This window comes from Gopherus evgoodei, unplaced genomic scaffold (assembly GCF_007399415.2).
Source record: "Gopherus evgoodei ecotype Sinaloan lineage unplaced genomic scaffold, rGopEvg1_v1.p scaffold_59_arrow_ctg1, whole genome shotgun sequence".
Classification (NCBI taxonomy): domain Eukaryota; kingdom Metazoa; phylum Chordata; order Testudines; family Testudinidae; genus Gopherus; species Gopherus evgoodei.
This window is the reverse complement of record NW_022060080.1, coordinates 993793-1063400: the sequence shown is the minus strand read 5'-3', so window position 1 is coordinate 1063400 and position 69608 is coordinate 993793. Positions and strand designations below refer to the sequence as shown.

The window sequence follows — 69608 nt, the reverse complement described above, 5'->3', positions numbered from 1 at the left end:
CTCTAGGTGTAGCCTTCTGACCCTGACTTGTGCGACCAGCTACAGTTTTCTAAACCTGACCTTTATAATCAAGTTTAAGTTATATTTAATACCATCACTCCTTTGTTTGTTTGGCTTTCATATGGTTATTACTTGGCAGTAAATAACTTCCATGATTACGCTGGTTGCTTCTCTCTCTCTCTCTCCCTGTCGTTGGTGTTTTTTGGTTTCCTCATTCGCTCTGCAGCAACGCTCCTCGTACACCTAAGCTAAAGATCCCTGCAATGCCCAAAATCCTGTGGGGTTTGCTCATCCAGCGAGTTGCTACCAGAACAATTGTAAAGTAAAAGTGGAGATAGAAACGTGCTGAACCTGGGACGTACGAGGGTGGCAGCTTGGACGTGCTTCTCGATCCAGCTTGCTCAGGGTTACTCTGTTCTGGTGCGGTGCCCATGGCATAGGAGAGTGACAGCTTGGAGGTGCTGCTCCGCCCAGCCTGCTGAGTCCAGGGACATATAAGGGGCCAGCCTGGGAGTGCTGATTAACCCAGTCCGCTCAGAAAGGCTCAGTTCATGGGTGTGTGTGTGTGTTCATCTGTCCTGGGGCTGGAAGAACCCAGCCCAGGGGAACCAAGGTCCTGCAGGGTAGCCCCATGTTACCAGATTTGCCTGTTACTTTCTACGTTCGTTTATTAGGGTTACTTTTCAGTGTGTGTGTGTCCTGTAATTCTATCAACGTGCTGCTTGTGTCACTTGTGTTCTCACATGGAGCTCTGCTTCTCCCTGCTGCAAGTCCCCTCCCAATGGAGCTATCCTGCAGGACGGATGAATGGACGACTGGACACACACACACACCCCCAAGTCTGAGTGGACCAGGTCAGTCAGCACTCTCAAACTGACCCCTTATATGCCCCTGGACTCAGCAGTCTCGGTCGAGCAGCACGTCCAAGCTGCCACCCTCGTATGTCCCAGGTTCAGCTCGTCCCTATCCCCACTTTCAAGTTACAATTGTTCTGGTAGCAACCTGCTGGATGAGCAAACCCCACTGGATTTTTGGGTGCTACAGGGATCTTGAGCTTCGGTAAGAGAAGCATTGCTGCAGAGTAAATGGGGGAAGCTAAAAACACAAAAGAGTAAAGTTCAGAGTGAGCGAGAGGGAAGCAACCAGCTGAACCATGAAAGTTATTTATTGAATAATAGCGATAACTACGCAAGAAGCCTAAACCAATATAACAGTTACATTATTAAAGGTTACAAAAATTATATTTAGAAAACTGTACCTGATCAACCAAGTCAGGGTTAGAAAGTTATACCCGAGGTAGAAAAGAAAACAGAGAGAGAGATGGAGTCTCACCGCACCTTGAAGCTTAAACTGGTTGGGGTTCCCAGATGATGGTGGTAGCTCAGGGTCCTAAGTGCTGGAGACAGGCAGAACCCCCAGCACGGTCAGTCAGGAGAAGATGAAGTCCCAGTGGAACCACCCCAAGCCCTCCAGACCTTTTCATCGGGCCCCTGCCCCGTGGACCTGACCGGCCCCCCTGCCCCTTCTCCGCAAGCCGGCTGCACGACCTGCAGCCGGTCCGCTTCCAAACCGCGCCAAGGAACATCTCTACACGCTCGTGCTCCACACCCTTCACTTCCTCACCCTCGTGTCCCGCCCTGACACAAAGTGGCAGGACCTCCTGCCACCTCTGGAGGGTGAGGAGCCCCGGTGGGCCAGCCTCTACTCTACCCTGGTCCCAAGGCCTGCCGGGGATATCAGTTGGCGGCTCCTTCATGGGGCCATGAGCACGGGCGTGTACTTGGCGCGGTTTACCCCAGTCCCAGACACCTGCCCCTTCTGCGGCGCACCTGCCCCTACACCGGCTCCTCACCAATCTACTGTTACGTTTGTGGCTGCACTTTTCCCCTCACCTCCTTGTCTATGCACTCCCTATCTGTGGCCCCACAAAGTCGCGGGACCTCCTGGTCAACCTTCTCCTCGCCCTGGCTAAAATGGCCATCTACGCAGCCAGGGAGGGGAGGTTGGCCGATGGAGATTCCGGTGATGTGGGGCTTGTTTCTGATCCTTAGTCCGTTCACGTATCCGGGCGGAGTTCCTCTGGGTGGTGTCCACTGGCTCCCTTGATGCCTTCGAGGAGCAGTGGGTGCTGTCCGGGGTTCTCTGCTCGGTGTCCCCGTCAGGCTCCCTTCTTATGACCCTTTGACCTCACTCCTGTCCCTGTTCTTTTATTAGTTGTCCCCCGGAATCAGTTGGGTTCTGAGGTCCTGTAGATCCTCCCATTAGGCTGGGGAGGGGATCCGTTAGCAATGGGCAGGCTTCCGTCCACCCAGTTCCCAGAAACCCAATAGGGAACTGGTGCAGAGTTTGGATCCAGGCATCAGAACGCATTTGAGCGTGGGTAGGGGTTACTTGTAGGAAAACAACCATGGTTCAAGGGAGAACACTAGATTTGTTTATGGGTAAACTGGTGACTCAAGGGTTTTCTTTAGGCTAGACAATAGGGGCTGATCATTCCTGGCTATGGGTGGTGTTCCTTCAAGGGATCTCACAATGCAGCTAGGCTGCTTCAGTAGTTTGGATATCAATCAAGGATTAATGACTAGAATTGGTCTGATCAGTACTGAGCTGGGTGTGGGCAGATGTAGATTCATTAACATCTGGAGCAGAGATCTCCCATCATGCAGTGCATCCCTGCTTTTCTGGTCCCAGAGTTCCCTGCAGTTCTTGCCTTGGAATCTCTGTTCTCCATTCTGTGTGCTAATGGAGATGTCTCCTCGTCCCATCTTTGATGCAGATGAGGCCAGGGGAGTTGCCTTAACCCTGTCACCCTTGCCGGGGGTGGGGGTGGGGATATTCGGTGTGTCTCCTGTGGCCTTTTCATTGCTTTCTGTAAGTCTTTTTTCTAATCGGTTTTGGTTTAAGCAGCGGCTGGGGGGTGGGGGTGTCCTTCATGAGTCAGGCAGGCTCGATACTGCACCCTGGTTCCCCAAGAACACGCAGCTGACTGGTGTCATCCATTGCAGCAGGGAGAAGTAGAGCTCCATCTGAGAACCCAAGTGACACAAGCAGCACATCGGTAGAAGTACAGAACACCCCCGCCGCCCCAGAAAAGTGACCCTAATAAATGAGTGTGCCCCAAAGTAACGGGCAGAGCTGGTAACAGAAGGCGGGAGGAGGCTTTTGGGAAGGACAGGGACAGGACAGAGACCCCAGTCCCTAATTCCCCAGCCTGCTGGGAAGCCCAGATCTGGATCAGCATCTGAGCTTGTGGTTGAGCCCCATGTGCTGCGAAGGACCCCCTGCCCCACCCCTCAGCCTTTTCTCGGTAGCACATAAGTGGTGGCGCAATTTAACAAGAAGCAGGCACGTGACGCTCCCTCCCATCTCCCCCACCCAGGAGTAGACCCAGATCAGAGGATGGAGCAGTGAGGGAGGGGGTTGTTATAATCTCTGGCTGGTTGCGCTTCTCTCCTGCAGCCTGTTCCAGTTTATACTGGGAGCAGGGATGCCTGGTTTATCTGGGAATCCAGCTGGGCTGGGCTGGGTCTGGGTCTGGAGGAGGGAACTCCCCGTTGTCGCCACTAGATGGCACCAAGCAGCCGGAGGCTGAGTATAAAGGTGGGGGTGGTGGGGGCGTTGAGCTGCAGTAGGGAGGCACCAGGTTCTCTTATGAGCTGAGAACAAGAGACAGGAGGATTGCTAGGGGCTCCTTGGTGCCCATTATTGTCCTGATCCCAGCCCCCCTGAGCTCTAACCACTAGATCCCACTCCCCTCCCAGAGCTGGGAGGAGAACCCAGGAGCCCTGACCCCCCCCACTCCCCTCCCTGAATGCCAGGCACTGCACAGACCCCAGCTGAGCTCCAGACCCCAATCACATTGGGTGCTGCACAATCACAGAGTGAGAGCCAGCCCCTGCCCCAAAGAGCTCAACACTGAACTGGACAAGACAGAAAAGGAAAAATTATCCTCCTCATTTTGCAGGTGGGGAAACTGAGGCACAGACAGGGTGGGGGTTGGGGGGTGACTTGCCCGCAGTCACAGCTGGAGATAGAAACCAGGAGTCCTGCTACCCAGGCTCCCCTGCTCTAATCACTAGAACCCACCGTCCCTTGCCAACGCATCTCTCCCGTCTCTCGAGTCTCTTCTTTTGTGCTCCAGGCAGGTTGCTGGTCCCTTTTGAGGAGCAACGGGGCTTTGGGATCCCCCCTACACACACACACCCACACACACACACACACACACACTCCATTTCATTCCCACCGTAGCCTGTTCCAGCCCATTGCAAACTGTTATAGGGGCCAGGGCTGGAGCAGCCCCTGAGAGCCTGGGGGAGTGTTTGCAAGGATATGGTGACAGGAGCAGACTGATCTGGAAACATCTCCACAGAGCTTGGAGCAAGGACAGGACAGAAATGCTGAAAAATTGGAGTGGGAAGGGCTGGGAGTCAGGACTCCTGGGTTCTATCCCCAGCTCTGGGATACAGGAGTGGCGTCTAATGGTTAAAGTGGGTGGGGGCATAGGCGCCGACTTCCCCTCTGCCCGGTGGGTGCTCAACCCCCCCTCTCACCGCCTCTTCCTGCCCCTGCACTGCTCTCACCCCACCCCCATTCCACGCCGTCCCTGCCCCACCCTGCCTTTTCCCACCCCAGCCCTGCCGCCTTCCTGCCCCCATTCCACCCCCTTCCCCCAAGCCCCCATCCCTGTCCTTCCTCTTCTCTGCCTTCTCCCTTGAGTGCGCTGTGTCACCACTCCTCTCCTTCCGTCCCGGAAAGTCCTAGCTGTTAGGTGGCAGCGGGGGTGGGTGGGAAGCACTGGGAAGGAGGGGGAGGAGCAGGCATGGGGGGGCAGAAAGAGGCAAGAAGGGAGAAGCTTGGCTGCCAATTTTTCCCTGTGGGTGCTCCAGCCCCAGAGCACCCACAGAGTGGGCGCCTGTGGGTGGGGGTGGGGACTGATAGATTCCAAGGCCAGAAGGGTCCATTTGATCATCTAGTCTGACCCCCTGGATAACCCAGGCCGGAGAACTGTCCCTAGAGCAGAGCTTTTCATAACGGAGCCAAGCCTGGTTTAAAAATTGTCAGTGATGAAGTATCCACCACGACCCTGGCTTAATTATTCTCCCCCGTTAAGTATTTACACCTTATTTCAGTCTGAATTTGCCTAGCTTCCGCTTCCAGCCACTGGCACATCTTGTTCTTGGCTAGCCCGAGGAGCCCCCCGTTAAATATTTGTCCCCCACGTCGGTGCGTTTAGCCTGTGTTCAAGTCACTCCTTCACCTCTCGTGGTTACGCTGACTCAGTTGAGCTCCTGGAGTCTATCACCGTGTTTTCCTCAATCCTTTGTTCATTCTTGTGGCTCTTCTGAACCCTCTACGATCTGTCAACATCCTGCTTGAATTGTGGGTGCCTGAACCGGCCACAGGATCCCAGCAGTGATCCCCCTAGTCCCTGATACAGAGGGCAAATCACCTCTCTGCCCCTACTCCAGATTCCCCTATTGATGCACCCCGGGATCCCATTAGCCCTTTTGGCCCCAGTGTCGTGCATCGTGTTCAGCTGATTCTGCACCACGGCCCCCAAATCTTGGTCAGGGTCACCGCGTCCCCAGAGAGAGTCCCCCCCACTCTGACAGTGCGGCCGATGCTCTTTGTTCCGAGTCAGGACACCTGGGTTCTAGCCCAGCTCTGAAGGAGAAGGGGGGTCTAGGGCATGGGTGGCGGGCTCGGGGATCTGGCCACTCCAGGGCTTCTCCGCCCGTGGGGGCTTCATGTGGAAGGGGCGGGGCTGTAGGGCTAGCCTCCCCAAAGTGGGGCCTATGCACCACCCATGGTCTAGGGGATACAGGAAAAAGGGTCAGAAATGATCCAAGGGCTGGAGAAAAATGCCTGACAGTGAACGGCTTAAAGGGGCCGATCTGTTCAGCTTCTCACAAGAGCCGATGGCGAGATGTTAAAGCCAGGCACCGATTTTTAACAGGGAGGGGGATTAACCCCTGGATCGAACTCCCCGGGGAAGTGGAGGGTTCATTGTCTCTTGAACTCTCCAGATCCAGGCGGGAGCAGAGGTGCCGGAACAGGGGCCGCCAGGGGACCATGGCCCCCATCACTTTTAAAAGTGGAAGGGTGAGCGACTGTGGCGAGGGGGTGGAGAGGAGTGAGGGAGGGCCTGGGAGGGGGAAGAAGTGGGAAGAGGGCGTGGCTTTGTGGTGAAGGGGCGTGGCCTCATTGGAAGGGGTGGTACGAGCAGGTGGGGCCACGGTTCAGGGACTGGTGGCCCCCCAACTTTTAAGGAGCTTCTGCCACTCCTGGACAGGAGGCCTTTCTGGAAGATGCTTTTGCCAGGCATAGGACTCGGTACGGAGAGGGACCGGTGTGACATTTGCTGGCCTGCGTTAGAGGAGAGGTCAGACGAGATGACTCAACGGTCCCTTCTGACCTTCAGCTCACTGTCACACACCTCCAAGGCACAAGGGAGGGAGGGACAGAGCCAGCGCAAAGCTGGGGTCCTTCCCCCTGCTCGGAGCAGTGAGGGTCCCATCACCTCCTCTGCGCCTAAAGTAAAAGGCGGGTGCAGGATAACTCAGCACATCGAATCGAAAAAACATCGGGTGGGAGGGGACCCACCTTGATAGGTCAACAAGTCCAGCCCCCCGCGCTGAGGCAGGACCAAGTACTGGGGTTTGTCCCATCTGTCCTTAAAAGCCTCCCGGGATGGGGAGTCCCCGAGCTCCCGCCTTGGAAGCCTGATCCAGAGCTGAAGCTCCCCCTTGTCCTAATTCTAGCCTATGTCTCCCTCGCTGCAGATTAAGCCCATTGCTTCTTGTCCTACCTTCTGGGGGACATGGAGGACAACTGGCCCCACTCCCAGCTCCAGCTCCAGCCCCAGCTGCAGCTCCACTCCTGGCCATGGCCACCGCCACAGCTCTTGCCCCAGCCCTCACCGTGGCCCGTGGCCTGTGTCCTCTAGCTTCTGCTCCTGGCCTCGGCCTCCAGTTCCTGGCCCCAACCACGGCCTTGGCTCCAGCCCCACCTGAGGACCTGCTCCCGGCCCCCGATTGCAGCCCAGCTCCCGGCCTCAGCTTCTGGGGGCGGGGGGGAACGACCAGGAAAGGGGAGCCATGACTGAAAACGATTGGGCCCCACTGCCTTAACGGATGTGCAGACTGTTCTCAGGTCCCTCCTCAGCCTTCTTTTCTCAAGACTCAACACACCCAGTTTTTTTAACTCTCTCCTCAAAGAAGAAGCCACCTGCAGCCAACGCTGCCCCATCCCGAGCCAGCAAGTGGGTCCTTAACCCAGGGCTGCCCAGAGGATTCAGGGGGTCTGGAATCTTTGGCGACAGGAGGTCCCTGCCACCGAATTGCTGCCAAAGACCCGGCACTTCAGCGGTGGGTCCTGGGGTGGAAGGACCGCCCTGCTGCCGAATTGCCGCTGAAGACCTGGAGCAGAAGCAGCTCTGGAGGGCTGGGCCGCACAAGAATTGTCTGGGGCCCTCAGAGCGAGTAAAGGACCCTGCTCCAGGGCCCCTGAAAAACTTTTGTGGGGGCACCTGCGGGGCCTGGGGCAAATTGCCCCCCTTGCCCCCTCCCCCCTTGGTGGCCCTGCCTTAACCCCTGAACTTGAGGCTGGGTGGGGTGGAGAGGGAGTTTCTTGGATGGAGCTGGGGAAGGGATGGGGGCACGAGGGGGGGGTGAGCAGCAGCGAAAAGAAGAAGCAAAGCAGATGAGGGGCCCAAATTAGTTCTTTGCTGAAGAAGAGAAAGGAGGAAAGTGAAAATGCAACAGAAAGAGAGAGAGATCCCTGCACCCCCACATCGGCCTCTCTAGGGAACTGGCCCCGGAAGAAAAGAAGGAGATAAATGGGGGAAAGGAAGGAGAAATAAAAGGGGAGAGACAGAATTAAGCGGAGTTTGAGAGGGATGGACTAGCTGGATGATCAAGGAGGGGAAAAGTGGTTGCGTGAGCGCCTGGGTGTGTGATTGTGTCTCTAGGAACCTCCTTCTAGGAGTGTGTGACACTGTGTGAGCGAGTCCATGTGTCTGTGTGTTATCATAGGAGTGACTTGCTCAATGTGTCCTGGTGTAGCTGTGTGATTGTATGGCACGTGGGATTGTGGGGATATCTGTGTGTGTGGGAGTGAGTGTGCGAGTCTACGTGTGTACCCGTGCATGCGTCTGTGTTTGTGCCTATTTTGTGTGTATGTGCCCACACTTGTGTAACTCTGTGTGTGTGGGGGGGGTTAGGTCTATATTACTGTGTGTGTATGATTGTGTCTCCGTTGTTTGTCAGAGTGTGTGTGTATGTGGTTGTGTGTCTGCCTATTACTGTGTGTCTGTCTGTGTGTGATTGTGTCTATGTGGTATAAGTGTGTGTTGTGTGCCTGCCTATTATTGTGTGACTCTGTCCACGTGTGATTGTGTCTTTGTGGTGTATGTGTGTAGTTGTGTGTCTGCCTGTTATTGTGTGAGTCTATCTCTGTGTGCTTGTGTCTGTGTTGTGTAAGTGTGTGACTCTGTCTGCCTGTTATTGTGTGACTCTGTCCTTGTGTGATTGTATCTGTGTGGTGTATGTGTGCAGTTGTGTGTCTGCCTGTTATTGTGTGACTCTGTGTGTGATTGTGTCTGTGTGGTGTATGCGTGTGGTTGTGTGTCTGCCTGTCACTGTGTGAGTCTGTGTGCGTGGAAACATCCTGACAACAGAAAGTGAAAGGAAGGGAGGGGGGCTGGGGGGCGACCCTCGCTAGCCTGACCCTAGAGAAGAAAGACCATTGAGCAGCTGCCCAGCGAGCGGAGCCGGCTCTCCCCAGCCACAGCCCTCAGCCTCCCCAGCGCTGTGGACCTGGACCTCTCGCTGCGCTGTGGGCAAATCCAGCCCCGGGCCCCAGTCCTCTCTCTTCCGGTGAGTGACCCACTGGGGTATTTCTGAGGGGTGGGGAGGGGATCAGGAGGGTCGGGTGGGGGTTGTACTGTTCCAGGGCTGTGGGGTGACTCTAACCACGCAGGAATGTAGTGGGGGGCGGACGTTACCCTGGAGAGGCAATAACTCCTCCTGGCCCTGGTGTAAATCAGGAATAAACTCCACTGCAGTGTGCCCAGTTCTCCGCTCGCCCTGGTGTAAATCAGGGATAAACTCCACTGCCTAAGTAGAAAAGCGGCAGCAGGCCCTTATTTCACATGGCTTTCAGTGACAAAAATCCATCACGGGGCCAAACTTTGCTCTTTACACTGGTGTAAATCAGGATGCTGGTGACATCAGTGCACCGGCTTCTCTTCTCATTTACCTTTAACTCCATTTACTTCCATGAGGATCACTCCTGATTTACACCTGCAGGGAGCATGGACTTGGGTCTATTGTTCCGGATTTACCCCCATAGCAACTCAGGGCCAGATTTGACCTGGGGTTCATGGAACGAGGAGCGATATTTTGGACCCCTCTGGCCTGATTCTGACCTCGCTTTTGCCAGCGTGATTCCAGTGGTGTTGATCTCAGGGCCACCCAGAGGATTCAGGGGGCCTGGGGCAAAGCAAATTTCAGGGGCCCCTTCCATGAAAAAAGTTGCAATACTATAGAATTCTCGTGGGGGCCCCTGCGGGGCCCGGGGCCTGAGGCAAATTGCCCCACTTGCTCCCCTGCCCCCGGGTGGCCCTGAATGATATTGATTCACCTCGCTGTGACTGTGAGCAGGATCGGGCCGGGGAGATGATTTTGGTCTACCCTGGGGAGCCCCAGAGGAGAATCAGACCCTTTCTTCACAGCCTGGATGTTGAGTGAGAATTTTCAGAAATAACATTTTAAAAAGGCTCTTTGATTTCACTAACTGGATTAAACAAGACAAACCCCAAAGCAGCAGTTGGGCGAGCTTGGCCAGCTCCCCGGCGGGCATAAGTAAGCATTGGCGCCTCGCGGATTTACACTGAGAGTGGGTGAAAGTGGTTTTCTCTGGGGTTTTGGTTGCTGAGGGGGGGCGATGGGGGGCCGGCTCTGTTATTCTGGTGATGGTGGTGGCTGATGGTTTGTTTGGTTTTTTTTTTCCTTCCCTTAAAAGCTTTTGTGGGGAAACATTTTGTTATGAACTGAAATCAGGAGGGACTTGGTGGCAGGGGCTGATCTGGAGCCAGCGGGCAGCTTTCCCTTGGTTTCCCAGGGCGCTGGATCAGGCCCGCTGGCCGAGGAGGACTGGGCCAGTGGAGCCTGATATTGATCTCAGTTGCATGTATGTAAATCTGGAACAAGCTCTTGATCCCCAGGGATTTACATTGGCATAAATTGGAGTCCCAGTTTGAGAACATGCTTTATGTTCAATTGGTCTTTAGCATCTGCTTCAAGTTAAGCACAAATACACATGCCTCTGCCTGGTAAAACACACACACACACACACACACACACACACACACACACACACACACACACACACACACACACACTGGCCTTGCACAAATACACACACCTCTGCCTACACACACACACAAATACACAGATATACTGGCCCCACACAAATACACATGCTTCTGCCTGCACACACACACATATGCTGACCTCACACAAATACGCATACCTCTGCCTGCACACACACACACACACACACACACACACACACACACACACACACACACACACACACACGCTGGCCTCACACAAACACACATACTTCTGCCTGCACACATACACACACACACACATATATGCTGACCTCACACAAATATGCATATTTCTGCCTGCACACACACACACACACACACACACACACACACACACACACACACACGCTGGCCTCACACAAATACACATTCTTCTGCCTGCACACACACACACACACACACACACACACACACACACTGGCCTCAATAGCAGTGAGGCTGCTCCCAATCAAACACAAATCCTGGAAGCTGCTAATAACTTACTGGGCCAAATTCTGCTCTTGCATAAACTGGTGTAGAGGGGTGCCACTCCATTGGCCTCAAAGGGCCAGATCCCCACCTGGTGTAAATCTGCATCGATCCATTGGGGCAAATGGGAGCAGACCCCCAGCTGGTAAGGTATAAATGGGCTGTAGATGTCACTCCCTGAGCCCCAACCGGGGTCAAGTGGTGTTGCCCCATTTACACCAGCTGGGGATTTGGCCCAGTGAAATTACCCTGGTGTTAGCCTGAGGAGAATCAGGCCCTGTTGGCCCCCTGCAGCCCAGGAAGAGAGAAGGGCCCGGATTCTCTCTCCTCTGCGAGTGTGTGTGTGTGTGTGTGTGTGTGTGTGTGTGTGTGTGTGTGTGTGTGTGTGTGTGTGTGTGTGTGTGTGTGTGTGGTGCAGCATGTGCAAACGCCTGGAGAAAGGGACAGTAATTTGCCTTTAATGGCTGAATAATGGGATTAAGTGCCCCCCTGCAGGGCGGTGTGGGGGGGAGCAATCCACAAACAGGCACATCCCTCCTTCCCCCCACCAGCAGCATCCTGTATCCTGCCCCTTGGGTCAGTGACTCACACCCCTGCCTGGGCCCTTCCCTGCTGACCCAGCCCCCTCCCAATTGCCAGCCCATTCTCTGGAGCCCGCCTCAGCCACAATCCCGGCCCATTGGCTCAGGCACTCGCCCCCCACCGCCCCCAGCAGCTGTTTATCTAACTGCTTTCTTCACTTTCCCCTTTGTCCCATCAGGGGGTCTTCCTTGATTCCTTGTAATTCACCCGCCCAGACCACCCACAGTCCGGCCTGCCCAGCTGCGAGGGAACCACAGGGCTGGGAGGGGGGTGTTAGGTGCTCCCCGCCTGCCTTTCCACCTGCGGGGGTTGCCGGATAACATTGAGCCCCAGGACCAGAGAGGATCCACATGGGAACACGCAGAGCGAGTGGGTAGAGCAGGGGCTGGGAGGCAGGACTCCTGGAGTCCGTGCCAGCTCTGGGAGGGGAGCAGGATCTAGTGGTTAAAGCACACTGGGGGACTGGGAATCAGGACGTCTGGGTTCTATCCCTAGTTCTGGGAGGGGAGTGGGGTTTAGTGATGTGAGAAGTGGGCACTGGGAGTCGGGACTCCAGGCTGCTATCCCCAGCTATGCTGCTGAATCATGTCGCTGCTCTGTGCCTCAGTTTCCCCCTTGGTAAAACAGAGATAATAATGTATTTGTGCCTGTCTAGCTGTAGATCACGTTACATACTTGCCTATCTAGAGGAGCTTCGTATATAGCGGAGTAAAACAAAAGTCTCGAATGAATGTTTTCCAAGCTCCAGACGCTGTATATTTCAATCCTGCTTATAGCAGAATATCTGCCAGAGACAGAAGTGACTTCACGGGTCATAACAGGGCCGTCCAGAGGATTCAGGGGGCCTGGGGTTTTTGGCAGCAGGGGGCCCCTGCTTTGGTGGTAATTCAGCAGCAGGGGGTCTTTCCACTCCAGGACCTGCCGCCGAAGTGCCCCGAAGACCCAGAGCGGAAGAAAGCTTCGGACGCCCGGGCCCCGTGAGAGTTTTCCAGGGCCTCTGGTGCGAGTGAAGGACCACGCTCCAAGGGCCCCAAAAAACTCTTGTGGGGGCCTCTGTGGGGCCTGGGGCAAATTGCCCCATTTGCCCCTCCCCCGGACGGCCCTGGGTCATAAACCCTCCTACGCATCTGCAGGCCGTAGTCTCAGCTGACAAGGGGTAGCCGTGTTAGTCTGTATCAGCAAAAACAACGAGGAGTCCGGTGGTATCTTCGAGACCAACATGGAGTGGGATTTTCCACTCCATGCATCTGATGAAGTGGGTTCTAGCCCACGAAAGCTTGTGCCCAAATACATTTGTGAGTCTCAGCTGACTGAACTTAGGGTGGTTCGCACCAGCTGAGGATTTGGCCTTTGTACAATGACTGAGAGGCCCACCAAGGCAGGGAGAGAATTTGGCCTTGCTTGAGCGCCGTCTAGATGAAGATGGCGGGTCGGGTTTGAGAACTGGCCCCACGTGTTTGGACACAACTTGGGACCTAGCAGAGACTGTTCAGCAGCTTTCCGAAGGGTGGCTGATTGTGAGCAACGCTAGGCTCCATTAGCACAGCGCCCCCTAGAGCCACACTTGAGCACTGGCGCCAGCACTGACGGCCGCCCCTCACTGAGCTTCCCACCTGCTCCCTGCAGCACAACGCCCCCTAGTGCTTCATTGCGGGTAGTGGGGCCAGCCATTCCTGCCAGGAGAGAGCGCCCCCCGCTGAACCTCCCACCTTGCTCCCTGCAGCACAGCGCCCCCTAGTGCTTCATTGGGGGTAGTGGGGCCAGCCATTCCTGCCAGGAGAGAGCGCCCCCCGCTGAACCTCCCACCTTGCTCCCTGCAGCACAGCGCCCCCTAGTGCTTCATTGCGGGTAGTGGGGCCAGCCATTCCTGCCAGGAGAGAGCGCCCCCCGCTGAACCTCCCACCTTGCTCCCTGCAGCACAGCGCCCCCTAGTGCTTCATTGCGGGTAGTGGGGCCAGCCATTCCTGCCAGGAGAGAGCGCCCCCCGCTGAACCTCCCACCTTGCTCCCTGCAGCACAGCGCCCCCTAGTGCTTCATTGGGGGTAGTGGGGCCAGCCATTCCTGCCAGGAGAGAGCGCCCCCCGCTGAACCTCCCACCTTGCTCCCTGCAGCACAGCGCCCCCTAGTGCTTCATTGGGGGTAGTGGGGCCAGCCATTCCTGCCAGGAGAGAGCGCCCCCCGCTGAACCTCCCACCTTGCTCCCTGCAGCACAGCGCCCCCTAGTGCTTCATTGCGGGTAGTGGGGCCAGCCATTCCTGCCAGGAGAGAGCGCCCCCCGCTGAACCTCCCACCTTGCTCCCTGCAGCACAGCGCCCCCTAGTGCTTCATTGCGGGTAGTGGGGCCAGTCATTCCTGCCAGGAGAGAGCGCCCCCCGCTGAACCTCCCACCTTGCTCCCTGCAGCACAGCGCCCCCTAGCGCCACAGTGGGGTCAGCACTGATTCAGACTGGCAAGCACCCCTCCCAAGCCCTGCCCCACACTCCATGCAGCACATTGCCCCCTATTGCTGCATTGGGGCTCTGCGGATGGCACTGATTGCCAGGGGAGAGCACCCCCTGCTGAGCCCCCCCCTCCCTGCAGCACGGTGCCCCCTGTTGAGCCCTCACCGCGGTCCCTGCAGCATGGTGCCCCCCTAATGCCATGCTGGGGCATTGGGGTTAGCACTGACTGTCGGGGGGAGCACCCCCACTGAGCCTCCACCCCGCTCCCTGCAGAATGGTGCCCCCTGCTGAACCCGGCCCCGCTCCCTGCAGCACAGTGCCCCCTGCTGAATCCTGCCCCGCTCCCTGCAGCACAGCGCCCCCTGCTGAATCCTGCCCCGCTCCCTGCAGCACGGTGCCCCCTGCTGAGCCCCAGCCCCGCTCCCTGCAGCACGGCGCCCCCTGCTGAGCCCCAGCCCCGCTCCCTGCAGCACGGCGCCCCCTAGCCCTTTGGTTAATTGTCTCTCTCTCCCCTTAGGTCCCTGTGCTGTGGCATGATGGAGAACTCTCCCGGCCTCCTGAACCCCCTGGCGTCCCCAGCCCTCCTGGTCCTGGCCTCCACTTCAGAGGGCACTCGGAGCACCAGCACTCCGTGCCAGCAGCCCCGCCACTTTGGGGTGCCAGTCGCCATGGAGAAACCATCCCAGCTGCCATTCCTTGGCGCGGCTTATTCCCTGGTGTATCCCCACCCCGACTGCCTGGCGCCCGCCAGCCGCAACTATCCCCCGCAGCTGCTGCCCCTCCCGCCGCCTTTTGGCCCCCCTAGCCTGGAGCAGGGTGGGGTGGGCATGCTGGGCTACAGTGCCCTGCACCCCTTCGCCCCCTTCCACCTCGCCGACGACGTCGAGTGCTTCCCGGGCGGCTTCCTGGTGGGCAAGAGGGCCAAGGGCCGGAGCGGGTCGGAGCCGCCTCAAGTCTGCCGCCTGGCGCTGGAGAAGGAGATGGAGGCCCAGCGCACCCAGATGGGGCTGGAGCCCATTGGCGGTGTGTCCGGGCTGCACCCTTATAAGGGCTCCCCGAATCCACGGCATGGCAAGCCAGGTAGGGGGCGAGGGCAGCACCCCCAGCATCCCTCGGCAAACTGGGGGAGGGAATAGAATGGGGGAAAACAGAGGGAGAGAGAACCAAGTGGGGGATGGATCTTGGGGAGTTTGTCTGCCCCCTGCCCAGGCCAGGGGCTCTAAGCCTGGGTCCCCCTGGGGAACCCCCTTCCCCCGCCTTTCTATCCACAACCCTTTTCCTTGCCCTCCTCAGCAGCCCACCCTCACCCTGTCTGGATCTCCCCCCACCGCCAACACCCACTTTCCCTCACTGTATTCACCAGCTCCCCCTTCCCCTTGGCCTTCTGGGCTGCTCCCCCATCCTGGTAACCCCCAGCTCCCCTCAGTGTCTCCAACTCCCCCCCCTTGCCATCCCGGGACCCCTCCCCCCAGTGTCCCCTGATGCCACCCCTCCCCTGACTGGCCCCAGGACCTCCCCCTTGCCATTGAAGGGGCTTGCGGCTGCGTCCGGCCCTGAATGGCCATCGCGGAGGGGTGGGGAAGTGGCGGGCTGTGGGGCGCGCACGGGGAGCGACGCTGTGGGTGGGTTATGGTGCACTTACACACCGTATTCATGGCCTGGGAGCTATTTAAGAAGATCTGGGGCCCGTGACCCCTGAATACAGGGTCAGGGTAGATGTGGGAGGAGGGCGATTGGACCAGACCTCCCACCCAAAGTGAAGCAGCCAAACCTCCCAGGTGGGACAGCATGGAGTGGGTAGAGCGTAGGGAGCGGAGGTCTGGGGATCCAGACTCCTGGTTTCTATGTCCAGCTCTGGGAGAGGAGTGGGGTTCAGTGGTTAGAATATGGGGGAGCTGGGAGCCAGGACTCCTGGGTTTTATCCCCAGCTCTGGGAGGGGAATAGAACCCAGCCCCTGTGTGCCACAAATCCAGACATCTGGAGCTGGGATTTTCCTCTCTCCATTGACCCCCACCAAAATCTGCTGAGCCCCCTGAAACTGATGTGCTTGTGGGGTGGACTCTCTGTTGTTTGCGGGGAAGGAATTTCAATCCCTCTGGTTTCCCACGGGCAGCCTGTCCCAGCAAGCGCTCACTCTGCAAACCATCCCTGTTTGTTTTAACTCCCTGTGGCGAACCCCAATTGCATGTCAGGGCCTGCCAGGGCCATGGCTAGTTGGGAGATTACAGCCCTGGCTAAAATGGTTGTGACAAATTCACCGCAGACAGCAGCTCTGTGGCAAACTCTAGGGATCCCACATAATCTCCCTGAGTTACCACATGGGCTGGGCAGACAGTAGGGGGAGGCAACGAGCCAGCAGCCACATCACTGACTCCCTTTGGGGCCTTGGGCCATTTCCCCGCCTCAGTTTCCCCATCGCTACAGAGCTGCAGGCGTGTGACACCGATGGCAAGTCAGTGGGTCTGATTCTCTTCTTCCTCACATCGGGATAAATCAGGAGTAAGTGGTGTAAATCAGCAGGTTAGATCAGAATCAGGCCCAATGGGAGATCTATTCTGACGCAGGCTCAGGCCTGCTTAAATTGAGCTCCTGCTCAGCATAAGCTGAATTAGCCGTGGCTGGGGGCTCATTAAGGCCGGCTTTGTCCAGGAAACTGCCTTCACTCCTGATCCTACCGAGGGCGCTGTTTTACCTGCAGGCCCATGTAGACAGGATGCTGGTGTTCTCACAGCCCATTGCCGCATGGCTCACCCAAGCATCCTCGAATTTACAATCGAGCCTAAAAATCCAGCATCAGGGTGCCGGGGCTGGGGGGCTGTCCCACCCCTCCCGGTCTCTGGAGCTGGGGTCCCATTGTTAGTTTAAGGCAGGGGTTCTCTACCTTTTTCTTTTGGAGTCCCCCCCACCTATGTCTCAACAACTGGTTTTCTGCATATAAAAGCCAGGGCTGGTGTTATGGGGTAGGAAGCAGGGCACTTGCCCGGTGCCCCATACCAAAGGGGGCTCTGTGAAGCTAAGTTGCTCAGGCTTCAGCTTTCTGCCCTGGGCCCCGGTAGGTCTAATGCCAGCCCTGCTTGGCAGACCCCCTGAAACCTGCTCGCGGCCCCCACAGTGGGCCCTGGACCCCTGGTTGAGAACCACTGTTTTATAGGCTAATTGGGGTCTAAGGCCTGATGACCCTTAACCCCGCACCTCCAAATTCCCAGGATCATGTCATGTTTACACTAAGCGAGGAAACCCCTTTGGGGAGAGCGGCTGCTTCTCTTGCTTGGCTCGGATGTGTGTGTGTCTTCAGAGCGACACCGCTCCCTACAGCTGTAGCGGTGCCGGTGCCCTCTGGGAGCCCCCTGCCCCATAGCTGCCAGGGCTAGAACCCTCCTGCCTCGCTGGGCATCTCTTGCAGTAGAGACGAGCCAACATGTCACAGAAAAGGGGCCTTCTGCATTGAGGCTGCTGGACCCCGGACAAACCCTGTGGCTGTCTCGGGCTTGCTCACCACCAGGGGTCTCCCCGTTGTCTCGTGGAAGAGGTTGGCATGGTCCGGGGCAGGCTGGCTTTGATCCTGCTAGGATGGGGTCCCTGCTCTGCGACTGGGCCCCGGAGGGGGGGGGGGGTTTCCAGTAACTTGGCAATGGCAGGTCCGATGCACACAACAGAGCAACCTCTGTTTATCTCCCAGCAGGAGTCAACCACATGGTACAAACACAACCTTTTCACAAGCCGCTGAGCAGCCTGGTCTCCCCCTCCTCCACTTTGCACGGCTGTCCCACCCCGGCGAGGGGAGCTCGGGTGGGCCTGGCTGGCCCCCTCTTTCTCCTGGATCTTGTCTTTTTGTCATGCTAATCCCCTCGCTGGGTGTATTCATTCCCTTCATTATCTCCAGGCTGCCAGGAGAACAGTGGCAGATGGATGAGATTCAGGGTAAAAAGTCTTCTTCATAATCCAGTTCATGTCCCCCTCCCCACCCCCACAGGCACTCATTACTAATGGGGCTAAGAACCTTGTTAACCACTAGGGCAGCATGGAAACAGCATGGGCCCACCTGTGCCTACGGGGTTAAACAGATCGATGCTTCATACAGAGGATCAGCTTCAAGAACTCTCAAGTCTTCAAAAAAAAAAAAATCACAAGTCCTCCCATCCCCCATGAAATTGACTTAAAAATCATGAGGGATTTTTAATAACAATACTTAGATATTTTAAATTGTACCGCTTCCCTGGGAGGGGATGGCCTGACCATTGCTTAGAGTCTTTAAAATGAGATGTAAGGATCTTTTGATGGATGTGTTTTAATCCAGCTTCTGGGAGAAATTTGGGCTGTGTGTGGTGGGTCAGGGGTCAGGTGGGCTGGTCATGTAGGTCCCTTTTTGCCTGGGAAGCTTCCTGATGCTCCCAGCTCTGCATTAAGATAATGACTAGAATCCACTCTCATGCTTCAGGGCTGCAGCTGGTTGCATGTGGGGGTCAGGAAGGAATGTCCCAGTCCCCCCCGCCCCCCGCCATCAAACGCATAGTTGGCCAGATGGATCCTGTTTTTTTCCCTTGGGACACAGGGCAGGGTGGGCCAGTGCTCTGAGCAGATCGAGAGAATCCCTTTTCTAGCTATCTGGCTGGTGGGGCTTGCTCCGGATCAGACTGATCGCCCAATTAGGAGTGAGGAGGAATATTTCCCAAGTCAGATGGGCAGAGATCTTGGGGGCAATTTAGCTTCCTCTGCAGCATGAGGCTGGGATCATAGGGGCATGTTTCACCTAATCAGTTCTTGGGTGTTGGTGACACCTTGGTCCCTCTTGGTCTCTGCCGTTGGTGCAAGACACTTTAACTGTTCGTGGACTCAAAATGCTTTGATTTAACTAAAGCAATTGGGCTCAGCATGGGACTGGGGGGTCCGGCAGGAATTTCGTAGCATGTGCTCTGTAGGAGGTCTGACTCGATGGTCTAGCTTCCCCTTCTGGCCTTAAATGCTTGGAAACAAAGTATTTTCCTTTTGGTTCCAGAACCTTTAGGGCCCCATTTCCCAGCATCTCTCTGCCACCACAGGGGCTAGAAATTTGCTTAAAAAAATGGAAAGCTGAGATTCTCCCCTAATCTCCTGACTCCAGGGGGTGGGGCTTTAACTAAAAACTCCCTGGGTGGAATCCTGGCTCGGCTGACATCAAAGGGAGCTTTCCTGTAGATTTCAAGAGGGCCTTCACCCGATGGATTCGCGAGGGTTTATCTAGCTCTTTAATCACTAGTATTGTTATTTACTAGCGAGTCGCTTGTTTTACACCCAGTGAGCAGCCTGAGGCCCCCATGCCTATGATGTGTGTAGACAGCAGCAGGGAGATTTCATTGCCTGTGGCACCAAAAGGACACTGCCCGGACCGGAGCTGAGAGGAAATCAGGATTTCCTGGTGCTCCGATTTTCACCAACATCAGCGGTGCCGAAAACATTCCCTGAAAGCTTGGAAGGGATCGGATGTTGTGTTCAGAAGTTATCGCAGAGATGGAGACACGCCACTGAGTTGATTGTAGCATCTCACTTCACTCGGTCCATTGTTTTTATTGTGTCATGGCCCGGGACCCCTTTGTGCCGGGCGCTGTAGGTTATTTCTTAGGTGTATTATGGTAATGTCTAGATGTCCCAGTCATGGCCGAGGACCCCTTTGTGCTGAGTGCTATAGGTTATTTATTAGGTGTATTACGTTAACGCCTAGGAGTCCCAGGACCCTATTGCGCTAGGTGCTGTACATTATTAGGTGTATTATCCTAATCCCTAGGAGCCCCACTCACGGCCCAGGACCCCCGTGTGCGAGGCACTGCAGAGACAGCCCAAAGAAAGACAGGCCTTGCCCAGAGCATTTCCAATCTATGGTGGACTTCCCAGCCCCTCTGCTCAGGCCGCTCTCTCATGACACTGATTTATGCTGCCACTCTTGGGTGTTTCGATGACCCTTCAGTACTACAGCCTCTTTGGCTTGAGAATCTCCCCACAACGCCCTTCCAGCACCATCATCCCCAGGACCTGGATCTCCCTGCCTCCTGCTGGCCGAAAAACGCAGGGAATCTCAGACCCGAACCTCTTCAGCATCAGCCTGTCTCTGGGTCCCACCGGCTGGGCAGAAAGGTCATGCATGGCCAGTCCCCAGTACGGGGTACCTCTATCCCTGCCCCACGCTCCCAGCTAAGACACAATGGGGACCCTGTGCAGGTTACTGCGGGGCTGGGGAGCTGATCCTGAGGCCAAATCCCCCCACCCTAGTGCCCCCTGGATCAGAAAGAGAATGCCTGACACCCCCCCCCCCCGCACGGCAGTGACAAATGAGGGGGAAGGGGCCGTGCTGGCGGGCTGGGACTCCATTACATCTCACATGTATTCACAGCTCCCTGTGTGTGACCGGCCGCCCAGCTAGGGGCATAAAGCCTATTTTCCGCTCAGCTGGGTGGGCTCAGGACCCCCCACGGCACGGCTGGGAGGGGGAGGCCCTTTTGGGCCTCTCCATCAGGCCCCTGGCAGTGACAGGGCATGAAGAGGACAAATTGGCATAGCTGATTCTCCTCAGGGGGCCCCCGGTCCCTAGGGGAGGGGGGAGCCCAGATCCAGCCCCTGTGAAGCAACCCAGAATGACGCCTGCTGACACACCCTCCCGATTTGTCTTTGGCAGATGGGGTGGGGTGGAGAGGAGGGCAGAGTAGACAATGGCCCTTCATGATCTTAACTCAAGCAGAACTTTTGCCTCCATTTCCTCACTCCCCCCCACACTGTGCAGCCATCCACTGCCTCCTCCTTCCCGTGCCAGGGAGGGGCTGAGCAATAGAGGTCCAGTGCGGGGGAGCTGGACACCCCCCGCCCCGCCCCTGCAGACACACCCTCACTGGGCCTAGTCTGGAGTCAGCAGCACAAAGGGAAATGGGGGAGCATTATCCTCAGTCTACAGACTAGGGAAACTGAGGTGCTGGGGAGTGACTCTCCCAAGATTATGCAGAGAGCTAGTGGCTAGATTGGGAATGGAACCCAGGAGTTCTGCTCCAGCCACTAGACTCCCCTCCCAGAGCTGGGAACAGAACCCAGGGGTCCTGGCACCCGGCACCCAGCACCCCTCTGCTCTAACCATGACACCATACCCCCCTTCCAGACCCAGGAATGGAACCCAGGCGTCCTGGGGTCGGGGTCTCTGACAGTAGTGCTGAGGCCCAGCGCTCTCCATCACAGAAATGCACTCCCACCCACCCCTGCGCTGTTGTGTTGTTGTTACAGATCATGACACGTTTGCAGTGAAATTGGAATCCCCACCACTGGGAATTGCCTGGTTTCCTTCAAAGCTCTGCCCCTGGCTGGTGGGAAGGCTTCCCCCCCCTCCGCCTTCGTCACTGACTGGTGGTTCCTCCCCTCCCCGCCCCCTTGGTGGTGGAAGCTGGAGATTTGGAGCCGAGTTTCACTTTGAGGGGTTCTTCGGGGTTTTGTCTGACGTGGAGACTCAGAGCGAAACTCGGGAGTTGGAGCCCGCACGGGTCAGCTGGGGAGAAAGTGCTGTCAGGGAACTCCAGTCAGATGTCATATTGTAAATATTGCCTGCCCTGGCACTAACTGGGGGGACCATTGTGCCAGATACTGCACAGCCCCCGACTGAAATCAGGGCCTCATTGTGCCAGGCACTGCCCAGACCCTGACCGAGATCAAGGCCCCATTGTGCCGTGCGCTGCACAGACCCCGACTGAAATCAGGGCCCCCCATTGTGCCAGGTGCTGCCGAGACCCTGACCGAGATCAGGGCCCCATTGTGCCAGGCTGCCCAGACCCTGACCAAGATCAGGGCCCCATTGTGCCGGGCGCTGCCCAGACACATGGTAGGAGACAGTCCCTCCCTACCCCACAGAGCTCACAATCTGATAGTCAAGCCAGACAAAGGCCGAAAGCCAGTGTGCTAAGCCACTGCCATGGTGGAAGGATGTTTGTGTAGTGACGGCATTAGACGAAGACTCAGCTGCAATTCCTGGCTCTGCCATGACTCCCTGTGTACCCTGGTGGAAGTCAGAGCCCTGCTCTGTGCCTTAGTTTCCCCATCTGCAAAATGAGTTACCTAGACCCTTTCTGCCTCTCTACGTTGAAGAGCTCTCCAGGAAGGGTCTGCCTCTCCCCTGGAGTTTGTACAGCACCAAGCGCAACAGGGCTCTGATTTTGGATTGAAACAACAATAATTATCCTCATTTTACAGATTGGGGAAACTGAGGCACGGAGTCAGACTGTGGTGAAAATGTAGGTGTTTCAATAGGAAGTAAAATCCTGAACAGTACGGGGAGCCCATGGAAGAGCTGAGAAGTGAGGCTAAATCTCCAAAGGCCCAGATCAACTTGTGTGAGAAGCTCAGCCATCAATATTGATATGTACATTGTCTCTGCGGACGGGGGGGTGCCCTGCCCCACCTCGCCTCACCCTACAGCTGTCTGAGGCCTGCAGGCGTCAGTTTCGCAGGAAGTTCTACCTTGCAGCTGGAAAGTTTGGTTTTTTTTCAAGGGCAAATAAACAGAACCGAAGCACCTTGCTGACTTTTGGCCTCCTGGGACATGGAATTGAAACTAGGAAACACGGTCCCTTTTCAGCTCTAGTACATTGGAGATGGGGGCGGAGGGGAAGGCTAAAAACAACCCACTGCTTGGGAAACAACATTTCATGAGGTCAGTGAGACCCAATAAGATCTCAGCTCTGCCACTGCCTTGGGGGAGGAGCGTGCCTGCTCTGTGCCTCAGTTTCTCCTCCCCACTCCCCTTGTCTATTTAGCTTGTCAGCGGGAGTTTTGCTGCTATGAAGTCAAAGGCTGGGCTGGAACCCAGGTGTACTGACCTCAGTCCAGTGCCCTGGATTACATCGCAGTGCCTCTGCGCGCACCTTGCCTCTTGGGGTGCGTACAGCGCCTGGCACAATGTGGGGGGAGGGGAGGCTGGTCTTGGTTGTTGCCTCTGGCTGCTATAACCAGGGCTGATCTTGCATCTGCTGGAAAGGAAGAAGAGTCACACCTTTGATCTCTCTGCAGAACCTTCTGTCCTCTCCCAGCCTTAATCTCTCCCTTCCATTCAGACCCTTCCTCCCACCCCTGTCCGGCAGCAGGTGCCCTGCTGTCCCTGGTTGGACACGATAACCCCAACAGACAGCAGGGACAAAGGCTCAGTGGGATTGATTAATAGCTCGTTAACCAGGCCCTGACCCCCAGCCAGGGCTGAAGGAAGAAGCTCCCGGGGTCACATCGCAGAGGGCCGCAGCCCATTGACCAGACTGATTGATTGGGGATCTCCGCTCCCCGGGCTCCTCGGCCCCAGCTGCCCTCTGCGGCCCCCCCCCCCCCCCGAGAGGCCTTGGCTCGGTAACCAGCCCCTCCCGCCCCTTAGGCAAGACAGGGACTTACAGATTCAGGCTCTCCCAGCAGGGGGTGCTGTGGAGAGTGGGGCAGGAACACTGGCTGTGGAGGAAGCTCCCAGCTACCCCAGCCCTGGCCTCTCCCAGCAGGGGGCGCTGTGGGGAGTGGGGCAGGAGCGCTGGCTGTGGGGGGAGCTCCCAGCTACCCCAGTCCTGGCCTCTCCCAGCAGGGGGCGCTGTGGGGAGTGGGGCAGGAGCGCTGGCTGTGGAGGAAGCTCCCAGCTACCCCAGCCCTGGCCTCTCCCAGCAGGGGGCGCTGTGGAGAGTGGGGCAGGAACACTGGCTGTGGGGGGAGCTCCCAGCTACCCCAGCCCTGGCCTCTCCCAGCAGGGGGCGCTGTGGGGAATGGGGCAGGAGCGCTGGCTGTGGGGGGAGCTCCCAGCTACCCCAGCCCTGGCCTCTCCCAGCAGGGGGCGCTGTGGGGAGTGGGGCAGGAGCACTGGCTGTGGAGGAAGCTCCCAGCTACCCCAGCCCTGGCCTCTCCCAGCAGGGGGCGCTGTGGGGAATGGGGCAGGAGCGCTGGCTGTGGGGGGAGCTCCCAGCTACCCTGGTCCTGGCCTCTCCCAGCAGGGGGTGCTGTGGGGAGTGGGGCAGGAGCGCTGGCTGTGGGGGGAGCTCCCAGCTACCCCAGCCCTGGCCTCTCCCAGCAGGGGGCGCTGTGGGGAGTGGGGCAGGAACACTGGCTGTGGAGGAAGCTCCCAGCTACCCCGGCCCTGGCCTCTCCCAGCAGGGGGCGCTGTGGGGAGTAGGGCAGGAGCGCTGGCTGTGGGGGGAGCTCCCAGCTACCCCAGCCCTGGCCTCTCCCAGCAGGGGGCGCTGTGGGGAGTGGGGCAGGAGTGCTGGCTGTGGAGGAAGCTCCCAGCTACCCCAGCCCTGGCCTTTCCCAGCAGGGGGCGCTGTGGGGAGTGGGACAGGAGCGCTAGCTGTGGGGGGAGCTCCCAGCTACCCCAACCTTGGCCTCTCCCAGCAGGGGGCGCTGTGGGGAGTAGGGCAGGAGCACTGGCTGTGGGGGGAGCTCCCAGCTACCCCAGCCCTGGCCTCTCCCAGCAAGGGGCACTGTGGGGAGTGGGGCAGGAACACTGGCTGTGGAGGAAGCTCCCAGCTACCCCAGCCCTGGCCTCTCCCAGCAGGGGGCGCTGTGGGGAGTGGGGCAGGAGCGCTGGCTGTGGAGGAAGCTCCCAGCTACCCCAGCCCTGGCCTCTCCCAGCAGGGGGCGCTGTGGGGAGTGGGGCAGGAGCACTGGCTGTGGGGGGAGCTCCCAGCTACCCCAGCCCTGGCCTCTCCCAGCAGGGGGCGCTGTGGGGAGTGGGGCAGGAGCGCTGGCTGTGGAGGAAGCTCCCAGCTACCCCAGCCCTGGCCTCTCCCAGCAGGGGGCGCTGTGGGGAGTGGGGCAGGAACGCTGGCTGTGGGGGGAGCTCCCAGCTACCCCAGCCCTGGCCTCTCCCAGCAGGGGGCGCTGCGGGGAGTGGGGCAGGAGCGCTGGCTGTGGGGGGAGCTCCCAGCTACCCCAGCCCTGGCCTCTCCCAGCAGGGGGCGCTGTGGGGAGTGGGGCAGGAACACTGGCTGTGGAGGAAGCTCCCAGCTACCCCGGCCCTGGCCTCTCCCAGCAGGGGGCGCTGTGGGGAGTAGGGCAGGAGCGCTGGCTGTGGGGGGAGCTCCCAGCTACCCCAGCCCTGGCCTCTCCCAGCAGGGGGCGCTGTGGGGAGTGGGGCAGGAGTGCTGGCTGTGGAGGAAGCTCCCAGCTACCCCAGCCCTGGCCTTTCCCAGCAGGGGGCGCTGTGGGGAGTGGGACAGGAGCGCTAGCTGTGGGGGGAGCTCCCAGCTACCCCAACCTTGGCCTCTCCCAGCAGGGGGCCCTGTGGGGAGTGGGGCAGGAACACTGGCTGTGGGGGGAGCTCCCAGCTACCCCAGCCCTGGCCTCTCCCAGCAGGGGGCGCTGTGGGGAGTGGGGCAGGAGCGCTGGCTGTGGAGGAAGCTCCCAGCTACCCCAGCCCTGGCCTCTCCCAGCAGGGGGCGCTGTGGGGAGTGGGGCAGGAACGCTGGCTGTGGGGGGAGCTCCCAGCTACCCCAGTCCCGGCCTCTCCCAGCAGGGGGCGCTGTGGGGAGTGGGGCAGGAGCACTGGCTGTGGTGGTGGGGGGAGCAGCCCGCTGGGTGGGACGTCCCCGGAGCTGGGGGGCTGACCAGGCTGCCTCCTTTTTCCCAGGGGAGAAGAAGCTGGAACCGTTGGCCCTTCGGTGCCCCCTTTGCCAGAGGGAGCTGCAGTGCGCGGAGCTGGGGCACCACCTGCAGCAGGAGATCGAGAGACTCGCCCACCTCCTGGACAGGTATGGGAGCCTCCTCCCTTGGACAGGCATGGGAGCCTCCACCCCCTCCCCATGGATAGGTATGGGGGCCCCCCGTCCCCTCACATGGACAGGTATGGGAGCCCCTCTGCCCTGCACAGGTATGGGAGCCCCCTCCCCTCAGGCAGGTAAGGGAGCCTCCCCTCCCTTGGACAGGAACGGGAGCCCCTCTTCCCCTCCCCATGGACAGGTATGGGAGTCCCCTCCGCCCTCCCCATGGGCAGATACGGGAGCCCCCCATCATGGACAGACACAGGAGCATCCCTACTCCAGTCAGTCAGCGAGACCCCTGGATGGCGGGGGACTTTGTGGACTGGTCCCACTGGGGCTCTGCACTCTCTGCCCGGCAGCTCACCCTTTCTGTCTCTCTCCACAGGGAGGCCATGACCCCTCTGGAGGACACCCAGAGATCGTCCCAGGTGAGCTCCCCTTGCCCCCCGGCTCCGGGGATGGCTGTTGCAAAGGGGTTTTGTCCCTCTCTCCCCCTCCCTGCGGGGTTCCCCCCACATCCCCATCACCCTTCCTGGGGAGGGGCACTAAGGAGCTAGAGGCTGAAGTCTCCCCTGTGGGTGAACTCCAGGGGGTGCCATCCTGACCCAGCCCAGCCCAGCCCAGTCATTGCCCCAGCTCACCGGCTTTAAGAGGCAAGAGTAGAGGTGGTGAACACTGATTCTTCGCAGAGAGCTACTGAGACTGGAACAGCCAGGAGCTCACCCCACAGCCAGTGCTCCTGCCCCACTCCTCACAGTGCCCCCTGCTGGGAGAGTCTGGGACTGGAGTAGCCAGGAGCTCACCCCACAGCCAGCGCTCCTGCCCCACTCCCCACAGCACCCCCTGCTGGGAGAGTCTGGGACTGGAGTAGCCAGGAGCTCACCCCACAGCCAGTGCTCCTGCCCCACTCCCCACAGCGCCCCCTGCTGGGAGAGCCTGGGACTGGAGTAGCCAGGAGCTCACCCCACAGCCAGCGCTCCTGCCCCACTCCCCACAGCGCCCCCTGCTGGGAGAGCCTGGGACTGGAGTAGCCAGGAGCTCACCCCACAGCCAGCGCTCCTGCCCCACTCCCCACAATGCCCCCTGCTGGGAGAGCCTGGGACTGGAGTAGCCAGGAGCTCACCCCACAGCCAGCGCCCCCTGCTGGGAGAGCTTGGACACCAAATATCCATAATCACTCAACCCTCGGGGGCTCCAGCCATCCCGCTGTTCTTCCCCTGCTGCTCCAGCCCCACATGATCAGTGGCGCAAGCTCACCCTTCACATCTTCCCTTCCAGTCTCCAGCGATCTCCACTCAGGATGGCATGGACTCTCCCAAGGGGTCGCCACAGGCCTACGAGGACGGGCACAACAAGGTGGACAGGCAGCAGGTGCGCTCCCCCCCTAACCAGACCACAGCCCTCAGCAGAGACTCGAACTGGGGACCTTCGGCTGTGCAGACATTAGCCCCAAACATGGGAGATATAGGGGCCCTTCCCCCAGCTGGTGTAGCTGGCGGTTGTAGTACCCAGACTTTGCCACTAGAAGGAGACACGATTGCATCGACTAAGCCAGGGTGTTGCACGAGGTTAGCAATCCAGCTTGGAGCCATGTGGTGGGGGTTGGGGGGCCTGACTAGGGGTCCCCTTTCTCTCTGACCCATGGGCAGGGGGGAGGCTCTGCAGATGTCTCTGGGAGAGGGGAAGCCTTCCACTCATGCTCTCCAGCTGGGGCGAACCGCTTAGAGCCTGGGGTGGGAGGCGACATGAGAGCAGTTTTCTTCCTTCGCCTGAGACTCACCCCTTTGCTTTCTCCCCCCACAGACCTTTCTGCGGGTGAAGTCAAACCGGGAGGGCCGCATGGGAGGTGAGAAGGGGACTCAGCATGGATCTGGGTGTGTAGGGGGTGGCATTTATACTGGGAGGGTCGGGTCGGACTGAACCTTCATTGGCGGTGTATCATGCTGATAAGGGATGGGAAGGTCTAGTGGTTAGGGCTGGGACTCTAGCTCTAGAGTCTAAAGTCCACCCTCATCTAATGGTGAGGGTGGACTTTTCTCAGCTATGCCTCTCACCAACTGTGCGGCACGTCACTGCTCTGTGACTCAGTTTCCCCATGTTTGTCAAGTGAGGGGGGAGGGATAGCTCTGTGGTTTGAGCATTGGCCTGCTAAACCCACAGTTGTGAATTCAATCCTTGAGGGGGCCGTTTGGGGCAAAAATCTGTCAGGGGATTGGTCCTGCTTTGAGCAGGGGGTTGGACTAGATGACCTCCTGAGGTCCTTTCCAACCCCGACCTTCTATGAATAATACTGAGCCACTTTGGAAAGTTTCACAGGGGAGGCACTTTGGAAGCAGAAAGCATGACCCTGGGCCCATGCCTGGCTGGGCAGCCCCCAGTGCTTTTGGAACTTAATAACCTGAGCAGGTTAGGTTGCAATCTGGGCCCCGACCCAGTGACTCCATCCAGGGCCACCGAGAGTGGGTTCGGGCACTGGTGACAATTTTTTTTCAGGCCCCCCCACCAAGGGTGGACCAGCTAAATAGGGCCAACAAAGCCAGGGAAGCCAGGCCCTGGGCCCCCTTCCAGACTGCGGGGCCCCAGTAGTTTGTACCGGCTCCCCCCCCCCCCGACTCTCGTCGGCCCTGACTCCATCTCCCTGAGTGGTCCCCTGCCCAGGTCCCTCCAATTAGATCCAGCTGCCCACTCCCCATGAGCTGTCCAGCACTCCCCATCAGCCTCCTCTCCAGGGATGCACAGCCTTCCTCTGGAAGGTGCTTTCCGATCTGTCTCTCTTGTTTTGCAGCCAGAGCCGGACGGTTTAAGCGAATCAGGCCCTGCCTGGAGGAGTCGGTGAGGATCCGGGGCTGGGTGTCTGGGTGTGCATGGATCGGGCCCTGCATTTAAGGGATTTAGCCCCAGAGATTGCCCCTGAGTGGTGCCGTGTTAAACTGCAGCCTGAGGGCCAAGGATGAGGGCAGGTATTTTAATATGGGATTGCAATAGAGTCTTGTGGAGAGTGAGACTGTCCCCAGCAAGGCTTGATACCATGGTAGATGGGCCCATGGATCTGATCCAGGATGGCAGGAAGTGGGAGGATATGGGGCTACTTGAGCCCGTGGGTCTGATCTGCAGCAGTGTGGCCAGGGTTGGGGGATACTAGATTGCAGAGGTGTCCCTTGAGGGGAGATGGTCTCTGCTTCCCACCCCTACCAAGGATCGAACTCCCAGCAGCAAGAGACAGACTCCCCCCGCATACGTCCGGTGTCTGTCTCTCTCCCGGAGGCCCAGATGGAGGAGCCTCTCCCCAGGGGCTCCAGGCTGGCCGAGGCGGAGGACGAGTTCTCCGATGAGAGCCGCTGCGGTGGGTACGAATATCGCAGCCCGAAGAAAAACGTTCTGGAAACAAAAGGTAGGGGGCAGCTCTGGTGATGGGGACAGACGGGAGGGGAGGGGCTTGGGAGGCATTCATGTGGGTCCCTGCCCCCTCCCCCCGTAGGTGAATTCTCTTCTCGACCCTCCCTCTTCCTCGCTTTCCCCCTCCCCCGCTGCTCTGGGTGCATCTGAGCTAGGCCTGGAGCTGTTCTGTGTCAGTTACTTCCAGATGCCTCTAGGCTGCTCTAGTGACCTTAAATTGGGATGGCACTGGCCCCCCAGGGGACTCTGGGGCTGGCATGGGGCCAGGGTTAGGGTTCTGCACCAATCTGGCAGGGAGGGGATCGTTCACTGCACTGTGGCTATTCCTGTTCTCCAGGGCTCACAGGGGGAGGGGGTAGGGGTGGACCAGGGGCATAGTTAGGGCTGTGGCTATTCTCGTCTTCCCTAGGGAGCGGAGCATAATTTAGAGCAGCCTGGAGGCTGCTCTACCTGCAGCATGGGCTGGGAATGTGTGGAGCATAAAGGTAGTTTCAAGCAACTTTCCCTCTCTCCCTCCACTGTCCCAAGCACAGGAAGGGAGTAACTGAGAATTCACCTGTGATGGGTCTGTTCAGCACTGGGCTGCACCGGCTCTGAGCCAGCCTGGTGTTCCTACCCGCTCCCCAGAGGGGCTCTCTGGAGAGGGAGGGGTCTGTTCACAGCTGTGGAGCTACTGGATGAGTTTGTTACACTGGTGTTAGAGTCGGAGCAGAACCTTTGATGCTGGAAAATGGGCTTGGTCAGACTAAAGTAGGGTGTGATACACCTGTGTGTACTGGAGGCAAGACCAGTGCCCTCTACGGGATGGAATCAGCATGCTCAGGTATGTGTCATAAGCCCTGTATTGCTAATGGAGATTCTCCTTTAATTCAGGCAGCAGAAGTTTGACCCTTTGGAGGAGTAGAAGGCTCTGTCCCCGAGGCCCCCTGTGTATGGCTTAGCTGAAATCCAGGGCGTCTCTGCTCCGCAGGGCAGAGATTCCAGGCAGATTCACCCCCTCTGCTTTGTTCTTGTTTTTAAATCCAAACCCCTCTCCAAAGCACGTTCCCCAGCCAGATGCAGAAACGTCACAAATTTCAGTTCCTCAAACCCACACCTGGATTTGTACAGACTGATTGACTCAGCAGAACCCAACTGAGAAATCTGACAGTTTCCTGTACTTCACGCTTCCTGCCCTCAGTTCAGCCTGGGCTCAGTTCTTTGCTATGGCATTCACATCCCAAAAGACCTAATGGGATTAGCGTGAGGGGTCGGGGGCTGGGAATCAGGACTCCTGGGTTCTATCCCCAACTCTGGGAGGGGAAGGGAGTCTAGTGAGTAGAGCTGGGGGGGGGGGTTAGGTTTGGGGTCAGGGCTCCTGGTTTCTATCAGCTGCTCTGGGAGGAGAGTGGTTAGAACACGGGGGGCTGGGAGTCAGAACTCCTGGGTTTTGTCCCCAGCTGTGGGAGGGCAGTGCTTAGAACACTGGCTGTGGGAGAAGGGAGTATTGTCTAGTGGTTGGAGCAGGGAACTGGGAATCAGGACACCTGGGTTCTCTTCCTGTGTGTGACCATGGTCAAGTCATGCCCCCCTCTCCCCTGGGGCCCAGTGTGCCTCAGTTTCCTTATTTGTATCACGGGAGCTATACTTCCCAGAGTGGGTTGTGAATCTTATCAAAGCCCTTTAACACAATCCTTAGCTCAGCTGGCTGGTGCTATAAGAAAGGCAGGATGGTCCAATGAGTCTAGGATGTAGGAGACCAGGGTTCAAGTCCCTGCTCGGCCACAGACTTCCTGTGTGACCTTGGGCAAGTTACTTAGCCTCTCTCTGCCTCAGTTTCCCCATCTATACTACGGGGATAATAGCCCTGCCCTGCCTCCTGGGGGGTTGTGAGGATGTGCTGATTGTGAGGTGCTCAGATGCAATGAGGATGGGGGCTGCCTAAGACAGACTATACAATACAACGTGTTGTTAATTATCAGTGGTAATTAGCAGCAAAGATGGTGGTGAGGCAGGAGAGAGGGCAGCCTCAGATCCCTCAATGGAAAGCGGGAAGCCTACAGAGCAGACACCTAGGTCCAGCTCCCTAGCTGATGTAAATTGGTGTCACTCCATTGGAGTCAGTGGAGCTCTGCTGCTTTACACTGGCTGAGGATCTGGCCCTTGTGGGATAACTTGCCCCAAATCTCTCCCCCTTTCCTGGGGGGTTTGCCCCATGGGAACAGGAAGGAGATCCTTGGCGGAAGAGCTTCCAGGCCCAGCTGGAGCAGAGCCGGGGGGCAGGTGGGCAGGATGGAGCAAGGGGCTGAATCACCGACTAAGCAGGGCCATGGGCGGAGGCTGTGGGCCCTCAACAGAGGTCAATGCAGGAGGGGATACCTGGTGTGTGACCCCGCAGGGCCTGTTAGCGCCCCGTAGTTCATGGGCTCCAGAGACTGCATGGAAGGCAGAGGAGCAGCAGCAGGAGGAGGTGGATGGATGCAGGATGTGGGCTCTGGAGCAGCCTCCCTGCCCCGTCCAATCCTGCAGTGTGATGCTGGGAGGTGGTTTAACTGGAAAGGAGGGAGAGGCTTCCTTAGACTTGATCATTCAGGACACCTGAGTTTTCATCTGGGCTCAGCCACTGATGTGCTGTGTGGCCTAGGGAAAGTCATATTGCCCCTCGGTGCCTCAGTTTCCCCTCCCAGCCTGTGTCTATTTGGAGTGTAAACTCTTCAGGGCAGGACTTGTTCTGTGTCCGAGGCGCACTGGGAACCTGATCTCCATTGGGGGATCTTAGATGGGAAGCTCCCTAGGGCAGAAATGATCTCTTTGCTCTGGGTCTGTGCAGCACCCAGCACAAGGAGGTCCTTAGGTGCTACCATAATACACCTAATAAATAATGTTCAGCTCCCCGCACAATGGAGTCCTGCTGGGCCATGACTGGGGTGCCTAGATGCTACCGTAATACACCTAATAAATAAGGAACTATACTGACGCTCATCCTGGGGGGCCAGAGTTTTAGTCCAGTTATGCTTGCCATCCTCCACCCCCCCCACCTTCCTCACGAAAAATTGTGCAAAGTCTTGGTTTTGCTGAACAAATGTCAAACCCGGTGAACTTTGGACAAGACAGAATTTTTGTGGGGATTATCTCTTTGCTGGGCACCAAGGACAAAAGTGGCAGGGGGTCCCGAGGCTTTTGGAGAGGAGCCGGTGGCCCCAGTTCTTAATGATTGGGCGTTGCGGTGATACTGTGCAGCTCGGGGCCCCATTACGCTAGGTGCTGTACAGACCTGTTGTCCCATGCTAATGCTGCAAGGGAGACAGGAGAGGGCTGTTTAATTTTGTACTTAAAACTGGGGCCTGTCTGGTCAGTTTCTTTGGTGTTTTCGGTTGTGTGTGTGAGCTGGTTTAGGCCTGCCCTGGCACCCTCCCCCCATACACTTTTGTTGCCACCCAGGATCTGCCTGGGCTGTTGTGAAATAGGATCTGCTGTCCGTGGGAGGAGGGAGGTGCTGCTAAGCCTGACACTGGCTTCCTGCCCCTAGAGCAGTGCAGCTGGGGAGGCTGTCTCCCTGCCGCCCCCCCGCCCCCAGTGTCTCCCAGTTCAGGTTGTCATGGAGGAATCCCCCTGGCATTGTGGTTCCCACTTCCTCCACTCGCCTCTCTGTCTGCGGTATCTGGTCAGGGAGTTCCCTCAGAGGGATAGTTGTATTACTATACGTGGGGGTGGCAGGGTGGGGGCATTGCTACCCTTATTTCAGGAGCGTGTGCCCCTGCCTGCTGCCCGCCCCACCAGCTGCCTTCCTGCCCCTCCTTCCCTGCACATTTGTTCCACCAATCTGCTTCCCAAAGCCACCATCCTTTCAGGGTTCCCTGCCAGGCCAGTGAGGTACAGCGATGAGCTGGACTTCCTCGTCTGTCCCTCCCTCCTCATGCTGCTGGCTGACCTTGGGCAAGTCACTGCCCCTCCTCCATGCCTCAGTTTCCCCTCTACCTTCTGTCTATTTAGATTGTAAACTCTCTGGTGCACTGTCTCTCGCTGGGTGTTTGTGCAGTGCCCGGTGCAACGGAGGGGCCCGTGATCCCAGGCGGGTGTGGGTCTGTGCAGCGCCTGGCGTGATGCGAGGCAGGGAGGGAGGTCTGATCTCAGTTGGGGGGAGTCTCAGTCAGATGCTACGCTGTTCGTTTCTCCCCCATCCCCGGCTGGCCACGCGTAGTGGTTGGTGAGTGGACTCCAGCCTTGGCTAAGGGATATGGCTTTTCTACCTCAGCCAGCAGAGCCTGATGCCATTAGATCTTGGGGATCGCGAGTGGGGTCCATACAGCTGATGCCCAGCGCTGTATTAAGAGCCTCTCCCCCATCTCTCCCAGACTGCAGACTCTTGGTGGCACGGAGCAGCGATGAGACGGACATGGACTCGGATGGTGACGAGCTGCCGGCCTTCGCCAAGCGGACGTATCCTGTTCCCTGTGGGGCTGAGGGAGGAGCTGACCTTCTGGGCTGGGGTGAGGAGCAGGCGTAAGGGCTGTGAGGTTTCCCTTCTGCCCCTAGACTAGGTGACTATTCAGAGAAGTGGCATGGGAGCAAAACCCCACGGCTGCACCATTCGCACCTGCAACTCACAGAGGTGCAGCTCGGCCCTGCCTCCAGGCCGCACGGCCCTGTGGCTTGAGCTGGTGGAGCGCTCCCCCGGCTGGCAGCGGTTGTAAGTCCCTTAGTCGCTCCCAAGTGGACCCAGCAGCTGGTGATGTGCCACGCCCTCTATAGGAATGGGGAGAAAACAGCACACACCCTAATTTCTGTCAGCGCCAGCCCAGCTGATCAGCGCTCGGGCAGCCTGGCGCAAAACGGGAGGCCAAGGTTGGATTGAAGCATTGTGCTGGGCCGGTGGTGAACTCGTACTCTGTGGAGTGGGATCTAGTGCTTAGAGCAGCGTGTTCTGAGAGCCGAGGCACCTGGATTCTAGTCCTGGCTCTGGAAGGGCAGTGGGGTCCAGTGGTTGGAGCAAGAGGGCTGTGACTCAGGACTTAGCTTTCTGGACCTGGCGCTGAACTCTGCCTCCCTCTTTAATTCAGGCAGGTTTCTTTGCCTGTTGTGCCTCAGTTTCCCTCTCCTCACCCTCCCTAGCCAGTTTGCAAAGTGCTTTGAGATCCTTGAATGAAGGGCAAAGCACACTTGGGATCTGTATCACGTCCTGGCCTGGACCGTGGGCTCTGTAATCAGCATGTTCCACGACCACCTCTCTTGGCAAACTCAGCTCGGGCCACCTCCCTGATTTCAGCCCGGCTTTTGGGGGACACTGTCTAGATCCCTGGAGCTCTCCGGCTGTGGGGAGAGGGGGCTGTAAGGGTATTGTCTCTTCCTTCACTGCCACCTGACCAGGTGCCTGTCTCCAGTCTCAAAGAGTGCCCCAGCGGAGGAGGACAGCAGGAAGCCAGGGGTCCGGGGTGCACCTGGGACGGCAAGAGGGTAAATCAGTGGGGGCTCCCGCTTTCTCTTGGCTCCTTTCCAGTGCCCTGTTGCTCAGTGGCTGAGCTGCTCCAAGGGCTCCTGTGTGCCCTCGACTGCCCTAATCTGCCCCCTCCATTGCGCCATCCTGCTAAGAGATGGCCCCGGCTCTGCGCCGTCCGTCTATCTTTTCTCCCTGGCCCTGCCTCACATGGGCCTGCCCCAGAATCCCAGCACTCCCTTGGGCCACCTGGATCCGAATTCTGACTTCGCTTAATCTCTAGTCACCTTCCTTCTCCCCCCTGCCTTGCTCATGTCCAGTGCCAGCCTCTCGGCTTCTCTCCAATCCTCTCCTGTCCCCACAGCAAGGCGGAGGAGGAGGAGGGAGACTCCACCCTCACCATGGAGCTGCTGAAGGCTCAGATCCAGGAGCTGCGGCGACAGCTCCTCCAAAAGGATTCGTACAAATGCCACATTTGCCTGGTAAGGGTGGCCCATCCCCTGGCTTGTTACCAGCCCCTCACACACACACACTGGGCCCAGGAAGCAAAATTTGGACCCGGATCCGACATATTAAGATCTGGGGGTTTTGACCTGGCGTCTGAACGAGCAAGTTCCTGTGACTGGCTCCCAATGCAGAGCAGTTAGCGGTGGGATGCTGTGATGCCCTTCCCCCACATCTCTGCTTGGGACCAAAACATGGGCTCTGGATTCCACTCCCTCCAGAGTCTGGCATCATTCTGGATACTTGAGTAGCCAGGAGCTCCCCTCCCTGCAGCCAGCGCTCCTGCCCTGCTCCCGACAGCGCCCCCTGCTGGGAGAGGCTGGGGGTGGAGTATCCAGGAGCTTCCCCCACAGCCAAAGCTCCCACCCTGCTCCCTACAGCACCCCCTGCTGGAAGAGGCTGGGAGTGGAATCGCAGTGAACTCCCCCACAGCCAGCGCTCCTGCCCTGCTCCCGACAGCGCCCCCTGCTGGGAGAGGCTGAGGGTGGAGTATCCAGGAGCTTCCCCCACAGCCAGAGCTCCCACCCTGCTCCTGACAGCGCCCCCTGCTGGGAGAGGCTGGGGGTGGAGTATCCAGGAGCTTCCCCCACAGCCAAAGCGCCCACCCTGCTCCCTACAGCGCCCCCTGCTGGGAGAGGCTGGGGGTGGAATAGCCGAGAACTCCCCTGCAGCCAGCGTTCCCACCCTGCTCCCTACAGCGCCTCCTGCTGGGAGAGGCTGGGGGTGGAATAGCCGGGAGCTCCCCCGCATCCTGTGCTCCCGCCCTACTCCCTACAGCACCACCTGCTGGGAGAGGCTGGGAGTGGAATAGCAGTGAACTCCCTCACAGCCAGCGCTCCCGCCCTGCTCCCTATAGCGCCCCCTCCTGGGAGAGGCTGGGGGTGGAGTATCCAGGAGCTTCCCCCACAGCCAAAGCGCCCACCCTGCTCCCTACAGCACCCCCTGCTGGAAGAGGCTGGGAGTGGAATCGCAGTGAACTCCCCCACAGCCAGCGCTCCTGCCCTGCTTCCTACAGCGCCCCCTGCTGGGAAAGGCTGGGGGTGGAATAGCTGAGAACTCCCCTGCAGCCAGCGTTCCCACCCTGCTCCCTACAGTGCCCCCTGCTGGGAGAGGCTGGGGGTGGAATAGCTGAGAACTCCCCTGCAGCCAGCGTTCCCACCCTGCTCCCTACAGCGCCCCCTGCTGGGAGAGGCTGGGGGTGGAATAGCCGGGAGCTCCCTCACAGCCAGCGCTCCCGCCCTGCTCCCTACAGCGCCCCCTGCTGGGAGAGGCTGGGGGTGGAATAGCTGAGAACTCCCCTGCAGCCAGCGCTCCCGCCCTGCTCCCTACAGCGCCCCCTGCTGGGAGAGGCTGGGGGTGGAATAGCAGTGAACTCCCTCACAGCCAGTGCTCCCGACCTGCTTCCTACAGCGCCCCCTGCTGGGAGAGGCTGGAGGTGGAATAGCTGAGAACTCTCCTGCAGCTGGCGCTCCCACCCTGCTCCCTACAGCGCCCCCGGCTGGGAGAGGCTGGGGGTGGAATAGCCGGGAGCTCCCCTGCAGCCAACGCTCCCGCCCTGCTCCCTACAGTGCCCCCTGCTGGGAGAGGCTGGGGGTGGACTAGCTGGGAGCTCCCCCATAGCCAGCGCTCCCACCCTGCTCCCTACAGCGCCCCCTTCTGGAAGAGGCTGGGGGTGGACTAGCTGGGAGCTCCCCCACAGCCAGCGCTCCCACCCTGCTCCCTACAGCGCCCCCTTCTGGGAGAGGCTGGGAGTGGACTAGCTGGGAGCTCCCCCACAGCCAGTGCTCCCACCCTGCTCCCTGCAGTTCTTTCCCAATGTTCAGTCTCTTTCCTTTCCAGGACTCGTACTCCGTGCCGTTGACTTCGATTCAGTGTTGGCACATCCACTGCGAGCAGTGCTGGCTCCGGACCCTGGTAACGCCCCCCCCCCATTCCCTTTGGGTTCCCTGCCCATGCTCCATTATCTGCTCCAGAGCATGAAATACACAGTCCAGAGCCACCCCTTGTGCATTTCGCTGCATAACCCCCGTTAGCTCTCCTCTCCCCAAGTCGCTGCTCTGTGGCTTTGAGCCCCCCCAATGCTGGCTTGACTCCAGGCATCGATGGCCAGTCAGTCCTACCCAGCCCTCTGTTCTGTCCCATTCAAGCTCTCATACCGGGCCCATCACCATGGTCCCTGATGCCTTCCATTTGCCTCTTCCCAGGGGGAAATTGTCTCTTCAGTGGTTTCTTATTGTGCTCTTGAAGGGAAGTCTGGTCCGATGGTTAGAGCAGGGGGGCTGGCAACCAGGACATCTGGGTTCCATTCCCAGCTCTGGGAAAGGAGTGGGGTCTAGTGGTTAGAGGGGAGTGGCTGGGAGACAGGACACCTGGGTTCCATTCCCAGTTCTGGGAGAGGAATGGGGTCCAGTGAACTGGGGGGTCAGGGTTCTCAGGTCCTATTCCTAGCGCTAACACTTAGCGCCCAGAGGTAGCAGCATGACGGGTGTGTTGAATGCAGGGTGCTCTGCTGGAGTGGGGGAGCATTGTTAACCATTTACCAGATCTCTTTTAAAGCTTGCCGTGTCCCGCTGCCCTTTCTTCCAGGGCTCCAAGAAGCTCTGCCCGCAGTGCAACGCCATCACGTCCCCTTCCGACCTGCGGCGCGTGTACCTATGATCTCAGGCCAGCCTCCCAGCCCCGATGGCTGCATCCTTCAGCACGAGCCACGCATCCCGCTTCCCCCAGGTCCCCCCACTGCAGACTGAACCCAAATTGGGAGGCTGCTGACCTGTTAAAACAACCTGCCACCCATCCTGGGAAGTGAAAGCAAAAGGAGCTACACCTGCTCCGGGCATGAGTCGTGACTAGCTGTGGCATCCCCTCGCCATGGCTGGGAGCAAGGGGGATTGGGTGGGAGGGCTGATTTCCTGTGGCCAGTTTCCCCTTCTGCCCCCTCTTGTTTGTCTTTTGTTCATTAAGTAAAACCTATTTTTAGTAACGTTTGACCCTGGCCTGAATTCGTCACTCCCACCCCTCCAAAGAGAGCCGCTGACGTCTGTGGGCATGCGGAGAACACACCTAGGCCCTGCTCCCAGGCTGGGGCGCCCCTGACCCAAAGGTCAAGTCCTGGCTCTGCCACACACTCCCGGAGGGTGTGGGGTCTAGCGGGTTGGGGATCAGGACTCCTGGGTCCCCTTCCTGCTTGGGGGAAGGGGCAAAGGGGGGGCTTGTGGTCAGGGCTCTAAAGAACTCAATTCGCCCTGGCTCTGCAGCTCAGGATCTCCCAGCCCCAGGGCCGCCCAGAGGGGGGCAAGTGGGGCAATTTTCTCCAGGCCCTGCAGGGGCCCCCATGAGAATATAGTATTTTATAGTATTGCAATTTTTTTTTATGGAAGGGGCCCCCGAAATTGCTTTGCCCCAGGCCCCCTGAATCCTCTGGGCAGCCCTGTCCTGGGGATCTGTCTCCGGCTGCATATGGCTAGTGACCTCATGCAGCTCAATGCCCTTCAGTGGAGCCCCAGTCCTCCCAGCCTGACCCTTGGGTGGGGGGTAGCGTTTAGGGGCTGATTGACTACGGTGCTGCACCAGCCAGTCAACAGTGGGAAATGAATCCCAGACCCTTCCACCCCTCCCGTGTGCAGGGGGAAGTGGCTACAGGAGAGGTCTGGCTGGGCAGGGCTGCCCAGAGGATTCAGGGGGCCTGGGGCAAAGCAATTTCGGGGGCCCCTTCCATTAAAAAAAGTTATAACACTATATTCTTGTGGGGCCTGGGGCAAATTGCCCCACTTGCCCCTGCCTTAGGAATCTGGATGCCCAGCCCCCTGCTTTACCCACTACATCCCACTCCTCTCCCAAGCTGAGGATAAACCCAGAAGTCCTGACTTCCAGTCCACCCTGCTAGATCCCCACTCCCCTCCTGAGCAGGGTATTGAACCCAGGAGTCCTAGCAGCTGATCCCCATTAAATCCCAAGGCCATACCCGCCACACACTGGAGTCAGTCTCTCTGCCTTGACTGGCGGGTGTGCCCAGGCCTCTTCCGTACCCTGCCTTCCCCACTGTGCTGAGAAATCACAGCCCTGACGCAGCGCTGGCTGGAAATCTACCAAGTTCACATGATGGCCTCATGGACTCCGTGGCAGACAGGAAACACTTGCTGTAACAGGCCTGCCTGGTTTCCCCTGGAGCTAACGGGTGGCAAATCCCACCACTCCCCACACCCCTCTCCAACTCTTCCCCACTCCCCCAGCTGCTCTGTGCGAGCCCAGTAAAGCTGGGTTATGGCTGAGCTGGGTTATCCCACCGCTGAGCTCCATGCACTAGGCAACACTGCCTTATATGACACCCCCCCCAGGACGCCTGGGTTCCATTCTGTGCTCTCCAAGGGAGTGGGGTGTAGTGGTTAGAGTGGGGTGCCTTGGAAGTCAGGATGCCTGGGTTCATCTTAACTGACTTGCCGCGTGACCTTTTTTTTAACCACACAATTCAGCTCCTGGATCCAGCCATCTGGCCTGTTCAGAGCAGGGGGCTCAGGTTCAGCCCGGTGCTGCAAATTGGGTCGGCGGCAAGGTTCTCACCAGGCTGCAAAACTTACCCTCCAGGTTAGGAGAGGAAGAATTAATGGTTAGAGGCATCAGGACTCCTGGACTCTCTTCATAGACCAGGCAGGACAGAGTGGGGTCTAGTGGTTAGAGCAGGAGGGCTGGGCGCTAGGTGTCCTGGGTTCTATCCCCAGCTCTGGGCCAGGAATGGGGGCTAATGGTTAGAGTGTGTGTGGTGTAGGTCATCAGGGGACGGACCTGCTAGGAGCTGCTGCATTTAGGGAGGATGGGGAAGCTGCATGAAATGTGTGGGTGGGAGCAGAGGCCGAGGGGTAGTTTCAAATTCCTCCTCCAATGCGTTCACAGAGCCAGGAGCAATTTACACCTCCAGAAAGGGGCTTTTCCACTCTCTCTGCCTGGAGTTTCCTGTTAAGGCTCATTGCATGTCTATCTATGTATTTCTCTCTATGGTTTTTGTCAATGGAGTTCTTCATTCACCCCAGTGTCCCCTGCAGGAGACAGCTCCATCCCCGCTGGGTGCGTTCAGGACTAGGCCAGGACTTGGAGGTTTCATTCTCGCCCAGGTTCTTCCAATAATACCTAGCTCTCTGGTAGAGCTTTTCTTCTGTAGAGCTCAGACAGCGAGATCCTCAGTGGTACTTCGTGCCGAGCTCCACTGAAATCAAGGGGAGTTAGACCTCTAAGAAACTTTGAGCAGCTGGGCCAAATTGCTTTAGAGGTCAGTGATATTATCCCTATTGTACGGATGGGGAAACTGAGGCAGAGAGTGGCTAAGCGACTTGCTCAAGGTCACCATGGCAGAGCTGGGAATTGAATTCAGACCCCCTGTGTCCTAGAGGGGCACCCTAGCCACTGGAGCACCCTTCCTCTCCTAGCAGAGCAATGGAGCTTGGTCAAGTCACATCATTGCTCTCTGCCTCAGTTTCCCAATCTGTAAAATGGGAAGAATGCTCATTCCTTTGTCTGTTCAGATTAGAAACAGGGCTTCTGAGTTTCAGTTTCAACCAATAAACACCAAAAACCCCATGCTAAAAAAATATTATCATTGTTTGTCCATTAAACACCAGAAAACACCGGAAATGGTTGGTTTGTTCCTCTAAAGACTGAAAAGCACATCACTGCTGATTAGCTGAAGTGGGGTGAAAACACCCTGCCTGTGAAACCCAGCACGGAGTTGGTTTATGGTAAAATGAAATAACGTAGGAGCACAATATACATAGGGTCAAGTCAGTTCAGTTATAAGGAATGCAGCTGGAAAGAATTACAAGTAAAACAGAACACAACACCATAGGCGCCGACTCTGTGGGTGCTTCGGGGATGGAGCACGCGCTGAGGAAAAATGGTGGGTGCTGAGCACCCACCAGCAGCCCCCCGTCAGCGTCCCCCCACTGCCTCCCTGTCCCTCCCCCTGCCTCCTGCCTGCTGCAATCAGCTCTTTCGTGGCCTGCAGGAGGCTGGGAGGGAGGGGCGAGGAGGGAGGAGCTGGGCGAGGCGGGAAGAGGTGGGATGAAGGACCCATCTTTCACAACTCGCAAGGGTTCTGGCCTCTTGTGTCTGTTCAGGGACAGACCAGTGACATGGATTTTTCTCCGGGTTACCCCTCAAAGTAAAGTGCCTGCAAGCTGTGGGGAAGGCGGCACGGAGGCCGGTGGGGAAGGAAGCTCCGTGCGCTTTCTTCCCCCCACGTCTTAGCTGACTAGTTTTCTTTCGCTAATAGGTAAAAATGGACGATGGTTTTCTTTGCCTGAAGATCGGGCTGGTCAGCAAATCAAAGGCTCATTCCTTTGTCTAAGCAGGCCTGGTTACCGGCTGCCCCGGCGTTCCCGGCTTGCAGGCACTTGAGTTATCATTCCAGCATACGTCCATAATGCTTAATACCCACCACATGCACACACCACATCAGAATTGTAATGAACCGCGAGGTATTGGCTTTCCTGTGGTACCTTGCAAGGCAGATGTTGTACCTGGAAGATAACAACAGCGTGCAGGGTGTGAATACGGAGGTGCTTAATGTCACAGGGGCTGTCCACCCTGCAATTAAAAACCCGCGACTGGCCCGTGCTCATGGGGCTCGGGCTAAGGGGCTATTTAATTGTGGGGTAGACTTTCAAGCTGGGGCTGGAGCCTGGGCTCTAGGACCCTGTGAGGTGGGAGGGTCCCTGGACTAAGGCTGTGACCAGAATGTCTACACCACAATTAAAAGCCTCTTCGCCTGTGCCCAGGAGCCCAAGTCAGCTGGCATGGGCCAGCCGCGGGCATCTAATTGCAGCCAAGAGATACCCACGGAAATGCAGGAGTGGACGGTCATCATTCTAGCCCATCTGCTCTGAGGCAGGACAAAGTATACCAAGCCCATCCTTGTCTAACCTTTTCTTAAAACCCTACAGTGATGGGGATTCTGCAACCTTCCTACGTCCCCTGGTCCCGTGCTGAACTAGCTTCAGAGTTCAAAGGTGTTTTTACCAATATCTGTATCTTCCTTGCGCCAAATCCTGCTGGTCCTGCTCTCCGTGAACACGGAGAACAACTGATCATCATCTTCTTTAGAACAACCTTTCCCCATATTTGCAGACTGTCCTCGGGTCCACCCTCTGTCTTTTCTCTGGACTAAACATGCCTGGTTCTTTCAACCTTTCCTCAGAGGGCAGGTTTTCTAAATCTGATCGTTTTCTGTTGCTCTCTTCTGGACTCCCTCCAATCTGGCCACATCTTTCTTAAAGCGCAGCCCCGCAAAGTGGACCTGGGACTCCAGCGGAGGATTCACCTTCTGTATCTGACATTTGACACTCCTGTTAATACACCTATGACAATCAAAGTCCAGATGCCCAAAGGAAAGATCAGGGAGAGCTAACCTCCCCCACTCCCCTAAATAAGCAATTGAATCAACTGTTCGTAGACACTGTTACTGTGTATAAAAAATACGTCAGGTAAAGGCTTCTATGAAAGCATGTAATGTTTTGAACCCGATGGTCACTGGGGGGCCCGTGTACAGGATACGGTTGTGAATATGTGTCCAAAATCGTCATTGTCACTACAAGTGTGACAGCAGCATCACCTCAAAGCAGCCTGGAGAGACAATCAGATGGCGCCGGCTCAACGCGCCTAGAATTGTGGATCCGGGAAGAGACAACGGCCTAAGACGGACCATTCAGGTTAATGGGAAAACGATGAAAGAACTTGAAACTGAAAAAAAGCCCAGTCTGGGAACCACCCCCAGCTCTGTGTAACGTTCTGAGAAAAAGGGAAAAAAAACAAAACACAACAATGGCAAACCCTGTCAAAAGGGAAGGGGGTTGAAGGGAAGCTTAGCCGGAAACCCAAGATCAGCCGCCCGGATTTGTTTACACTTGACATGTTACAAGGGCACTGCGCTGAAGTGTGGCCACTCCCTGTGCTGACGGGAGGAGTCCTCCTGTTGGCATCTGTGATCCACCTCCCTGAGAAGCAGGGCTGGGTTTGCAATGATGCCAGTGGCTCCATGGAGCCGGGCCCATGCTCAGAAGGGGCCCCGGCCTGCTCCATTTACATTGCCGCTGGCTCCCCCCGCCGCCCACCCACCACTTCCTTCTCCTGGTCAGCTCATCAGCCAGCCAAGGGCTCCTCTCCACCCCCTGGTGCCACCCGCTGGCTCCTCTCTGCCCCCTGGCCTGACCCAGTGCACCTCCGGCTCTGGACAGTCTCTGCTTCCCACCACCTGTGGGGCCCCACCTGTCTCCCCGGAGCTGAGCTGCGTGGGACTGGTGCAGAAGCCTGGCCAGTCTCAGCCAGATGTGTGTGTGTGTGTGTGGGGGGGGGTGACGACAGTGGGGGGGCTTCGCTTGGCCCCCTTCAGGCAAGGGTCCTGAGGGAGGCTGGCTGGGGCAGACCCTGGACTGGCTGATTGTGCCTCTCCCGAAGGTATAGAGCAATTTCCTGCCCAGGGAGCAGCCCTGGCTGCCCTGCTGGCTCAGCCCGGCAGACACAGTCACCTCTCAGCAGGGCCCGTGAATGCGACCGGGAGGCAGGGTGTGGGGGAAGGAGTCTTGGGGCAGGGGTTTGCTAGGCTGTGAGGGGGCTGGGAAGATGTGTGTTGGGGCAGTAAGGAGTGAGGGTTCTCTGTGGGATGCTGGGCAGTTGTGGTGGGGCTGTGGGCAGAGGGGCGCTGGGCAGGGGTGGTGTCGTGCAGGGTGCTGTGCATTTGTGTCAAGGTCTGGGGGCACTTGGCATAGCAGATCCAGGAGGGCTCTGGCCATAGGGATTCGGGAGGGTATTGGGGGGGACTGTGTGGTGTGGCATGGGTCAGCCCCCATGGGGAAGGGGCATGCTGACAGCACAGGGCTGGGTGGGTCATTGTGTGTCTGGCAACTGCCAGTTTGTAAATAGTGCCCTCGCACTGGGCTGGGTGGGGCAGGGCTGCCCCTGCCATGCCATGCCTCACTTTCCTGGCTGGCCTCTCGCTCTGGGGACTGACCACCTGCACCATGCTCCATTGCCTCCAGGGGGACCACAAATATGTTTGGCACCAGACCCACGAAAGGTTAATCCGGCTCTGCTGAGAAGCAGTAGCTAGGTCTATGGAAGAATTCTTCCATCTACCTGGAGCTGTCTGTTTTGGGACGTAGGAGCATGAGTTAACGACGTCGCTCAGGGAGTGGATTTTTCACACCCCCAGAGCGACCAGCCATACGGGAGCAGCTGCCCGTGAAACACTGGATCCCCTCTAGTGCAGCAGGCCTGCATGCAAATTGTTCGGAGACAAGCGGTAACTCCTCTTAGAAAGGAAACGTGGCTAAGACAGATGCGTAGAACCTGAGATTGCATCTTGACATTTATTTTCTGGGTCACTTGTCTCTGCTCACTTTTCCTCGCTATCTCATCTCTGAGTCGATGATTTCCCTATTACGTGAACGTCCTTGTTCGTTGTTGTGCAGTCTGTGTGTGCTGAAGTGAGCACACAACTGGGGGCAGGTTTCATGCCTTTGGGGGCGATGGATCTGGGGGACTTGGGACCAGAAGGGACGGCTGAGTTCCCCAGCTAGAAGTCACGAGGCTGGTGGGAACCAGGATGAAACCTTACGCTTGTGGGCTGGCTACTGATGTCAGAGCGCCGAGCCATAGCAGCGGTAAGACACCCAAAGGGACAAGGCAGGGGGTGACAGAACCCCGTACTGGTCTGGGTGATCCCCTAACTGTTATAACACTCATGAATGACGCATCTGTTGCAGGAGCATCAAGTTGCTGGCTCGCATTCAGTCTGGGATCCGCTGGGACCCCTGAGTTCCTATCTTACCCATGACTCCTTTATTAAAGATACCCTGTATTCTGCTCCTGAGCGCCCAGAAGGAGGCAGCGCTGAGCATCACAGTTCATTGTCAGCTCCTTTGGCAGACAAAAGGACAGGCAGAGGCCAGGTGTGCAGTGCGTGCGTTCACGTTAGATTCTTTGCGGAGCGCTTGTGCAGTAAGATCATTCCACCCCAGCGCAGCCATGGTATATTTCCATTCAAGGACTCTCATTGTGTGGATTCATTAACCCTATCATCGCCCTCCCCTCCATCTGTGTAACCAAGCCCACTAGATCCACCCCATCCACCCAGCAAGACAAAACAAGTTCATTTCATACTGCCTCTAACTGGCCAACGAAGATCACTTGGGCTACCACAAGGGATGAGTCCTCGCTCTGTCACGCCTGGGTCTTGTTGATTTCTAAATGCATTCTGTTAGGCTTGGCCAACATTTCATCCATGCTAACTTATACAACTGTCATATACCCGGCGCATAATCCACATCTTTAAAGAGAGGTAGTGTAGCATTTTCCAGTCCTTTGCAATAAACAGTCTGAGTCATCTGAGTCACCTGTATTTCAATCGTGCGACACTCCCGGGCAGCCCGCCTGAGTCACGCGATCTGACGGGCGCTTCTGGTTGACACTGTTTGCAAATAAAAAAAAAGCCAGCTCAGCATGACAGGTAAATTCACGTCTTCGACTCGCAAGATGCAGTGCAGCTCAGCGGGGGACGTGTATCGTCATTCGTACTTTACCGGTGCCCTCTCTATTAAAGACATGGCTCCGACCCGCTACGGTCTTTAGGCTCCTAATTTTGAAATCATATATCTACCGTATCCTGCTCCTGAAATTGCAGGTGGCCGTTGTGATTAGGCGTTGGCATGAGACAGCACCAGTCTGCCAAATTAGCCATGCCTGTGGGTCACATCCACTCGGGAGCACTGCCCCACTATGTAAGAGGTTTAATGATTGCCCCATTTTCCCCTTGCCTGTAGCCACCCATTGTCTCCTGCCCTATACTTAGATTGTCAGCTAACTGGGATAGGGACCATCTATTTGGACAGCACCTAGCACATGATCCATGATGGGTTTTTTTTAGAAGCTACCACGATACACCTAATAAATCATGTACTGCATCCAGCACAGTGGGGTTCTGGTTCGTGACTACTGTACCTAGATGCTACCATAATACACCTGATACTGCACAATGCCTAGTACAATGGGGTTAGGGTGACCAGACAGCAAATGTAAAAAATCGGGATAGGGGGCGAGGGGGTAATAGGAGCCTATATAAGAAAAAGACCCCAAAATTGAGACTGTCCCTATAAAATCGGGACATCTGGTCACCCTAAATGGGGTGCTGGTCCATGACTGAGGCTGCTAGATGGAAACAGCAGTGTTCGCTTGAATCACCCCCTCAGCAAGCAGGCTTGTTGCTCTGATCTGTAGCTATGTCAGCACGGCCAGCGATCTACCGGAAAACCTCACCGTCCTATTGTTTGTGTGAGTCATCTGTAGATACAATGGCTCAGCAGCTTTCTCCTCCGCAGAGCTTAAAATAACTGAGTAGGGCTTCTCTGGTAGATGGTCCTTTTTTCAGTTCACTTACAAAATAACTCCCAAAAGTCTTTTAATTTGTAATTAAGAAAAAAATTAAGGTGTGTTTCTATCGCTGAAATAGTTTACCGTCCAGTTTTTCCTTTCATCCCAAAGGACTATCAAATGTTTTGCCCACTACTAAAATTGCAGCTGCCTCTGGGGTGGGACACAGCAGCTGGCTGACCGTGCAGCAAGAAGGAACAGGGCTCATTCACCTACCCCTGAAATGCTGCCACCTCTAGGTGGGGCATGGCAGCTCCTCAACAGCACACAGCAACGCATCACAATAGTTTAGGCCAGAAAAGCAGAAGAATCTCAGCTGTAACTGCAGGACAAAAAGGAGGGTGGCAGAACTGAAAGTTGGAACTGGGCCAGCACTGCCCCGATTCTTGTGAAAAGGCTCATGTGATCTCTAAGGAACACGAGTGGTCAAAACTTCAGTTTTCTATGTTTCATCTGAAATTCAGCACTCCCAAATAACACAGCACCCCCACCTGGCTTCCTGCAGCGTGGCACCCCCTAAAGCTGTGCTGGGACACTGGGATCAGCTCTGATGGCTTGGAGATAGTGCTCCATACTGAGACTTCGTCACTGCTCCCCCTACCCCTCTGGGTTTCCCTGGCAGTCTCCCATCCGAGTACTTAGCACGCCAGGCCAGCCTCTGAGAGCTGATGAAAACCCAGCCAACCATGACGCTGGCTGCAGCCAATACACAGGAAACACAAGGAGCTGAGATGCAATTTTTCCGTAGCATTCTTGGAGGCAAAACATGTGTCTGCTCTGACTGAAGGGGAAGCCATCAGATGGAATCCGGGGAGGTGTGAACCACCCACTCACACCCCAAAGAGGTAGCAAATTGTATCAGCCTCTGGGATAGGTTTGATCTGACGTACTGTGGCCTATCAGGCCCTAAAGATGCCACAGGGGCCCGTCCCCACCCACCAATGGCCATTGGGAAGCAGAGAATAGCCATAGTGTAGCATGATCTAGATAATACCTAGTCCTGCCATGAGTGCAGAGGCCTGGACTAGATGACCTCTCGAGGTCCTGTCCAGTTCTAGGATTCTCTGATTCTATGCTCCAGCATTGCCCTGATCTGTCCCCAGTGCTAAGAACCGGGTCTGTGCAGAGCCCTTATATTGGTCCCATACTAGCTGGAGAGATCTCCCCGCCCCCAGCTTGGCGGCGGGAGAAATTCTAAGGGCTTGTTTATACGGGAACGCTCAGGAAAGTTAATCCGAATTAACTTTGAAGTAGATTATGTCAAGGGAATGCAGTGGCTTGTTAGGGGAACTAACGGCGGGTAATGTAGTTCATGCAAATCAGCGTGGATTTATGGAAAATGGAGCCTGTCAAACTAACTTGATATCTCTTTTGGATGGGATTATAAGGTTGGTTGATAAAGGTCACAGTGTTGATGTAATAAACTAAGGCGTGGGCTACACTGGGGGGGGGGGTTCGAACTAAGATACGCAACTTCAGCTACACTATTTGCATAGCTGAAGTCCAAGTATCTTAGTTCAAATTGTCTGGCCATCCTCACGGCGTCGACTCGACCGCTGCGGCTCCCCCATCGACGCCGCTTACTTCTCCTGCTGAGGTGGAGTACAGGCGTCGATTCGGGGATCGATTTATCGCGTCTAGATGAGATTGATAAATCGATCCCCGATACATTGAGCCGGCGGGTAGTATAGACATACCCTTTGAGTTTGTAAGGCATTTGAGTTGGTGCTGCACAACATTTTGATTGAAAAACTGGAACAATATAATATTAACAAGGCACACATTGGATGGATTAAAAACTGGCTAACTGATAGCTCTCAAAATGTAACTGTAAATGGGGAATCTTCATCGAGCGGGTCTGTGTCCAGTGGGGTCCTACGGGGGTCAGTTCTTGGCCCTACGTTATGTAACACTTTGATTAATGACCTGGAAGAAACCATAAAATCACCACTAATAAAGTTTGCGGATGACACAAAGATTGGATGAATGGTAAATAATTAAGAGGACAAGTCACTGATTCACAGCAATCTGGAAGGCTTAGTAAACTGGGTGCAAACAGATGCTATGCATTTTAATATGGCTACCTGTAAATGTGTTCCTATAGGAGCAAAGAAGGTCGGCCATACTTACAGCATGGGAGACTCTATCCTGGGAAGCAGTGATCCTGATAAAAATTTGGGGGTCACGGTGGATAATCAGATGAACAAGAGCTCCCAGTTACCAAAAGGGCTAATGTGATTCTGGGATGTGTAAACAGGGGAATCTCGAGTGGGAGTAGACAGGATGTTTTACTTCTGTATTTGTTACTGGTGCGACCGCTGCTGGAATCCTGTGTCCAGTTGTGGTGCCCAAAATTCAAGGAGGATGTTGATAAATTGGAGAAGGTTCAGAGAAGAGCCACGAGAATGATTAAAGGATTGGAAAACCTGTCTCATAATGATCGACGGAAGGAGCTCAATATATTTCGGTTAAAAAAGAGAAGGCTAAAGGGTGACTTGGTCACAGTCTTTAAGTACCAACATGGGGAACAAATGTTTCATAAGGAGCTAACAGAGAAAGGTCTAACATGATCCAAAGGTTGCAAGTTGAAGCTAGCCAGGGGTCGGCAACCTTTCAGAAGTGCTGTGCCGAGTCTTCATTTTTTCTCTCTAATTTAAGGTTTCACATGCTGGTAATACATTTTAACATTTTTAGAAGGTCTCTTTCTATAAGTCTATAATATAGAACTAAACTATTGTTGTATGTAAAGTAAATAAGGTTTTTAAAATGTTTTAGAAGCTTCATTGAAAATTAAATTGAAATGCAGAGCCCCCTGACCAGTGGCCAGAACCCGGGCCGCGTAAGTGTCACTGAAAATTAGCTTGCGTGCCACCTTCGGCACACGTGCCATTGGTTGCCTACCCCATAGCTAGACAATTGCATGCTGGAAATAAGACGCACATTTTTAATGGTGAGAATAATTAACCCCTGGAACAATTTACCAAGGATTGTGGTGGATTCTCCATCACTGATCATTTTAAAATCAAGATTGGATGTTTTCCTAAAAGCTCTGCTCCAGGAACTATTTTGGGGACGTTCTAGAACCTGTGTTATCCAGGAGGTTGAATTAGATGAGAATGGTTCCTTCTGGCCTTAGAATCTATGAATTTAGGAACTGCATTAAACCCATGCGTGAACTCTCTTATTCAGAATTAAAATGACTTAATTCCGTTTAGCTTAATTCACTTAGCCTGCCGCATACCCTGCTCGCTTCAGAACAGCATCCCCTACCACCCTAAGGAAGTCATTCCCACCCACTTTAAGACTCCTTTGTGTTCCCATGTTCTAAAGGGGCTTGCTGAGTCTAGTTATTTGGGCTCAGATCCTGAAAGCTTCTCAGGTTGAAAACTTGGAAGCCTGAGGCTTAGATTCTAGCTGCCTATAGATTCCTCTTCTAACTAGAAATAGGCCTCAATCTAACCTGTCAGGCCCCAAAGGTCTTCTCAAACTTTTGGTCCAAATCTGGACCCGACTCCACATTTTGTGTATGAGGCTGAACCGAAATCCTGGATCCAGAGTGACACTGGTGTCTGCAGTGGTGCCCAAGCCAGAAGGTCAAAAATCAAGAGTCAGGCCATTCAACTGGCTTAAAAATTATGAGATTAAAAAAAGAAAAAGACGCTTTGGGTTCTTTTTATTTGCCTTCTGCTTTCTGAGCCTTTCATGTGGCCTTCAGGATGGGCTTTCATGCCTCCACTCCCAGAATGGTTAAGAAAAGTCCTTTTAATTTTTTAAAGGGAAGCTGAGATTCTCTCTTATTCACAGGACTCCAGGAGCTGGGGCTTTCTGAAAAGCACCAATTATTGCAAGGGTTGGCAGCACTGAGTTGGCGACATGGATCTGACCTTGATGGGTGCCCTCAGGCCGATGAATCAAAACCAGAGGATCCACCCCTTGGGCATAGTGCGCATATTCTGAACCACAGTTTTTCAGGCTATTCACTGTGGAGTTCAGGGGTCACCTCCCACGCTTTGCAAGAGCTTGGCTTTCTTCTGCTTTCCCTTCCAACTGGCTGTGCATAACAACAGAGGCTGTGGCTGGGAAGCTCAGCCCTTAAAGGCACAATTCCCCACTATGCCACACCAGTGTTGTCCAGCGCGATAAAACATGTGCCCTCCCTACAGCTCAGTGTGTATGACATGCTCCCTTCTGCGTCTCATCTACCTTTTTGTTCTGTGTCCATACTGCACAGTGGGGATGCTGGTCCGTGGCTGGGACCCTTCGGCGCTACCGTAATACACCAAATAAATAGTAATGTACAGAACCTAGCACAAAGAGATCTTGGTCCATGCCCGGGGTGCTGAGACACTACCATAATGCACCTAATAAATAATAATAATTTTTCACTGCCCCCAGCTCAGGGCTGTAGCCAACCCACATGCTCTGTGGGGCAGGCAAAGAGGGCACCGCAAGACCTGTGCTGACTTGTGAGTTCCATGCCCATCTCTGGTTTATTAAAAGAGGGTTGTTGCCCCCCTTCTCATCCCCAGCTCCTGCAGTAGCGCCTCCCAGCCGCGAGAGCATTCCTAGCCCGTGCCTCTTTCCCACTGGGTTGTGCTAGGAAGTGATGCGTCTGGGAGCCCGTGGCCTACTCAGAACACAAAATGCTTTTCTCATGGTTAAGGGGCCCAGGGCTGCTTGCTGCAGCAGGGTGTTCCACTGATGCGCCGCTCCAGTTACGGCTGCTTCACGCCTCACGCCCCCGCTTCCCCACCCACTCTGCTGCTTTCCGTGTTCGCATCAGAACCCGGCGTGTCACTGCAGACAGCCGAGCTCCCCTTCGCGCTGACGGGTTTGGAGAGCAGGGGCGGGCAAACTTTTTGGCCTGAGGGCCCCATCCAGTTTTGGAAATTGCATGGAGGGCCCGTTAGGGAGGGGGTCATGACCTGGCCCCCACCACTTATCCACCCCCCACCCCCACCAGGACTCCTGCCTCATCCAATGGCCCCGTTCCCTGATGGGCCCCCTAGGACTCCTGGCCCATCCACCACCACCTCGCTCCTGTTCCCTGACCGCCGCCAGAACCCGTGCCCTGACTGCCCCTCGCTGCCCCATCCAACCCCTCCTCTCATTCCTGATGGCCCCCAAGGACCCCTGCTCCATCCAACCACCCCATCTCCCTGTCCCCTGACTGCACCCAGAACCCCTGCCCCTGACTTCCCCCAGTCATCCCATCCAACCCCCTGCCCCTTCCTGACTGCCCCCCGGGACACCTGCCCCAATTCAATCCCCCTGTTCCCACCCCCGGCTGCCCTGACCCCTATGCACACCCCCGCCCCCTTTCCATCTCCCTGAACTCACCTTCTGTCCAACCCCCCAGCTCCCTGCCCCCTTACTGAGCTGCCTGGCACACTGGTGGCTGGCGGCACTACAGCTGTGCCGTCTGGCTGGAGCCGGCCACACCATTGCCACCGTGCAGCACAGAGACCGGGTCAGGCCGCAGCTCTGCAGCTGCGCTGCCCCAGAAGCTCACATCTCTGCTGTCCAGAGCATTGCGCCAGGGGTGGGGCGAGCTGAAGCTGCGGGGGAGAGGGAACAGCAGGGGAGGGGCCCGGGGCTGTTGTTTGCCCAACTCTGGTTTAGACTGAGAAATGGGGGGTGGGTGTGTGGGGGAGAGAATCTTCTCCTGCTGCTCAGGAGACTAAGATCTTCCTGCATGAGGTGAAGTGGCAGGACCGCCCAGAGGGGGTGGGGGGCAAGTGGGGCAATTTGCCCCAGGTCCCGGGCCGTGCAGGGGCCCCCACAAGAGCATAATATTCTACAGTTTTGGAACTTTATTTTTATGGAAGGGCCCCCGAAATTGCTTTGCCCCAGGCCCCCTGAATCCTCTGGGCGGCCTGGTGAGGTGCGGTCTAATGGTTAAAGCTGGGAGTCAGGTCTCCTGGGTTCTAGTCCCAGTTGTATGGGGGTAGTGGAGTTAGAGTGAGGGCATCTGGGAGCCAGGACTCCTGGGTTGTATCCATGGATCTGGGAGGGGAGTGGGGCTGAGTAGTCAGAGCAGGAGGGCTGGGATCCAGCCTTCCTCAGTTCAGCTACCAGGTCTGGGAGGGAAGTGGAGTCTAGAGGGTGGAGCAGGGGAGGGTGGGAGTCATGGTACATGGGATCTAGGATGAAGAGTGCCAGTTGTTTGGCACAAATGACTGGGAGTCAGGAGAGGTCCAGTCTAACCCATCCTATGGGAGGGAGCTTGGGCCAATGGTTAGATCCAGGTGAACGCCAGGCTGCTGGGAAATGCAACCCGTCGGGTGCAGCAGTGACACGTCCCCCGCGGCCTAGTGGCTAAGGCATTGATCGTGTTCTCCAGCTAGTCTTCTATAGCCACATTACTTAACGACAGTACAGGCCTCCAAGGGCCACATTAACCAATACCTCTGTCACCTCGGCATGCCCCCACTTTACCGTTGGTTCCCCTCCTCTTGCCTGCAGTCCTCACCATTCCTCCCCGTGTCCCAAGACCATTCAAAGTTCTCCTAAGAAAGTGGCAATGAATTGTGACAGCAGCAGAGCCTAACTGATTTTTCAAGAGGGATTTAGACACTAAAGAGCCTAAATCCCATCAACTGCCAATAGGACTTTGGCTCCTAAGTGCCTAAATCCCTTTCAGAAATGAGATTTAAGGATCCTTAAACCGGTAGATGTTGCAACATGATTGCAGCAAAACCTGGCTACCTTCTAACCTCTGGGCTGCTGTTCCTCACCCCAGGGCAGGCCGGGGTCCAGGCCAGAGAGGGGTGCTGGCCCTGAGCCCCAGGCCAGTCTGAGCAAGGTCAGTCTCCCCTTTTCTTGCCTTAGCTGGAGTCACACTCCGTCCTTCCTGATCAACACTTTTCAAGCGCCCCTTTGCCCTGCTCCCTTCCCGTGCCATCTCACACACCCCTTTGCCCATCCCCCCTCCCATGCCATCTCACACACCCCTTTGCCCATCCCCCCTCCCATGCCATCTCACACACCCCTTTGCCCATCCCCCTTCCCTTTTCCCGGCCCCCCTCCCATGCCGTCTCACACACCCCTTTGCCCATCCCCCCTCCCATGCCATCTCACGCACCCCTTTGCCCATCCCCCTTCCCTTTGCCCATCCCCCCTCCCATGCTATCTCACACACCCCTTTGCCCATCCCCCCTCCCATGCCATCTCACACACCCCTTTGCCCATCCCCCCTTCCCTTTACCCATCCCCCGTCCCGTGCCGTCTCACACACCCCTTTGCCCATCCCCCCTTGCCTTTGCCCAGCCCCCTCCCATGCCATCTCACACACCCCTTTGCCCATCCCCCCTTGCCTTTGCCCATCCCCCGTCCCGTGCCATCTCACACACCCCTTTGCCCATCCCCCATTCCCATGCCATCTCACACACCCCTTTGCCCATCCCCCCTTGCCTTTGCCCAGCCCCCTCCCATGCCATCTCACACACCCCTTTGCCCATCCCCCCTTGCCTTTGCCCAGCCCCCTCCCATGCCATATCACACACCCCTTTGCCCATCCCCCATTCCCATGCCATCTCACACACCCCTTTGCCCATCCCCCCTTGCCTTTGCCCAGCCCCCTCCCATGCCATCTCACACACCCCTTTGCCCATCCCCCCTTGCCTTTGCCCAGCCCCCTCCCATGCCATCTCACACACCCCTTTGCCCATCCCCCCTTGCCTTTGCCCAGCCCCCTCCCATGCCATCTCACACACCCCTTTGCCCATCCCCCCTTGCCTTTGCCCAGCCCCTGTCCCGTGCCGTCTCACACACCCCTTTGCCCATCCCCCATTCCCATGCCATCTCACACACCCCTTTGCCCATCCCCCCTTCCCTTTACCCATCCCCCGTCCCGTGCCGTCTCACACACTCCTTTGCCCATCCCCCCTTGCCTTTGCCCATCCTCCACTCCCATGCCATCTCACACACCCCTTTGCCCATCCCCCCTTCCCTTTGCCCATCCCCCACTCCCATGCCGTCTTACACACCCCTTTGCCCATCCCCCATTCCCATGCCATCTCACACATCCCTTTGCCCATCCCCCCTTCCCTTTGCCCATCCCCACTCCCATGCCATCTCACGCTCCCATTTGTCCAGTCCCCTCCAATGCCATCTCACACTCTGGGGCACTGTGCCTTGGGGAACACCCTGCACCCCCATGTTCATCCTTATATGACTGTGTGGTATCCAAAGCAAAGTTTGCCATGTCGGGTGTCTTTGAAAGGCTCATGACACACTGAGCATTGTTACAGTGACATTATAGGGTCTAATTTCCTGTATATAGTTATTGAGGCTGAAAATGTGTCTTCATGGCTTAAAACAAGCCCAGGAAAATCTCTCCAGGAGCAGCAGCCCAGGTAAAACATTCCAAGTTCACACCTCACCAGGGCATGTATGGGACAAACCCAGCCCAGCCCCCCAGGAACAGAGGACACTGGCCTAGGCAGCAACAAAGGATCTGTTGGACTCTGAAGTGAGTCGCCCCCCTTCCCTGGGTCAGTTTGGGTCTGCAATGAGGTAATGCTCACCTGACCCTGAAGTGGGGGAAGGGCAAAGCCAAGAGGGAAGAAAAGATATGATAAAAGGAAGAGACGTTTGCCAGGCTCTTCCTCTCTCTTCCACCTCCACCTACAGAGATCACCACCAAGCAGCTGAAGCGCTGATCAGATGGGAGAGCCTGGCTGAAGGGCAACCAGCCAGCCTGTGGTGAGAAGCATCTAAGTTTGTAAGGGCACTGAAAGTTTTAAGATCAGTTTAGAATGCGTTTTGATTTATTTATTGACCAAATCTGACCTCATAGAATATTAGGGTTGGAAGGGACCTCAGGCGGTATCTAGTCCAAACCCCTGCTCAAAACAGGATCAGGCCCCAAATAAATCATCCCAGCCAGGGCTTTGTCAAGCCTGACCTTAAAAACCTCTAAGGAAGGAGATTCCACCACCTCCCTAGGTAACCCATTCCAGTGCTTCACCACGCTCCTAGTGAAAAAGTTTTTCCTACTATATAACCTAATCCTCCCCAACTGCAACTTGAGACCGTTACTCCTTGGTCTGTCATCTGCCACCACTGAGAACAGTCTAGATCCATCCTCTTTGAAACCCCCTTTTAGATAGTTGAATGCAGCTATCAAATTCCTCCTCATTCTTCTCTTCTGCAGACTAAACAACCCCAGTTCCCTCAGCCTCTCCTCATAAGTCATGTGCTCCAGCCCCCTAATCATTTTTGTTGCCCTCCGCTGGACTCTTTCCAATTTTTCCACATCCTTCTTGTAGTGTGGGGCCCCAAACTGGACACAGTACTCCAGATGAGGCCTCACCAATGCTGAATAGAGGGGAACTATCACATTCCTCGATCTGCTGGCAAGACCTCTACTTTTACTGCCCAAAATGCCGTTAGCCTTCTTGGTGATAAGGGTATGCTGTTGACTCATACCCAGCTTCTCATCCACTGTAACCCCTAGGTCCTTTCCTGCAGAACTGCTGCCTAGCCACTTAGTCCCCAGCCTGTAGCAATGCATGGGATTCTTCTGTCCTAAGTGCAGGACTCTGCACTTATCCTTGTTGAACCTCCTCAGATTTCTTTTTGCCCAATTTTCTTATTTGTCTAGGTATCCTATCAGTACCCTTCAGCGTATCTACCACTCCTCCCAGTTTAGTGTCATCTGCAAAGCTGCTGAGGGTGCAATCCACGCCATCCTCCAGATCAGAGGTCAACAACCTTTCAGAAGTGGTGTGCTGAGTCTTCATTTATTGCCTCTAATTTAAGGTTTCACGTGCCAATAGTACATGTTAACGTTTTTAGAAGGTCTCTTTTGATGTCTATAATATATAATTAAACTATTGTTGTATGTAAAGTAAATGAGGTTTTAAAAATGTTTAAGAAGCTTCATTTAAAATTAAATTAAAATGCAGAGCCCTCTGGAACCGGTGGCCAGGACCTGGGCAGTGTGAGTGCCACTGAAAATCAACTCGTGTGCTGCCTTTGGCATGCGTGCCATAGGTTGTCTACCACTGCTCCAGATCATTAATGAAGATATTGAACAAAAGTGGCCCCAGGACCGACTCTTGGGGCACTCCACTTGATACCAGCTGCCAACTAGACATAGAGCCATTGATGACTACCCGTTGAGCCCGACGATCTAGCCAGCTTTCTATCCACCTTATAGTCCATTCATCCAGCCCATCCTAGTTGTGCTGGGACTTATAATCACTTAAAATCTTTTGTAGTTAGTACATTTGTTTGTTTATTCTACCTGAAGCAGTAAATTTGGTTTGAAGTGCATGTCAGAGGCTCCCTTGGGATAACAAGCCTGGTACATATCAATTTCTTTGTTAAATTGATGAACTCATATAAGCTTGCAGAGTCCAACGAGCATAACTGGACATTGCAAGACGGAGGTTCCTAAGCTTATATCTGGGAGCGGAGATATTGACTAGTGTCATTCGGTTGCACAATCCAAGCAGCTTTCATGCTAGAGACAGTGTGGGGGTTCTCACAGCACAGCAGGGTAAAGCTGGCTTCCAGAGTCGAGGATTGGAGTCACGTCGCCGATCCCCAGTACAGATAACACCACAGTGGCACAGCGAGCAGGGTGTATAGACAGTTTTTTACTTCAAGTGAAGTTCAACAAACTTTAAGCACTGATATTTGTGATTTTAAGTGAGTCTTAAGTGCAGTGGCTAAGAACAGTCAGGAGGAGGTGGCAGTTTTGCTACTTTCTGTTTGCTTATTTTGAGAAAGGGAAGTAAGAACGGGAAAGCAGGAAAATGAGTGAAAGCAGTGAAGTGATTGCGAAGCCGGAGCTTTTTAGGATGCAGGTTGCAGAAAAGGCGCTGGAGCACCAGAGATTATTACAACTGAGAGAACTGGAGCTAAAAGAAAAAGACAGAGAAAAAAGACAAAGAAAGCAAAACCACCAGCTTGACCTGCTAGAGAAGCAGAACCAGAACCCCCCAACCCCAAAGAGTCCCATCACTCCAAAAATCCACAAATGGGAGCACTTATGTCCTGCATACAGCGAGGAGGACGATCCTGCTGAATATCTGACTACCTAAGGCTGTGTGTAAGATGTGAAATCCCTGATGATAAGAGAGTTCCTACCCTGATGGTGAAATTAACTGGCAAAGCTCAGAATGTATTCAGTGGAATCCCCACTGAAGATGCTTTAGACTATTGTAAATGTAAAGATACTGTTTTGCGAAGTTTTCAGATTACCCCTGAAACAGAGAGAGGTAAATTTAGGAATCTTAAGAGGTATATTGGGCGGAGTAAAGGGGAATATGTAAATAAAATGAAAGATGAGTTGGGAAAACGGGGGAGGAGTAAAGAAGTGGCAAGTTTTGAAGGAATGTTGGCTCCCGCTGCGCAAGAGCATTTCCTAAGCATCTGTAAGGCTGATGTGAAGCGGTGTCTGTGGGATAAAGATGTAATGACTGTGGATGAGGTGGCTTTTTTAGCTGATGCCTTTGAACAGACTCAGGTGTCTACTGAGGGCAGGCCACAGAAAGAGGGGTTTAAAACTGGTGGGACGAGAGGATCCCATTTTGCCCCTGAGAAGAGGGTTGGGAGCCTAAACATTCTCTTACCCAAAAACATCCTTCAACTGCTAACCCTCACCCCAAACCTCCTGGAAAAGCAGAAGGGCCCAAAAGGTGCTAGCAGTGTAATTTCACTGATCACCTAAGGAATAAATGCCCTGTGCTTGCAGGAAGCAGGCAACCAGCAGCCCATGCTAGTTCTGCTGTCCTCATTGCAGAAACCCCCCAAGCAATGAAACCTATCACATTGGTTCTGTGAGGTTAGCCTCTGCAGATCCAAATACAGAGCATGTTAAGGCTGTCCAGATTAATGGCAGGGAACACTTTGGGCAGAGGGTTATAGAGGCCCCAATCTCTCTTAAGCAGAGTGTGGTCCCAAAGGCCAGTATGTTGCCTGGCCAAATGGCAGAGATTGTGGGGGTGAGCGAAAGCAGATTGCTTATACCTAGATCTCATAGAGCTGGAAGGGACATTGAGTCCAGCCCCCTGCCTTCACTAGTAGGACCAAGTACTGATTTTTGCCCCAGGTCTCTCTCCAGGTAAACAATTCCAGCAGCATTTCTACCTTTTGTTACAGACATTAATAAGCAACAGCTGCATTTTGTTTATTCATAGGTTATTTTGATATTTTTTTTTATTTTTATTTAGACTATAGCTTACATTCCATATTTAACATACAGTCGCAACAACTTTTCACATAGTTCGTTTTCATTCGCCTTACACAATTTTCGCTTTTACAAATCTTGCATTATTAGGGTAACAGCTGGCCTGACGCTTGCTCACAGGAGAGACTGTTTCCACTGAAATCCCCTTCATATGCCTGTCAGTTCTTGCTTTACTTTTACAGTTGAGACCAATTCCTGTGTGGCAGCTGGAGGCAACACCGCATCAGGAAGGTATGGGGGTGCAATGCCTGCCAGGGAGAGAACTGTCCAGGTTGTTAGCTGCCAGCAGGTTGCAGCTGAACCAGAGGCAAACCCAGCTCCAGGGAGCAGAGAGAAATGTGTCCCAGAGGAGAGCCCAGAGATGGGGCAGGGGATCTCAGAAACCACTGAGGTGGGTGCAGATCCCTGTCACTCTGTAACACAGGGAAGCAGGGTGCTTCTAAGTATGGGAGTGGCTGAGACTAGCTCCTTTCCAGCAGAAGGCAACATGCGCTCAAGAAAGGTGTTGTCTGTGATTAAGTGTTCTAGTTGTTAGCTAGGAGAGTTTTGTAGTTGAACAAGGGATAGACCACCTCTCTAGGGAGCCCAGAGGAATGTGTCTTAGGAGGGGGCCCAAAGGAGGAAACTGGGGGAGGAACAGGGTGGGGGTACACTGGTCATTTGGGAGAGGATGCCCAGGACACAATGGCTGAGTCAGCATCTGTCCACCCAGGCACTCAGTTTTGAGGGGGGAACTGTGTGACCGACTTCCTGGAGGGGAGCAGTCACACAGCTGACTGCTCGGGGACAGAGAACGGGGTGATGGAGGGTACCCCGATCCAGGTCCCAGTTTTCCAGTATGATATTTCTGAAAAGTTTTTGGAAAGTAACTGTGTCTCTTTACATCAAGATGCAGCTCCAACGCCTGGGACAGCAGAGGAGTTGAGACCAGGAAATTGCCAGGTGGTAGTTTGGGAGAACACAAATGACCCAATTGACAGAGAAGGAGGTGTTTTCCCCCAGGCTGGTGAGACACTGACAGCAGTTATGGAAAAGCTGCTGGGAAATGGTGCTTTTGGTCAAGGGGTGAACACACCTACCCAGAGAGCACAGATCATAGCCCTCTAGGGGGCAGGGGAGGACTCAGTGCTGGGAGGGGGAAACGCAGAGTAACCCCAAAAGGGAGCTGGATTTTCTGCATATGTACAGTCCTGGTGTTGGGAGATCATTCCCCAGAGGGCCAGCCAATGTGCAGAATCCCCCTGGACCCCTATCTTGCTAGACCCAGAGGCACCCCCAAAATTCCAGAAACATGATTACATTAAGAGCCCACACAGAGGGGAACACTGGAGGGAAGGAAAAGCCAGTGACTGATTACATGGGAGAGAGTCAAAGGACACGATGGGTAATGAACAAACTAACCTCAAACTAGAATATCTGAGCAGAGGGTGTGGTATCATAAAGATAATTGTAAACATGCATCTGAGATAAATATGTTGGCATTAATGTTAAGTTTTGGGGATAAGAATTTTGACACAGATGTTAAACCTTATGATAATGCTACTTTTCAATTAATACCTGTAAACAGACCACAGCAGAGAAACCATAACAAACCTGGTTTGCTGGGTGAGGGAGAAACTGAGGCACACTGCCTCATGGCCTTAATGCCTGGATGCCAAGAGAACTGTAACACAAACTGCCTTTGAGACTCTTGGAGTAAACTAAGGGGGCAGGTGTGACATTCTGTACTTTGGGGCAACACCCTGCACCCCCATGTTCATCCTTATATGACTGTGTGGTATCCAAAGCAAAGTTTTTCCTGTCGGGTGTCTTCGGAAGGCTCATGACACACTGAGCATTGTTGTTATAGTGATGTTATAGGTTCTAATTTCATGTATATACTTATGAGGCTGAAAATGTGTCTTCATGGCTTAAAACAAGCCCAGGCAAAACTCTCCAAGAGCAGCAGGTCAGTTCACACCTCATCAGGGCAGGTATGGGACAAACCCAGCCCCGCCCCCCAGGAACAGAGGACACTGGCCTAGGCAGCAACAAAGGATCTGTTGGACTCTTGAGTGAGTCACCCCCCTTCCCTGGGTCAGTTTGGGTCTGCAATGAGGTAATGCTCACCTGACTCTGAAGAGATGAAGGGATGAAGGGCACTGAAAGATCAGTTTGGAATGCATTTCGCTTTTATTTCATTAGACCAAATCTGACTTGTACTTTGACTTATAATCACTTAAAATCTACCTTTTATAGTCAAGAAATGTGTTTGTTTCTCTTTACCGGTGAGTTTGTTTGACGTGTGGGGTAAATCTGCTCAGGTTGGCAAAGGCTGGCGTGTATCTACCTTCCATCGCTGAAGTGGTGAACCAATTAATAAATGTGCACTGCCCATCTTGAGCAGGGCAAGATGGTATATTCCCGGGGTGCTCCCCTTGGCCCATTCCACTTCCCGTATCATCTCACACTCCCCTTGGCCCATCCCCCACTCCTATGCCATCTCAAATGCCCTTTGGCCCATTCCCCCTTCCCTTTGCCCAGCCCCCTCCCATGCCATCTTACGCTGCCCTTTGCCCATCCTGCCTTCCCATATCATCTCACACTCCCCTTGGCCCATCCCCCACTCCTATGCCATCTCAAATGCCCCTTGGCCCATCTCCCCTTCCCTTTGCCCAGCCCCCTCCCATGCCATCTCACGCTGCCCTTTGCCCAGCCACTTCCTCTACCACAAGGGTAGGCAACCTATGGCACGGCCGCCGAAGGCGGCACGCGAGCTGATTTTCAGTGGCACTCACGCTGCCCAGGTCCTGGCCACCAATCTGGGGGGCTCTGCAATTTAATTTTAAATGAAGCTTCTTAACCCTTTTTAAAGCCTTATTTACTTTACACACAGCAATGGTTTAGTTCTATATTATCGACTTAGAGAAAGAGACTTTCTAGAAACGTCACAATGTGTTACTGGCACCTGGAACCTGAAATCAGGGTGAACAAGTGAAGACCCGGCACAGCACCGCTGAAGGGCTGCCGACCCCCCACCATCTCAGGCTTTTCTCTCTTTCACACTAACACCTCCTCTCTCGCTTCTCCCCTCTTCCTTTCACACTCGTCAAGTCTTTCGTCCTCATCCCTTTTCTGTCTGTCTCCGGTCCCCATGATGAGCGGGTTACTTTCCCCGCAGCTCTTTCCTTTCCTGGCCCCGGTGCTGTCAGTGGAAATTCTCAGCCGCGCTCCCGCTTCCCTCGGCGCCTCCCTCCCGGGTCCGCCCCGCGCCTATAAAGCGCCGGGCGCCGGGCGCCGCTGGCTCATTCCTGCCCCGGACCCCAGCCCCAGCTCGGAGGGAGCAGCCGCCTGCCCCCATGACGGCTCCAGAGCGCAGCCAGGACCCCGAGAGCCTCCTCCAGGCCGGCTCCAAACGCGCCTGCCCCTGTCGGAGCCTGGACTGGTGCCTGCTGCTGGGGCTGTGCGCCCTGGGCGCAGCGTTCCTGGCGCTCGCCTTGTTCTCGGCCTGGAGGGTCCTGCCCCGGCCGCTGGAGACCCCGGAGGCTCCCCTAGCCTCGTCCAGAATGAGAAAGGTAAAGAGGGTGGCGGGGAGACGTCTGTCCAGCCCACGGTCCCGTCTGTCTGCCCCAGCGACCGGGGCCCCCTTCTGTCTCCCTGCCCACAAGGCAGGGGTCTCTGTGTCTGGCTAGGGAAGTCCCCCCTCCCCTTCTGCCTGTCTGTTCCTGGCAGCCTGGGGATCTGTCTCTCTGGGGAGAGGAGGGTCTGTTTGCCTGGCCCAGCCGGGTGGGCTCTGTGGGTGTGGGGGTAGAGTCTCTCCTCTTGGTTCGCTGTCTGTCTCCCTTCCCTGTGGGGTCCCCCTCTCCCACTTTCCATACTAGACCTTCGGAGAACCCTCTCCAACACTTTAGGTGTAAATACCCAAGTGCACTGATTGGAAAGCCACTGCTTAATCTCCTCACAAGCAAGGAGCTGTACGCTGAGGAAGGGTGGCCTAGGGGGTAGGGTCCTGGCCTGGGCGGTGGGAGACCTGCGTTGAATTCCCAGCTCTGCCACAGACTGTCTGTGTGACTCTGAGCAAGTCACTTCATCTCCCTGCCTCAGTTTCCCCATTCTCCTATGTCACAGGAGTACTGGGCAGTGTTCAGATGCTACAGCTGAGGGAGAAGGATGGTGTGAGGTAGCTGATTCTTAATTTTAGGGCACAGTGGGTGATTTAGGGATGTGACACTTTGAGCCCTAAATCTTCTGTCAGCTGCAAGTAGTTGTTTTAGGTTTCGCCGCAGATCCTGCCAGCTAAGCAGGACTGGGAGCAGAGGTGCTGGAACACTTAGGATAGTGGGTGATGCTGAGAGCCACTGACCCAAACTGTAAATCTTGTATGTAATGGAAACCTCTTCAAGCTGGGAGCAGCACCCCTAGTTCCATCACCTATGACTGGGACTCCATTTAACCCAGGGATCGACTTGCCACCGTGGGACCCAATTTCTAGAGGTGCTGGGTACTTGCGACACAAACTGACATCAACAGCAGCTGCAGGCATAACTTGAAAACCAGGCCTGGGACGTCACAGGAAAACAACAGCCCAGAAACCCCAGTGCCCGCCTTTGCAAAATGTCACTCTGTGTGACCGTCAGGCCGCTGGAAAGTCCTTTTCTTTCCCAGCTGACAGCATCTTGGCTCTCAAGTTCTGCATCTCAACTTCCCCAAAAGTTTGCATGCACTCGGGTCCTGCTTTTGAGTCTATGTCCGTTGGGTCTAATTTAAATTCTCTAGTTGGTGCTGTCATATTCACTAAGGTGTTGGGGCTGGCATTGGGGAAGGGGGAAGAGAAATAGTATTTTGTCTGACCCTTGCAGAAAACAACTGGTCTCTGAGCATTGTCAAGTGCATCTTTTTTTGTAAAACAAATCCTCTCTTTTCCTCTTTTCAGGAGGCTGGTGCCCAGATGATGCCCACGAGTGGTGAGTATTTTACAGTTACTTGACATTAATGGCTCCTGTTTTCCCTTTCCTGAAGGGGGAAAAATGGGAGTTTGGGGACCTAAATACTGTTGAGGGTCTGGGATGGGAGACTGATATGTCATTTGCATTGTTGACGTACATAAACCAATGCATCTGCTGTCTGCCTGTGGCAGGATACCAATGGGCTGGATAATTCCCCATGCTCCACCTCATCTGTCCATCAAAGGAGACTCCAAAACTCATACTGTTTGTACAGTAGGGAAATCTGTCTCTGGCATGCTGCAGATCTAAGCGGGTTTGAGCTGGACTCCCATCCAACTGAGCCAGTGTTCATTTAATCAGGTTTTGGGTTTGCATCTGAAGAAGTGGGTTGTGTAGCCCACAAAAGCTTATGCTCAAATACTTTTGTTGGTCTCTAAGGTGCCACAAATGCTCCTGTTCTTCATTTAATCAGGGGTGCTCTAGCCTCTAAGCCAGAACCCCAGACCACATTACGCTTTTGATGCAATGCCAAGCCCAATTCTTGTCTACTCCTGCTCCTTTAGGCAAAAATCCCGTACAGGGAGTAGGGTGCTACCTTCACTGTCTTGACTAAATTCACACTCTAGTTATATTCTGCTGACCTAAACCACAGACATACTTTCCATTGGATAAGTGAGATCCCCCATTTGCTTCCTCTCTGAAACTGCTGGGTGGCTGTCACAGGAGTATTGTGAAGCGTTCAGACATGAAGGATGGTGTAGGAGGAAGGCGTAAGACAATGATTGTTAAATTCAAGGGCACAATGGATGATTTAGGGAGGTGACCTAAATCATTTGTAAATCTGTTCTGCTCCACCCCAGAGGTGGCAGCATTTCCATGGGAGACAGAAGTGATTCTGAAGTATAAAGCTGGTGAAGTCCAGCAGTGAGTGCTTTTGAGATCTCTCTGGGTGAAAGAGCCATAAAACAGATGGTGAGGTGGGGCTGATTTGGTATTTCACCTAACCACTAGAACGCTGGGGGGTTCTCCAGCCTCCTGACTTGGACAAATGCATCATTACAAAGCTGTGTGGGTATATTTCCCAGCCTCCAAAGAGTGAATTGTGGCTTTTTCTCTCCTAGCAGTGATTGCTTGCTGCTGTATATTTCAGGAGCACCTCACCCCTCCTAGAGTCAATGACAGTTGTCTTGGTTACACATGCTTGGGAGAATCCAGTAGAGAGTCTAGAAATGGGGCGCTGTGACCATATAGGATACTGACTCTGCCTAAAGGCTCCGTTAAGGCAGAGCATAAAGAGAAGGCCGTGAAGATAGAAATCTAGGCTGTGTTGCCAGCAGCGGACCCTAGAGAGTGCTTCAGCTCTGAATACATTGTTCATGGCTCATGCGAACAAGAGTCCAGACCACTAGATTGACATGAGTCGTGACAGCGTATTCTGCAGCACGTGACCTTCTCCTGCCTATGGGAGCAGGAAGGAAATGGTTTCACTGCTTGCAAAATTAAAACCAGATGCGGAGAAGTCATAAGGCAGCAGTCCCAGCGTGGGGGAATGCCTGTAAAGCCCCCTGGCTCGGATCCATGAGCTCGTACTGGGGCTGGATCGCAGGTCGACATAACACAGGGCTCTGCAGTAGGATGGCACCATCCTGCATGGAGAAATCCATGAGCTGAGGATTGGGGTGAGGATGTGTTGTCTAGTGGTTAGACAACCCCTGCCGCTAAAGGAGAATCTCTCATTAGCTCTTGTCAGTCAGTGCAGAGCCGGACACACAGTTGAGCAGTTAAGAATCCATCCAGCAGAGGTCACTGTGGTGCACGCGTTGACTAGCCAGGTCACTCGCGCACTGCCGTACTTCGCAGGCCTCAGCTCTTCTATCGCCCTTTTCATCAGGGCTTTGCAAAGAGCGTGATCATTCTCCCCATTTCGCAGCTGGGGAAACTGAGTCTTTATCCCCGCCTCTTCAAAGATGACTAACATGCCTTCCCTCTTCTACCCTGTTTCTGCAGCTGTAATCAAGGACAGTGTAATGGAGTTCGATCATCTCCAGGGTATTGATGGAGTGGTTTTGAGCTCCCACTTCGACTACGACCACATTTTGCACACGCTGGAGGTGAAGGTCGGCGGCCTCTATTTTATCTATGCCCAGCTTGCTGTCAAATGCGTTGGTGATAAGTTATCTTGCAGCAAGCCGCAAACAGTCAAACTGATCATCTACCGGCAGTCCAGGGGCACCCGCAGCCCTGTTTTGACCATCTCTCTGCATTTGTCCTCCAATTTTGAAGAAACCATGTCCAAGTTCTCGGCGGTTCTGCGACCTCTGAAAAAAGGCGACTTGCTCTATGTGAAGATGGACACTAATAAAACAGACATTGAGAACTGGCAGCTGGACCAAACCGACAAAAAAGACAACTTCTTTGGCCTCTTTAAGCTACCTAGTTCTGCCGAGTCAGCAGACCAGTAGGTGGGAGCAAGGACCTCTGCGGTGGGAGTGGCAGTCAGTATATCGTCTTTGGTTCTCTCGGACTCTCTGCTAGAGGTTGTGGAGGGTAGATTCCACCTAGCAAAATTCCCAGGGTAACAACCAGCAGCAGACACTGGGAAAACACGGTGTGTTGCTAGTTTTGGCACGATACTGTCGCTTTGAGTGGCGACAGCTGGTTTCCATTTGAAGCAGGACTGAAAGGGAAGGAACACACTGTGAGGCACGCTTGCCACACCGAAGAACTGGCGTGGGTCTGTTTTTAGCGATCAGTGATATTTATTATGATGTGTTTCTTTAACATTCTGTAATTTATTGTAAGCAACTGGGAGATTGAATGAAAGGTGCTGTTTTTTTTTTTATTTGTGCGTGGGGGTTGCTTTAATGTTGACATGGACAGAAATATTTCCATTGGGGCACACAGCAACCTTAATATTGATGTAATAATTCCTGTGACTGTCAGCATTGTGATTATCCGATCATTGCTGCACGTGGTATTAGGCCATCCCTTTGGTCTTATGGTGGCTAGTGTATGGTGCTGATCAGTGTGGTTTAGCCATTGCCCACTGTTGGCTGGCATTGCAACTGCTCAGTCATGTGTCATAGGCCCTATATTGCTGAAAGCTACTGGAGATTCTCTTTTAGTAGAAGTAGATTGAGGCCTGTTCTTCTGGAGTAGAAAGGTCTGAGATCTATCTGAGCTTGTCACCATGAAGCCCTGAGAGGCAACAGATTTGTTACAAGAGGATGTTTGCCTACTCATTATATTTTGCATTCTGGGATTATGTATCTTAAAGCAGAGAGTGTCAGCATCTGTGTGGCCCCTCCCCCCAAAAATTTACTACTAAAAATACACTTATGAAAATGCATCTGTTTGAAACTTAATTGGAAAGAGTCCGTTTAGAATTTAAGCAGCCTTCTGCCATGCTCCTAAAATTGGGTCTTACTCACTAGCACAATGTCTCGTCAATTTCCATTTCCTGGTTGTGGTGTTAGCTCAGGGTGGAAATTGACTAGCGGGTTTCCACTGTACAATCTGAGTGACGTGTAAACAGCGTAAATGAGATTATTAAAAAACGTATTTAATCCCTAATAGTCACTTGGCCGGGGGTCGCAAGAGCTTTCACGGGAGGCTTCCTGAGTTATTTAAGAAGATTGTGATTATTTTTAAAGCAATTTAGAGATGCTTAAATTAGCAGATACAACAGTTGCCAAGTTTCATGACTTTATCACGAGTCTTAGGATATTTAGTCCTTTTCTTAAAGCCCCAGGCTCTGGTGTCATGTGAATGCATCAACGTCTCAGGAATCGTTTTAACAGAAATCAATCCTAGCTCTAGTTTGTGGAGAAATGCTGGAAAAAAGTGGCCCTCTAAAGTGCAAAATCCAGAAAGCAAATAAAACTAATTCCAATTTTATTTATATCCTTTTAAAATCTCCTGATTTTTTTTCAGCCAAGCGCACAATTTTGGTGCAGCCTGACTTGTGATATTTTGAATGCTTGGGATTGGTAACCCCTGCACAGAGAACTACAGTCATGCCAATAACTTGACTTCAAACTGCACTTCTCAAAGGCTCGGGTCTATCACTGCATTAGCATTACTCAGAGTAAGATACTATTCTGCACGCAGAAAGTGAGCAGTGCTGGCTCCTAAGTTATTGGGGCCCTGATCTTTTTATTAAAGGAGATGAGACTGCAGCTCACCTTGACTTCAGCTGGAGCTGGAGGGACTTTGCACTTCTGGAATAAAGACTTCCATAGCTCAATGCTGTTCTCTTGCACTCATGCTCTTCCGAACCCCTTAGGTAAAGCAACAGTGGTTCCAGACCCGTGTGTTTTTAATACACTGTCTGTGAAAGCTTGTCTGACATTCAGATGTATGCATTTTCTTCCTCCATACTGGGGTATATTTAATATATGACTATACAGTTTAAGTATTTATTAGCAATACATTTTTATTTCCAACCAGTGGATTAACCCACAAGAACTAATGTAAACTCAGTCATGAGTGAGTTTAGAGGAGTAGTTTCTTAAGCTTTTCCATCCTTTACAAAAAGCATCTAGGAATTCCCTTTCCTCTCGTCCTAAGGAGTGTAAAAGGGTGTGACCCCATAGGCAGAGAACCTTTGATTTTAGGACACTTGTTCTCTGGTGGCTGGATATAACTTGTTCTCATTTATTTAAATAAGGCTCGAACCACGTGCATGGGAAGAGCTAAGACTCAGGTGTATTATTGTCATATATGCTCTAACTTGTTTTGTAAAAACACTTCTGGAATATATATACTATATATTTAGTATGCACTTTACATTGCTTATTTATTTTGATACAGCAGTTAAAATGGACGTGTCCATCAATAATAAACTATTTATACTCGAGGTCCTCATGAGCGTGCACTGTATTTTATAATCTGGTTTCTTTGATCCTTTTGGGCCCAACTCTCCAGTCGTACTATTGGAAGGAGGGATGTGAGTTGAGGCAGATCAGAATCTGCTTTTCTGTGTTAATTATCCAGCAGATGTTTCCATCCTTTGGAAAAAGCCGCACTGTCTAACCCAGCCTTTCTCCGCTATCGCCCGGTGGTCGGTTAAAATTCAGTTTGGCCTTAGATCTAAAGAACTAAGTCCAGTAATGAATAGCCCTGGATTGGTCTGGGGAGATGGAGCCTATGCGGCTTTGTAAGTTTGTCACATGGCCAAAACTTTTACTGGTACCTTTGCTTCTACATCTCCAACCAGATGGATCTTGAGCTTAACGCTTAAGAAGTGACCTCAGTTGGAGCCGTGGGTGCTGACCACTTAGACACCAAGGGCCTGATTTTCACAGTTGGCTGCTAAATTCAGTGCCTGCTGCTGAAAATGTTGGTCTCCGCCATCCCATGGTGAGGGACAGAGCTAACTCCCAAAGGAATCCTTTGCTCTGCCCTCTTCCACTCACCCATCGAAAAAAGATTCAAAATTGTTCTTGTTATCTTGGTGCAAATCGGAGCAACTTCATTGCATTGTATGGAGTTGCTCCACAGCTGCCCTGGGGTAAAAGAGAGCAGAATCTACCCCATGGCTACTTCTCCCAACCTTCTGGAGGTTTTTTTCCTACTTTAAAACTTGAGTGACATTCCAGAGTTGTGGTCCTCTTATGGTCCATCCATAGGAGGTTACCCAACAGTTGATCGGGAGGTGCAGGGAGGGAGGGGGAGGCGCTGATTGGTGGGGCTGCCAGTGAGTGGGAGGCGCTGGGAGCAGGGTAGGAGAGATGATGGGGGGCTGCTGACGTATCACTGTGGCTCTTTGGCAATGTACACTAGTAAATTCTGGCTCCTTCTCAGGATCAGGTTGGCCACCCCTGGGCTAAGGGCTTTGGCTAGGCAGCAGGGGCAATCATAAGCCGGTCACATCCTCAAATTCCAAACTAGTCTCATTGAAATAAGGTGGTATTGGGCTGTTAGGAATACAGTCCTGTCCTGATAATGCCTGTCATCACCAGATAAAGACCGTTAAAGAAAACTTAGTCTGGCAAGAAATCACTTCTCACTAGCTGTGGTTGTGAAACCCTCAGTTCTGTATGTTTCATCTTTATTTGGGCAAAATCTGTTAGTCTTTAAGGAGCCACCGGACTCCTCTTTTGTGGATACAGACTAACACGGCTTCCCCCGCAATACTTGACAC

The 69608-nt window shown here is 54.9% G+C and overlaps 2 protein-coding genes across 2 annotated transcripts; both read left to right on the top strand.

The window, feature by feature from the left end:
* The first annotated feature begins 14423 nt into the window (after window positions 1-14423).
* LOC115643436 (E3 ubiquitin-protein ligase Rnf220-like) lies at window positions 14424-37847 on the top strand. Its single transcript, XM_030547467.1, has 12 exons — window positions 14424-14967; window positions 25485-25605; window positions 26000-26042; window positions 26893-26985; window positions 27418-27460; window positions 28400-28446; window positions 28879-29005; window positions 33345-33479; window positions 34371-34443; window positions 34788-34905; window positions 36767-36841; window positions 37514-37847. The coding sequence occupies exons 1-12, from the start codon at window positions 14424-14426 to the stop codon at window positions 37583-37585; spliced, it is 1491 nt and encodes a 496-aa protein (XP_030403327.1). The 3' UTR covers window positions 37586-37847.
* A 24029-nt stretch (window positions 37848-61876) lies between these two features.
* On the top strand, window positions 61877-68277 carry LOC115643429. The gene is made up of 3 exons (XM_030547459.1): window positions 61877-62092; window positions 63451-63481; window positions 65471-68277. The coding sequence occupies exons 1-3, from the start codon at window positions 61877-61879 to the stop codon at window positions 65923-65925; spliced, it is 702 nt and encodes a 233-aa protein (XP_030403319.1). The 3' UTR covers window positions 65926-68277.
* Window positions 68278-69608: the final 1331 nt, after the last annotated feature.

Excerpts from the sequence above, each read along its gene's own strand:
- LOC115643429 (XM_030547459.1), top strand. The coding sequence starts at position 61,877 with ATGACGGCTCCAGAGCGCAGCCAGGACCCCGAGAGCCTCCTCCAGGCC. Across the intron at positions 62,093-63,450 it reads CCTCGTCCAGAATGAGAAAG|GAGGCTGGTGCCCAGATGAT; the intron begins GTAAAGAGGGTG and ends TCCTCTTTTCAG. Across the intron at positions 63,482-65,470 it reads CCAGATGATGCCCACGAGTG|CTGTAATCAAGGACAGTGTA; the intron begins GTGAGTATTTTA and ends CTGTTTCTGCAG.
- LOC115643436 (XM_030547467.1), top strand. The coding sequence starts at position 14,424 with ATGGAGAACTCTCCCGGCCTCCTGAACCCCCTGGCGTCCCCAGCCCTC. Across the intron at positions 26,043-26,892 it reads ACACCCAGAGATCGTCCCAG|TCTCCAGCGATCTCCACTCA; the intron begins GTGAGCTCCCCT and ends CTTCCCTTCCAG. Across the intron at positions 29,006-33,344 it reads AAACGTTCTGGAAACAAAAG|ACTGCAGACTCTTGGTGGCA; the intron begins GTAGGGGGCAGC and ends CATCTCTCCCAG.